This window comes from Nannobrachium achirus (assembly GCF_963921795.1).
Source record: "Nannobrachium achirus genome assembly, chromosome: 3".
Lineage (NCBI taxonomy): Eukaryota > Metazoa > Chordata > Actinopteri > Myctophiformes > Myctophidae > Nannobrachium > Nannobrachium achirus.
Genome location: NC_137812.1, coordinates 46,359,076 through 46,431,164, shown reverse-complemented (window position 1 = coordinate 46,431,164; position 72,089 = coordinate 46,359,076). Strand labels below are relative to the sequence as shown.

Below are 72,089 nucleotides of genomic sequence, written 5' to 3'. Positions count from 1 at the left end.
GCTACATTAGAGTGTCCGGGCCGTATAACTGCATGTGTGACACTGACTAGTGAGTGCAATCACTGACAACGAACATGAGGTGAGTATATACACACAACTGCACATACAGACACACCATGAACAACAAGTATGCTCCCCCACAATGACATAAAACCTATTAACATTAATTCTTTCCTGTAGCCCGTCCCCACTCTTCAAATATCTCTGGTGTGAAAGCGGATCCGTGCAGTTAAAAGGATGCAGATATTCTAATTGCCACTTAAATGGGCTCTAGTATGTAGCCCACAGCTGCTGCCTGCCTCCGGGCTGGGCTGCCCCCCCCCCCCCAGCCCCTAGACCCTTTCAGCCCACCCTGACCTAACTGCTGGTGGTTGGTCTTCCTCCCTGAGGGGACCCCGGACCGTTTGTCTACCATTAGACCTACTAATGGGCCACATCTTCAGCATTAGATCTCCTCAGTCTGAGATATGGATATCGACCACCTCAGTGGAGACGGAGAGAGGGGTGACGGCCAGGCACGTGCATACAATATAGACATCAAAGGGGGCTTGAGCCCCTGCCCTTTTATTCGTCTGTAAAAAGTGCCCTCTCCAGACCATGAATGCAGTTATTACTATGGTGAAAGAAATACAAATGCCCCCTTTCCATGCCATACCTGAAGGCAGCGTTCAAGAGAATTAATTGCCTTGTCCAAACTCTCCTGAACTTGAATGCAGCATCTTATGTTGAAGGAATACCCTCTCTGTGTACAAGATATTTTCACCAAAAGGCCCTTTTAGAAAGTTCAGCCCCTGCCTCATTCTCTGCCGTCCCTGGTGATGGGGGTGTGGTTGGGGGGGGGACATGTTCGTATAAGCCTCATTGTGACTGCACACACACATTTCACTTGTACGCACACATGCTGACAGCCCACCGACAGACACACACCGGTGTGCACACACTCAACGCATGCACTTTGCATCCAACTAAAATCAATTAAACTCATATGCACTCTGCATCCGACTAAAACCACAGGCGTCAGTGCCAGGACTTACAAATGATTCTATCTTCTTCCTCTGTGGGTGCATGAGACTGTCAAGTAGGTAGAGTGCATTGTATGTTGTCCATTGAGTGTGTGTGTGTGTGTGTGTGTGTGTGTGTGTGTGTGTGTGTGTGTGTGTGTGTGTGTGTGTGTGTGTGTGCGCGCGCGCGCCCATGTGTGTGTGTGTGTGTGTAGTAATCAAGCTAAGCACCACACAAGACAACAAGGCACACTCATGGGGTGATCAAGGATAAAGATTCAGCAAAAGCCTCACTTATACCTATGCAAATAATGCAATTATACTTCCCCCCCACCCCCCCAAAAAAAGAAAGGGAAAAAAAAGTTTCTTTATAGTTCTATAACAGCACATACCAATGATAAACATCAATATAGGCTACAAACTATACCATCCCTCTGCACTACTATTACAGCTGTGACACTCTCACACTGATCAGCACTGGTCCTGATGATCAAAATGTCAAAAATAGGCTACAGTAAGATATTGGTAGCAGCAGTCATAGTAGGCTAGTAAAATAGATTTACATTTTATGTCATAGTAATTCGCCCTATTCATTTCTCTGCACTAACAGGCACGCATGTGCCTCGCCCTACGTGCATGGGCTTAGTTCCAACTCGCAATATTGCATATACAGCTAACAATTCTGACTTTGTTTCAAGTCTTGTAGTAGTAGTATATTACTGGTCGTTTCATATATGAATGGTGATTTGAGCACTAGGAGAGGGTGGGTAGCAGCCCTTTGGTTCGCTGACTGTCACAAACTGTGATTTCTATTAGAAACGGCGAAAAGTAGTTTCATCCCTCACTCATAGGCTATTAGTCAATATTCCTTCCACGAAACTTCCACCTCTATAAATGATCCAAGTCTTCTCACCTGTAGCCTCCGCCGTCGAATTATTCCGGAGTCATCCATGGCAGCGGGGTCTGAGGAGGAGGAGGAGGAGGTAAACAACACCTTTGGAGAGTTTGGTGGCCCTGTGGTATCCAGGTGACGGGACATGGGCGTCCCCGCGTGTCTCTGCATGCGCTCAGAAACGTCTCTGACTCTGGCTTTCACTGTGGCGGTGGCAGCCAAAACCCATCCATTCTGCCCGACTGGCTGACAGCAGAGCACAGTATATTGAAGGCTAGTATACTGACTGGGCTACTACCACTGTGGGAAGTGCTGAATAAGCAGCCGCCTGGTGGGAGCAGCGTGCTTTGAATGCATAGTGCTGGAATAGAGATGCAGAGAGAGGAACCCCCAGTGAGTAGAGCTGCTACAATCTCACAGTGCAAAAGTTTGTCACACAAAAAGTTTTGAGACATTTACCAGTTACTGGCACATTATATTATATAACATGTAACTATAATAATAATAATAGCCTAATCCTAACAACAGACATTTCAATCCTAATTTCCGTCCGTTCAGCACCAAGCCAGGGTGGCAATTATACCCTTAATTGGCATCCTTTCATGCCAGAGCAGGTGTAAAGCATTAGCAAACAGGCAGGTTTGATATTATCACTCGGTATCATTCATGCAATAGGCTATACACAATCTATGTTCTAGCTACTAAGCCAAGCAACGATGGTGCATATAAGAACATGCACAATACACTATAGGACAATTACACAGGCTACACGCATCTCCAAAGCCGTAATAACATAATATAACGAACGAAGGTAGGCTATATCAATTGTGTGCGACGCAGGGTTGTATCCTTTTAGTAAAAAGGCTACTGCATGCATCCCTATGGTAAAAGCGACATACATTTGGTGCTGAAAACATGCTATTCTCTTAGCGTTTTCGTCTTCTGCAGCAGAAATGTCTCCGCTTCCCGTGGTTTGAAGGAGCGCTGTTGTTTTCCTTTTGTCATTACGGCGTAATGTTGTCATTTCGCTGTGTGTAATTGTAATATTATACGCGTATTGTCTCCATCTCCAGCTCCAGCCATCATGTATGCTACTTCCTACTGAACAAAATCACACGACGTTTAACCCCTCAACGACCAAAGTCTTCACTATACGCACGTCGAGATGCTCCTATGTTGCATGCCTGGCTGCGCATGCTTTGGGTCTATATTGTTTTTTTCAACGTGGACTTAATTGCAGCACAAGTGTGGTCTTTGTTCCTTCATTTAAATTATACACATTAATTGAATTGCACTAAATTAGTAAACATTTCTGCCTTTCAGGCACCACTGCATTGTACATTCACTGCGTGGAATTCATTCAATGCCATGCCATAACGGCTTTCAACCTGGCGTCCCTATTTTGTGCATGTTATTATAGGCGAACATAAAACATTAAAACATATTCAAAAACTTTTGAAAGTACATAATAGGTAGGTAGGGCATACGGCATACAGGTCCTCAACGTTAGGCCATGTCCCTGCTAAACACTCACCTTTAGCTATAGGTCCCTACTGAAAATGAAGCCAGGTGCAAGAGAAAATACATAGCCTATAATAACTCATATTGCAGATATTCTATACCTTTTAAAAATAGTACAGACAGACAATACAGACACTACAGTATTTAAAATTTCTGAAACAGAATATGCCTTCATTGTCTAACCATCTAGAAATATATAGGTCTACTGGGGGAAAATATCAATACAAAATGGGATAAGACAAAATACAGAATTAAAGATAAAAATAAATATATTCAAAAAAGATTTCCCATGTGAATTTATATTCAAAAAAGATTTCCCTATGTGCTCACTTCATACATTGTTCACCTTGTAATCTGAGTTAACCTTTCCATGTCTCGGATTTCTTTTGTCTCACATGTTTTTACTGAATAAACGTGTCAATAGTCATGAATACAATATTCAACCAAGGTTCATGGTTAGTAGAGACTGAGAGATGACCTCATTCATTCTTGCAGTCATTGGGGGTTGCTTAAAAAAATTCCCCTCACTTTTCGAATCGTCTGTTCTCTTATCATCTAAAATGGCCTGCGGGGAAGAGATCATTGACTTATTGTGGACGTGTGAAATACACACTTTAGACGGTCATGGCAACAAAAGGTAAAGTCCACCACTGTGTTCATTATAAGTTGTGCCATTGACACTCAGGATTGCATTTCCCTGTTAAACATTCTCACAAACTAGACTAGACTGACTATGAGAGAGAGAGAGAGAGAGAGAGAGACAGAGAGAGAGAGAGAGAGAGAGAGAGAGAGAGAGAGAGAGAGAGAGAGAGAGAGAGAGAGAGAGGCGGACCAAAGGTGGGTGGCAGGTTGGATCAATCTGTACTGTGGTGAGATGCTTGTGTTGGCTTGGGCACGCACCAACGCAAACACCACCCACTCAGAAGAAGGGGAGGTGGGGGGGAGCTGGTCCAATTCCAGGTTTATAGGACAGAGGCAGAGACTTAGAGGCTTTTAACATCATTGCCTCTCTCTGAGAAGACTGGTCTGGCAGCAGCAAGGGACCCTCACCCTGGGATTTATAGACAAGGCAGAATTTCTGAAAATGTGCTTGTATAAAGTCCCGAAGGCATTTTGCGAATATTTATTTTATACAACTGTTCTAGGGGTATTAAGGGATGCTGAATCCAAATTTGCCGTATAAAATGCAAAAAAAAGTTCCTAAATGGCTCAAAATTGAGAAATCCAACATGGCCGCCACTGCAAGGCTGAAATCTATTTAAGTGCAAATCTTTTTGACTAAACAAGGTAGAAATTTAACTAAATGTGTTTTTCTAGGTTAGCCTACATGGGGAATTTGAAATTCTATCCTGATTTTAGATCAGACGTGAATAAATGGCTTGAAACTCAAACATGTATAGCAGAAAAGGTTTGTTATTGTTGCATAATTCGTCAAACAGAAACAAAAGCAGGATGAACCATAGTTTTATTCATCAAAACTCTTTGATTTAGATTTTGCTATCATCCATCCATCCATCCATCCATCCATCCATCCATCCATCTTCAACCGCTTATCCGGAATCGGGTTGCAGGGGTAACAGTTCCAACTGAGACTTCCAGATTTCCTTATCCGGAGCAACTTCCCAGGCCAGTTTGGAGATATAATCCTTCCATCTGGGCGCTCGGGGGGCATCTATCAACAATGCAAATTATATATAGTCAATCAATCAATATTTCGAGCAGATGTCATAGGTATCTTGCAGCTGCATGCATCCAATTCCACTTTTCCTGAATAGAATGGATTATAATATAATATAATAGTATTTTACCATATCAATAAAAGTAAATGTACATGGGAATACTTCTTACTGTAATCCTTACTGTGGCAGCTTATTCACAGTCTTCCTCAGTGTTCCGGCAAGTGTTGAATTTGTTGCAGTTGCATGCTTCCATACATGCCATATGACTCTTTCTGGATAGAATAGAAGAGAAGGGGATACAACGTTTATAGCCAGCACAAGTACATCAGGGTAGGGTTCATCAATCTGTCATCATCTAAGAGTCTAGAATATGCAGTCTAGTAGGCTGATATTCTCTAAAATTACCAAATCCCATTAGTACAATCTATTATACATACATACATACCTGCAGCTGCAGCGTTGGCTGAGGCACTCCTTTTTACACCCACACGAAGTGAACTCCCTGCAGGCTTTGGGCATAGGTGGCAGAGAGAGTAGCTGTGGCACTAACTGGCCTTCCTTTATTAACCATCCCATTTCCTTCACTGGAGGAAGATCGGGGTGTGGCAGGTGAGCTTGATTCCATATAGCTGCTTGATGGTGTGCACGCATGATATGGAACCTCACAGCATCTGTGGTTGGTGGCAGAGTCTCTTGGGGACGACCTTTGCAGAATAACTTCACTCGTGCTTTGTTGCATGAGTCAACATCAGGCACACCATAGAGCTTACAAATGAATCTTTCTGATGCTGTCATGATAGTTTCTGTGAAAGGGCCCTTCCCAAGGCCAGCAAGATCACTGTGATGTTGTTCGAACACCTGCCAGGCTGTCTTCTTTCCGTGGCCGCTGAACTGAGACACACTGTCACATCCAGTAAGGGCATGGAAGGCAAGGAGTGTGTCCAGTTGATCCTTAGACAGTATCCTGTGAATTTCATGCACTGGGAAAAACTTTGGGTCCTTTGATGTCCCAGCTTTCATGTAGACATAGGTACATCTGATTTTGTCAAAGTGAGCAAGCAGTAGTAGAAGCACGTCTGTGTCACGTGCTGACACGACTACTGTTTCCATCGGTGCATGGATACAGTGAAGGATCAGTCGTGTATCAGCTTCCTCGTGGTCAGCACTCAGGGAGGAGACTTCAAGATCCGGATCTGTTGACTTGACAGTCGTCGCTTCGGCAAACCCACCTGATACTACCACCACAGGTTCACTTTCCAGACTGTGTTCTATCAGATGGTTTGAGAGTAATCGAGCAAGATCTGCCTTGTTCTCCTCCAGTGCCATGAAGCTTGACCAGTCTGCTGGAATTGGAACGGACTCATTGGCTATTTCACGGCGTACTGGTCTGTGTCGCTGTTTGCGCTTTGTCCTTGTACCTGTTTTGATGGATTCTTTATGGTACCTGTCGAAGACCACGTCAACCCTCTGGTACTTCTCTCCCATCTTCAACACTGTGTCAGTGAACTTGTTGGCATAGTCACCGAATGTTGCACTGTCAGGTGGCTTTCCAAGGGCCATTACCAGAGCTTGGCCATCAATGACTAGGCAACTGGGTCCCTGAAGGGTAATATCTGCAGGGGTTTGCACTTGTTTGGTTAGAATATTTGCTAACACAGACTTATTGGTGGAATGTAGAGTTCCGTTAGTTGCAGCCAGAGATGGTGGGATGGGCATGAGTTCATGCTGGAGGATATGGTCCAGGTCTACCTTACGACCTGCTCTGTAAGCTGTGATGAGCCTTTGCAGAATCTGCCTGTCCACTTTGATGGTGTTTTGCTTGTTCTTGGCAAGTTGCACAACTTCATACAAAGAAGAAAATGTCTTGGCTTTGTTCTTTCGAATGGGTGATTTTAGGTTCAGGTGCTGGTCACTCTCTGGAGGTTCACACAGACGTTTGTCCACAAACGTTTTCAGTTGTGCCTGTCCAAGGTGTTCTGCACCAAGCAGAGATTCTTGAATCTCAGGTGTGACTACATCCTTGTTGATTATGTTTCTTAGCGTGTCACCACCATCTTGAAACACTCCATGCTCTTTCATAGACACACATAGTCTACTTTCATCAACGTTGTCTCTCTCCATTCTACTCGTTGTGCACTCAGTGTGTGTGTACACATCGTCTTCTTCGTCAGTTGTCAGTCTCAGCATTGCTTTTGTCCGAGTAGCTATCTCTGTTCTCATATTATATGACAGTGTCCACCTACTGAGGGATGTTTCTATCCTGGTGATTCCTACTAGGCCTCCACTCTTTTTTCCTGTAGCATTGAGCCACTCTGTACTTTGATCCGCTGAAACCTGATTGAAGAGGCGATCACTGCGTTTTACAACAAAGTTGCCTTTCTGAAATTCAAGGAGGACTTCTGGTGGGAGAGCAGACATCTCAGCCAGGTACACAGTACCCCATCTGGCGTAGTTGATATGGTCATACCTAAAGAAGAAGGGCACCATACGTTTGAAAGCAAACAGGTGGAGATCCCACAGACCATCCCGTTGAGCTCTTGTGAAGTCGAGTAGGATGCTGACCATAGTCATGTAGTCCCACCAGAATGCAGCATTCGGGTCATCAACTGCAAGTGATGAAGCAAACTCTTTCATTGGCTGCTGGAATCTCTCTGTAGACAGTTTGTTGATCATCTGTGCGATGTTGTCAGCATCTAAGGACTGGCAGAGATCTGTGAGTTCTGCTCTCAGGGTAACATCAACTCCATCCAGATAGGTGTAAAGCCGTGGGAGTAGTAATTGCCAAAGAGCCTGCAGGGTAAGTTTGTGGGTCCTTATGGCACGTGCATACCCCTTTCCTGCCATGACATGCTGAGCAGCATTTGCTCCGAGAAGATCGCACTTGACCCATAGTTCGCTCAGGCCAGAATCAGCCATGTGTTGTCCGATCACACCCAGGAAGTTCATGGCAATGTGAAGGCCTCCAAGGCAAGGGATAAGAACATCCTTGTACTCTTCCACTGACCACTTCAGTTCGAGCAACTTTGGATAAAGTGCCTCGTCCACTGTCAGAATGACATGTTGTTGTTCCATTGATTTGGCAACATGGAGAACTCGCTTGACAACTGTGTTCAGTGTATCAAGTTCAGATGCAGGAGCCTGGATGATTGGTAGATACCCTACTGTAGTTTTCTCTGGGCTGACTGTACTTGCCTTTTGATTGTACATTGTCCAGGAAGGCATTGGTTTTTGAGATGTCCTGGACACAAAGAATGCCATGTCAGTAGCGTGTGCTTTCTTTGCTGCGGGACATTGCTCAGATGACTGTATGAAACAGTCTGCTCCTATTACACCACTGAATGGGCGCTCTGTGATTCCTCTCTTTGGTGCAGGTATGATATCAGTCATAGCCTTTGGGATGTTTAGGGTTTCTGACTTGGAATAAAGATTGATCCCTTCAAGGAGATCACCTTCAGGAGGACCACGTTGCCAGGCAGCCAGCTGAGTGGCATGGAAAGTCCCTTTTCCATCCAGAGTGTATTCGTTGATGTCGACATTGTCAGTTGAGAAATGAACAAAGCGATCCTTTACTAGATTTGGTGGAACAACAGCACCACATTCATCCATGGTCTCCAAGGTCTTCTTAGCCAATGCAGTATCAAGTTTGAGTACCTCACGGTAACTCATAACATGACCTGCCTGGTGAAACATGTTTACCAACTCCTTCGATCGTGTTGCTTGATGAAGGGTACTGGCCAGTCCTATGTGCTTCGGAGTGAGGAACTTGTCTCCACTAGCTGTGTACATGAGATCCTGTGCAATACTGAGGATTCTAAGCTGTTGTCTGTCTGTGGTCTTATCATCATCATTATTGTCATCCTCCAGCAAGCGCTGACCGCCTAGTAACAAGTTGAGGAACATGTACAGGCTGTTGGGTATGCTGTCTATTGCTCTGTCTTCACTGATGTCTATCCCTTCTTGTCTTGGATGTGAGAGCATGGCACTTCGGATCTGCAATGCCACGTGGACCATGTTCAGGAACATATCTTGATTCTGATGTTTGAATGTAGGAATGACTCTATGAATATCTGAGGTGTCGTCTTCCACCATTGCTGATACTGGAACATGCCGGTATTTGGATGGAACCAAGACAGTACGAGGTTCATTTTGAGGCTGATCATGCAGAACAACAAAGTCATATATTCCCTCCAGACGATCAGCTATTTGTTCCTTGAAGGTGTTCCTTCTGCTTAGAAATCTAGATGGTATATCTAGTTGAGCGTCATTAGCTAGAGTACAGTACCGGTCCCACACATGTACAAGATCTAGAATATCCGCTTGCTTTGCTGATTGTTCAAGTTCTTGACAGATCCACTCAAACGGCATATCCGTGCTTGGAAGTGACATATTTTCCATGCGTTCGGTCCTACGTTCAAACCTGTTCTTGCAAGTTGTGTGATATTGTCCTTCTGCAGCTACAAGATCATTAACACAAGCTAATCGCACTCTTAAGAACGAGTCATACATTGCTGTTTGTAGTATTCTTTTGCTGACTCTCAATTCTTGTATGGAATGTAATCTTTCTTTCGTCGCATGCTGGCAAAAGATACACTGTTTCCAATCTATTGGAGGTATGTTGCTCCGCAGACTAACATTTCGCGTAGTTGTTGTGGATGCAGATGAACCTTGTTTCGTATTTTTTTTCGATTCTGCCATCAATTTCCTTTCAATTTCACTTTTAGACATGTATTTTGCTCGGCAGTCCCTATGCCATGAGAATAGCTGAGGTGAGTCTCCTTGAAGTACCTTAGTAAGTCGATTGGTTGCAATCCGAAGATTGTCAGCATGTAATTTCAACCGGAGTTGTCTTATAGTGTCAACTGACTGGAGGCCACCTTCACTAACTCTCATGAGCTGTTGCCAATTGTCTTCCTGGCATATGATGCATAACTCTGGTTCAGATGACATTACGCTTTCTTGGGTATAGTCTATTGCTTCAGCCATGATTTCGGTCACCAATTGACTAATCCAGACCTAGAGGAAAGTGTGAATTTTCATACAAAATACAAAACCGTTACAATGCGGCACAACGTACTGTATACAGTCATCAAAAAGCATTCAAGTATTTGTAACCAAAGAATCTAAATACATTCACAATATTGCTGTTTACATCGAAATAATGTCATACAGTATTCTCATAAAGTTGAAATAAACATAACACTTACGATCAATGCCTCCTCTCTCTGTCACAGCAAACATTACACTGCCAGTCTGCCACTCTACCTCTCACAGGTTCAGACTAATTGGAACTCAATTACAACTTCAAAGTAAAGATGTCAGAGTGACATCACACAGGTGATTGTAATGAAGCAGGGTAGAGACACACAAATTACAAATAAAATACAATATAGCCTGGAAGGCAACATACACACCATATACCATATACCATATGCCATACCATACCATACCATACCATACCATACCATACCATACCATACCACACCACATCACATATTATAAGTATTTAAACAACATAAAACATATCACATTATCACATACTGGCGAAAGCCGAAATGCGCGTGCACGGGGGATTGGGAGGGGTTCGTAATTCGTATAGGTGAGGGGTGGGGGGCTCACAGTGGGGATGACAGGGGTTCCATCACAGCATGTGACAAATTTGACTTGATTATTTGACTTGAAATTTGACTGATTATAATAACACTAGCTATTCATATTTAGAATGAAAAGGTATGCAATATATGTGAGATCTAAGCAGTTTCTTCACAATACATATCAAATCTGAATGTGGCATCAGATTGCCCATGTAAAAAAACATACAAAAGCATATTTGATCCAAGTTTGTACCTGTTTACACATAGTTATACTTATAAATTGAGTTTAGCCTGGCGTCCTGGCCGCCATGTTGGATTTCTCCATTTTGAGGCATTTAGGAACATTTTTTTGCATTTTATACGGCAGATTTGGATTCAGCACCCCTTAATACTCCTAAAAATGTTGTGTATAATAAATATTCGCAAAATGCCTTCGGGGTTCTGATTATCTGAAGATTGATCCTGTCTATTACTGCTGATAGATTGGTCTTGGTTCGACCAGAGCTGCTACGACTTCTCTGGCTCTCTCACAACCGCACGCACGCACGCACGCACGCACGCACGCACGCACGCACACACGCACACACACACACACACACACACACACACACACACACACACTGAACAATTTGTCTTCCTTCTCCCACTTATACATTATCACACAAGATCTCACACAATCAGCACAAGTGCAACATTATTATACATCTTTATAAGAAGCAGTGATGGAATATGTTACAAATGGTATATCTGTAATAGGCAATGATTAGTAAACATAGTGATGCATACAGTATGTACTTGTATGTTATATGGCCATTGAAGTTAGTGGTGGTTAGAAAATAAAGGCATTTTGGGGATGAGCGGTTGATCATACACTGTACCTGAAACATCCAGAACACCGAACTACTTTATTATAGGAATACCAGGAACTGGTTTTGTCAAGATGCAAGAACATGAAACATACAGTAGGACAATAATAACAATTTAAAAGAAAAACAACGATGGGCAAATCACAATATCGGTATCAATTTGCAAACCCTGTGTGTGCGTGCCAGGAAGTAAAAACACACTGTACAATTCTCAGTATTCATTTATCAATTTGTAACTCAAATAGTTTGGAAATGTTCACATGTTGACCCTTACGCTTATGGGTCCATTTGGATTCATTTATACACACTCTGAGTTAAATGATGATCACTGATGATTTTACTGTACTGTGAAAAAGAAAAACACAATTTGATAGATTGATTGAAGACTTTATTAGAAGGTTGCATATAAAGGTAGAGTTTCATGACAGTACAGTTCACTGGTACAAGGTAAACTAAAAGGAGATCCTAGTAAGCTTAACGGCTTATTTACACAGGAACCCTTTATGTATCTCATATAACATTGAAAGACAGATGGATAGAATAGACGGATAGAACAGTGCAAAATATAGTTCATTCTGTGGGGAACAGTTTAGCAATATTGTTGCGGGAGGGGTTAGTGGTAGGGAGTGTTATTATTGAGGAGCTGGATAGCTCTAGGAAAGAAGCTGTGGAGGTGAGGTGTTTACCAGGGACCTGTATCGTCTTCCAGATGGCAGTTTGGTGGATGCTGGGGTGGGTGGGACCATGGGGTCCAACCTGTCCCATTTCACACAGAGAAACTCAGAGACCAGTGTTTCTGTGCGTCACCCTTGCCTCTAGTATATACTCATGTTGTTTTTTTTTGTTTTTAGATGTATTTTTGCCATTTGTTATGCTTTATTTCAGACAAGAGAATGTAGAAACTCAGTGATAAGATAAAAAATTATGATACATAATTATGTTATTGGTGTATGAGTCTCATATGACCATATAAAGGCATAATATGAACTGAACGTACAGTATATAAGAGACCACATTTTGGTCGCATACTGTAGGTTCAGGCAAACTGATTAAAGGTCATAATAACTTTGAATGCCCTGAATAGAATCATGTTTTGGTTTATACTGTATGTCACCAGACTCACTGTCTTCCTCTGTCTGATATAAGTCACGAGTGGTGGAAAATTACCAACACTACGTGTCACTTTCTTCCTGTTACTTCCTTGTTATGATATGGGAACGAATGAATAAGTTCCACGCTTCTTACTGTCATAAACTGTATGTCTTTATATACATGTTTTCCTCCATCTTGGAGGGGAGAGAGAATTCTCGACCTGACCGCTATGGTTGGGGAGAGAGATTAGAACGCTACCACCAGGATGGCAGCCCACTGCTCTGTCTACCTTGTCTGTCTCTCTTCAATACAGCAATATAAGAAATATAGTCCTTTGGCTCTTTGTCTTATTTTCTCTATGGATTTAGAGATCCATAATTTATCATTAATTGGTCCTTCTCGAGTGTCAAGCTGCGGTGCGTTTGACCAGCCAGGGGGGGACTTGAGGAACCGGTACTGTACGGTCCCTCTCTCACCAGGGCTGGTCAAAGCGCTCCGACACGCTTTAAAAGTCCCAGCCAGGAAAATTCTCTACATTGCTGTATTTTCAGACAAAGGAATTTTATTTGACAACAGTGTTATGAGTTTTCGATTAATGTGGAACCGCGTGGACCCCCAGGAGCAGCGGACCGTGTTGGACCGTCTTCCTTGAGGTTGGATACTCCCCCGGTCCTGGGCTGCATCTGGGATTTCCACGCTCGGCAAATTCCTAAGTGATTAAGATAAGTACATATTTACTTAGTCCCCGTAACGTGTCGTGTCTTTGAATTTTGAATTAACGATGTTAATGTAATGATAATTAAGATAATTGTGAATTATGTGTTCTCCCTCCGTCGGAGGAGTCGGAAAGCTCCTAAATAATGTTTTGGTTTGACACGCGTCGTAAATTAAAGATAGATACAGATTGGTCGTAAAACTCTTTGTTTCTTCTTTGAAAGTTTAAGGGAGGTGTGCACAATCCCTAATCTATTTTTAACTATTTCTGGTTTGCTCTCGCTCTCTCGTTGTGATGAGGAAGCAGAGACAAATATTTCCATACTTTAACTTTTTTCGGTACAGTCGTTTTTGTCCACAAGTTGTTGTTCAACTTGTTCTTTTGTCAGTTTGTTTGGACCCTATGAATGGTCATTATTTGTTTGGCTTATAACCTAGGGCAAGTACTTCTAGTCGGCCTGAATTTAACGAGTACTTCTAGTCAGTTGCGGTTATAGCTTTTTACTGTTATGTCTGGACCATATGAATGGTCAGTATTTGTCAGTTTGTTACTGTTATGTTCACTGTATCGATTAATCTGTGTTTATTTGGGTCTCTCAGTTTCATGGCTTTGCGCCAAGCCATTTGGAAATTGAGAAACAACATTTTATCTTTAAGACTATGTTACTGACCAGTTCTGTTTTCTGTAATATTAAATATTTTTAAGACATTTTAAAATGTCTCTGAGAAATTAAAGTTAAGATTTAAGACTAAGAATAACTAACTAAAATTATTGATGCCTAAATTCATTTAAACTGTTGTAACGTTAAGATTTAAAACCTCCAGAGGCTTCTGGGTGTGTATTATAGTATAATTTCATTTATATGATGAATGAGTTCTCTGTGAGAATGAGTTTGCCGTAGGCTACTGTATGTGTGAGGGTGTGCACAGGTTTTGGGGAAGTGCGTGTGAGTGGTGTTCTGAGAGAGTGTGCGGGCGTGCATGCCGCCCCCCCCTCCCTCATCTTGTCAACCCCCCCCCCCCCCCAAACTCTGTGTCTCTGACCCAGTATGTGAGTGTGTGTGCACTTCTGAGTGCAGCGTATGTGTGCCTGTCTGAGAAACCACCTGGAGCCTTCAAGGTCAGATGGTCTGTGTGTGAGAGAATTGTTTTGGGAACATGTCTTGTTTAGACTTTCCTTTCTCCTATTTTTCGTAAACGTTCTGATTGTTTACTGTCTATGGTATTTTGTTTTGGTTCTATCCTGTCTTGTTATGAATACATTTTAGAATAACTCCATTACCCATAAGTCTCTTGGTTGGGAACGTCATGTCCCAGGTTACCATAACAACCAAATTAGTTGGGAAGGACACAAGGTCGCTTCTCGCCCTTCAGGCGTATTACTTATCACTAGCAACTCTCCCCATTCCCGACTGGTACTGTATAGTGCCCTTTTCATTGATTTAAATAATTTAAATTATTTTATTTAACTTTTACAACTTGTTGTAAAAAAAGGGGGGAGTTTAAGGTTTAATATATTTTAATTTTGATTTTGTTTTTATTAATTTAATTTTGATTTGATTTTAATTTATTTAATTTGGTTTTTCATTGATTTAAGATTTATTTGAAACTTAATTTGAAATATTTCTGTTTACATGGGCTTGAGACTGGACGGAGAGAGGAATGCAGAGTGTGGGGAAGGAGAATCGGGTCATCATCGAAAACCACCTGACTGATGGGGTGCAGACGAACCACGACCTGAGGCCCGGCCAGACCAGTGCACGAGCCAATCCACCGCAGCGGCACCAGTAAAATGGTGCCTGGTCGGTGAGTTTCTGTTGCACTGTTGAAATACAGCCATGTAGTACAAACGCTACCTGAAGTTCTGAACTAAATTGTTTTGGAAACAGTAAACTGGCCAGGTTTCGTCCCCCGTAGGAAACACCTGAAAGAAGACGCAATCTAAGACCCAGAAGAACCCACAGCTTCTGCATGTCCTCACCGCCGTCTCTCCACTGCCCCACCACCGTCATCATCGTCCCCGTCATCATCACCATCATCGTCGTCATCGTCATCCGATCACTGGACTTATGGACTTTTTTTAATTAATCTTTTATTACAGGTTTTCATTTTTCATTCTTTATTTTTATCTGTTTATTCAATTTTAATTCTGTCTTCATTTCATCTGTAAAAAACGATGAAATATTTTTATTTGGTGTGAAGTTTCTTTAACTTTAAGGATTTATTACAGTTCCTTTTTGAAAATTTGAATTTATAAATATTATTAAAGTCTTCATATTCATATTATTATTATTACCCTGATAAAATGTTTAATATGGAGGTCATATGAACCTCATACAAAAATTAAAAGGATAGATTGATAAGATAAAAATTATGATACATAATTATGTTATTGGTGTATGAGTCTCATATGACCATATAAAGGCATAATATGAACTGAACGTACAGTATATAAGAGACCACATTTTGGTCGCATACTGTAGGTTCAGGCAAACTGATTAAAGGTCATAATAACTTTGAATGCCCTGAATAGAATCATGTTTTGGTTTATACTGTATGTCACCAGACTCACTGTCTTCCTCTGTCTGATATAAGTCACGAGTGGTGGAAAATTACCAACACTACGTGTCACTTTCTTCCTGTTACTTCCTTGTTATGATATGGGAACGAATGAATAAGTTCCACGCTTCTTACTGTCATAAACTGTATGTCTTTATATACATGTTTTCCTCCATCTTGGAGGAGAGAGAGAATCCTCTGTCCTGCCGTTAGGGTGGGGAGAGATTTATCAAGCATACCACTAGGATGATATGCGCACTGTTTTGTCTTCTTTGTCTGCTCTCTCAAGAATACAGCAATCTAAAGAAATATAGTCCTTTGGCTCTTTGTCTTATTTTAACTATGGATTTAGAGATCCATAATTTATTATTACTCAGGGAACCAAGGGCAGAAAGAGAAGAGAGGTTCGAGACAAGACTGGGGTCGGATTCAAGACTGGGTCCTCGCATTAACTAGGTGCATATGGTTTGTGCACTAACTGTATGAGCCACCATGGCATCCCAGCCCTCAATTTCTTGCCTCAGTCGGTGTTTTGGAAAATGACCTAGTTATCAGGTTGTTTGACGTTGACTCAGTAAATGCAGCGCTGTTCTCCTTATTAATATTAAATAATTTATGGAGGCACATTAATATTACATTTTTCTTTTGTTCATTACATGGAGGGGGTTGGGTATTAAAATGTGAATGTACTGTTTGCCAAAGGAGTCTTCCCAAATGGCCTGTTTCTGAGCCCCTAAAAATGATGTCATACCTTTCCATGGATGTACCAGGGGAGTAAACGTCAGGCAAAACCTTTGCAGTCTTTGGAATATGCATGACATTTTGTGACATCTATTCTAAGTGCCCTGATAGACCACGAACATATGTCATACAAGGGCTATGTCATCTCTAATGTTCTCTTAGGCAGCTGGCGTCTTCCACTTAGCTCTCTTCCACGAAATGGCCAAATCTGTTAGCTGAAATAAATCTAGCTTAGATCTGCCATTTTCGCATAAAATAAATAATGGTATGGGTTTTTTATGCTATGTTGGTTTACCTGTGTCCATTCTTCAGGTTACATCAGAGAGTGTCATCCACTTTCTCCTAAAACCTTATCCACCAACTGCCTGGCCTCCATTTGTTTCTCCATGCCCTCACACACCTCTGACTTATTTATGCACAGACCCTTTCCTCCTCTCTCGCAACTCTACTTCCTGGAGCGTACTCTGAGTTGACACAACCCCTTCACCTCCCTTTCTCCTCCTCTCCACCCACCGCCAGGCTGTTTCTTATCCTGAGTAGAAGTGGGTCACAGACTACAGCTGTGCTAAAAGCCTGTTCCAGGAGGAGAAGCACCTCTGAATAAAACACCAGACCAGACCATGGCTAGTCTCTGTGGCCCATCATATACAGTATGTATACTCTAGTCTAGTCTATGCGCGCGCGCGCACACACACACACACGTATATACTAGTAAGACGCCTCAGGGCGACAAGCAACCTAGCCCTAAAGGTCGAGGTCGCGCCACAGTGATGTGGACATCAGGGACGTGGACATCAGGGATCTCCATATATGGGCATAAAATGGATTTGTTCCCCCTGGCATCAAAGGGATCTCTATAACACGGCATCATTAATATTGATGACATCAGGGAACTCCATATATGGGCATAAAAGGGATTCTGTTAGTGTGACATCACAGTGAAGCCAGAGCATGATGTCAGAGCGGCAAACCCATAGACCTAAAAATGTGTACATGTCTACACATCCAGACAGATGGACGCTGACAAGCTGTGACGTTTCTCATAGTAAACTGCGACCTTCGGTTGCAATAAACTGTCTATATAACACTAACAGAGGAGAAGAGCAGAGGGGGAAGGAGTTCTAGAGAGAGTGCTAATACATACTGTAGGCCCTATGCATCTTCATGGGAAGTATTGGCTTTTCCAGCCCTCGCTGTCTGTTTTATGCAAACACATTTCCACCGACATTTATCATACCAAGACCTCAGTATGTGTGCATTCATAAAACATCTTGGAATATGAGCTCTCATCTGAGCCCAGCATGCCGCTTTTAAAGGCAGTGATTCTCAACCTTTGGGTCAGATCCACAAAATGGCTTGCATGTAATATGATCGTTCAGGGTCACAACACAGGACAAGTCTAAGGGAAGATTATTGAGTTATGAATCCTATTTGATCCTGGCTTCATAGTCAACATAAAATGTGGTTCTCGGAGCATTAGAGTTATAATGAAGTTTAGGTTATCATTGTAGCCTGGACAGTGATTTACCACTTCTATCTTTCTAAAAGCACCATATGTTTTCACTAATGACTGAATGCATATTAAATGCATTATTGGTGCACATTAATAATATGAAAAAGGCATCTACGGCTTGATTAATGTGACTGTCCTGGTTGTCACCTTCATAACCCAAATAAATAGAGATGAAGAAAATGTGAAGAAGATTTCTCAGCTTTGGTTGGGACTGCAGCATGGTACTGTAGCACATGTTTAAACTTTAATCATGTTCTTCATATGCTCTCTCATTACAATTTTACACATTCTGCAGGACACTGACGAATTTATGTCCTCATTTGATCCCTGTGCTGGGTACAAGCAGCAGAGTAAAATCTAGGCCACATTCCAAACTGTGATATTATTTATTTTGTAAGGATTAAAAAGAACATCACACGCTCTGGGGCTGTAGCCTAGGGACACCTGGTGGTGAAGATTTGTTATTACAATGAAACAATGCCACCAACTGCAGAGGACATGTCATCATCATGATGACAGTCATCATGATTCATGACAGTCATGATGACTTGATGTCAGTCAAGACACGTCGACACTTCTGAGAAAGCTTCACACAGAGACCAGTTCATCTTCACGCCAGAGACAACACAGAGGAGACTGGCTAAAATGGCTTAGTTGGTTCATTGTCCAGATTCATTAGAGTGGAGAGACACATTGGCATCACTCATCTGATACATACTGTAAACTTGCCAAGTAACAAGTAGTTACATTAGTTACATACAGTACATGACGAGACATATAATATCCAGGCGAAAAAATATATACAATTATTTAAATAGATAAATAATGGGAAAAGGTCAAATTCTACAGTTAAATCATAACATAATATTCAACTCAGAAAAGAGCTGTTCGTAAACCATTGCCAGTGCAAAATTTGAAATGCCAAGTTAAGGCTTATGCATGGAAATTAATAAGAAGTCTCGAAAGGTCTATTAGAAAGATGATGACATTTAGATGGGAAGCACTGCAGATTATCTTTTTTCTGACACTCAACAGAATGGAATCCGTTTACTTATGTCATTGTTTTATTATAAATAGAAGGCATACCACAATTTTTGAAAACTTTTTAAGCAATTTCAGCACATTAGGCCTGCCGTTTCAGCCTATCACAATTAAATTAAAATGTACATGTTGCATGGCATTTAGCAGATGCTTTTTATCCAGTTCCGCTGGAGTGCCCAGAACAAAATAACTAGGCCCACAAAGTAACTAGGTAACCAAGTAGGTTACACAACAAACCTAGTATCTATGATATAATACTGTATAGTATACTGTAGAACAGAGTATTTAGCATCTGCATGCTACAAGTATTCTATGTAGATCACATATGTAATGGATGGATGGAAAATAGAGGGACTTGTATGTATACTACAATGGTCAACATCTTTAGTAGCCTCGGAAACCCAGGCTTGTTTTTTTTTACTGTCAGTGATCCACACATTGCTTCTCCCATCTCCCATTTTTTTTTTTTCACTCAAATTTTTATTTTCCAAATTCACAATAAACAAACATCAACAAATTCGAAATTAAATACAATATGTAAAATATAAATGATAAATAATAAATGGGTGTGGCAACCCTTCTCTCATACCATTTTTATACATAGATTTCACATACATTTCACAGACAGTGTTTACATTCACATTTTCTTTTCAAAAGTCCGTTTCTCTGTTAGAGTCCTTATATCTGGTCCACTTCCACCATTTATTGTCCATTTGTTCCTCTTGTAGCCTGAGCCTATATGTTAGTTGTTCCATCACAAATATTTGTTCTATTAGCTCAGTCCATGTCCCAACCTTGGGTGTGTCCGGTTGACACCACGATTTTGTTATAGCTTTTTTTGCTGCAGTCAATAATATTTTCACCAAGTACCTGTCTTCTTCTTGTATGTTTCCTCCTTCTAAATCCCCCAAATACATCACTTTACATTCCCTTGGAATCTCGTATCCCAGTATATCCTGTAAGTGTCCATGTATCAGTTCCCAAAAGTTCTGTATTTTAGCACATTTCCAAAAGACATGTGAATGATTTGCATTGACCTCCCCACACTCTCTCCAGCATGACATCTGTTTATTTACCTGCTTGCTCTTAATCCTAGGTGTTGTGAAAAATCTGCTCAAATTTTTCCAGGAAAATTCCCTCCACATCCTTGAGTTCGTAGATGAATGGTGTACTCCCCACATGTTTATCCAATCCCCCTCTGTAATTTCAATGTCCAATTCCTTCTCCCATTTTTCTTTTATATAAATCGTTGAATGATTTTAATTTCCCATCAGCTTCTGGTATATGGCTGATATGGTCCGAATTTCTATCCCTGTATATTTCTTTATCATGATTTGGATTACACCGTTCACCTCCTTAGGGGACTCCCATCTCCCATTTAACCACTTAAGCCCTATTTTATATTTCACCGTACAATGGTGTTGTGCGGCGCAAATAGCCGATTGGCTAATGTCACTATAGAGATGCCTGGTTGAAAGTGGTTAAAAGTTACCAGCATTAGCCTTGTGTTAACTATACTTCACTGAGGTTGTCATGCACAGGTCTATGTTTAGGCTGAAGGCCAACATAACAGGACTCATCTCTTTCACTGGGTCAAATTAAGGAACAAGGTCATGGATGGTTTGAACAATATTTGAGAGCAAAGGCCGGACTCAAGAAAGCAGAGGTCAAATTGCATAAGAACAAATCATTCATCCATCTCCTTTCAAGGACATTTTTACAAATTACTCTGACTTGTTCTTTGAATGTCTAGTTCTAACTGTGATGTGACACTTCCATTCATTAATAGCTTTCCATGCTCTGATGACAGCAGTGGAAAATAAGCAGCACAATCCCATTAGTGCAATTATGAGAGACAGCGTGAAAATTAACTGGGCCTATCTACAGCTTCCACCATGAGGATTAGAGACTTGGTACTCTATGGTCACCAGGTCACGACTTTACCATGTCACCACTTTATTCCTGGTGCAGGTACACTGTCCCCAATCAGGAAAAAAAAACATAATAAGAATTCCCATGTCCCCCCCCCCCCCCCTTGATCTTACAAATCAAGATCTACTGTATATGCATGAACATGAACAAGTCTCCTCCAAAGTCAGAATATAGATATGTCTCTAGACCTTGATATCACGAAGAGTTTAAGCCCAGAACTAATGCATAGTTTATAGTAGACAGTTAATATCGAATATGCTGTGGAGTCACAGAATGTTTGAGCTTTGAGCACCAGTCGTTTGCTTTGTTCTATGGCAGAGCAATTGACTTTGAATCAGAAAATGCATGCAATGTGCAATTATCCTGCTTGTTATCCTGGGTTATCAGGGCTGGGCAGGGTGAAGTTTGCAATTTGGATTTTTAAAAATAGAGCTTCCTTTTCTTTTCTCTGCCCATGGGAGAATCTGTCTCCCATGGGCAGATGAACAGTATGGAAAATAAGTTCCCACATTAAAATAAGAATCACATAAGTAAATACTGAAACTCAGCACGTATTGTTGTCCTACGAGTATAGTGCAGGAGTCTTCAACGTTTTCAGGCCAAGGACGTCTTAGTTGAGAGAGAGATGAAGCACAACCTTTTCATAGATTCCATAGTTTCATTGTTTGACAGCACGATCATCAGTGTATTTTGGATTCATGACAGTGACAGTTTTCGGATATTTAACCACGTGAAACGTCAATACTTAATACCTTTCACTCTGTACTTAGTCTGCTCTTTTTCCCCTCTACACCAAACCTCTTTGACAAAAATAGCTTATCAACAAGCTTAAACTTATCAGTTTAACCAGCTGAACCCAAGCATCGCTATTCTGTGGGGAACATTCTGTGTAAATAGAAGATCTACAAGCTAGTGGCACATTGTGAGCATGGAGATCGGCTATTTTCTGCTAAGATTTTTAGTGTGGAGAGGAAAACAAGACTCCAGTCAAGTAAGTATACATGGTGTAAGTGGTTAACGCAATTATAGTATTCTTTAATTCCAAGATTCTGCTCCACAGCAATCATCAATGTGTTTGCACTGTTAATGCCACTCATGACTGACTGCATGCGGTTTCCTTAACCACTTACATCCTATATACTTAATTGACGGAATACCTCAGGGATGTATACTAGTAGGCCCCCTAATTTCTTCCCCTCTACACCAAACGATTCACAGAAAATAGACAATCTACAAGCTCACACATCTTGTACACACATCGCGTTGCGACAAGTTCCGCTTGTAGATCAACTATCTTCACATTATGTTCGCCCCAGAATAGGGAGGCACTCTATGGTGCTTGTGATTGAGTATAATCTATTGATTATGCGGTTATTGATTATGCTGATTATGCTGTGGACCACCCATAGGTGATCCCCTGATCATCCTCTTTCAGCCTCTGTGGGACAATGAGAGGGTGACCTAATAGTATTAAAAGCAGCAGTCTTTAACTGGAGAAGATTAGCCCTCTCCCGCCGTGGCTGTTTACAACGTCATTGACCTAGCAGGACACTGGTCTACTTTGCGGGATTTGATGCAGGGTCCTGGGGAGGTTATGTAAGGAACTAGAGTGAGACATGGCTCAAGGCTAGGATTAGAAAGAACAGAACAGATCAAACACACCACATGGACTACATGTCCGGTCAGAGAGATCCAGACATCACCAGCAGCAGACGCCGCAGGTCTACTTTCTGGAGTATCATTTTAGGTAAAACTCTGATTTGCTGAACGGTGATTCAGCTGTCAAGGACTCTTCTGTGTCTTGGCTTGTGGATTTTGTCTTCAGATTCTTGTCACCCAAGTGTTGTCACACAGAGCCATAAACATGGAACCTGTGACTCAGACAGTGACTGCCTCTGAAAAAGACTCCTTCCCGAGGAGGGCTTTGAGAGTCCCTAGAGGAGCCTCATCGCACTTTGTCGGGAGCTCCATCGTCATCCTGTCCTCTTTTGCGGTATCCAGCCTGGCTATGAACTTTGGAAAGAAGATGCAGGAGTCCAGGAAGAAATCCAATGTGAGCTAGCATCCACAGATGGAGAGTTACACCTTGATTCTATCGCATTTTGGATCGTCAATATATTAATATACATTGATGGATAATGCTGCATAACGAAAAAACATTGCATGGATGCACCTGGGACGTATCCTCAGTGATGTAGCCAAAGCTCATCTGGGTTTCGGGTCTCGCAACATCATACCCCTCACTTGGGTGACCCAGCCGGGGTTGATCAAGTCCCGACTTACATCCCAGTAGCTACCCACGATCAGTCCCATTAGGGAAAGAGAGGACCACCATTCACTCCACCGCTCCGGAACTACTCTGCCGAGACTGGGAGAGGAAATCTGGCACATGGAAGGACTAGGCTCTGTAGATTGACTCCTGTCCGGCCCCTCCTACGTCTCACCAGATTCACTCCTGCTCTCACCAGGTCCAGGACCTGTGCGTTGCACCAGACTCTAGCCCCAGACATTTCACTCAGGAGTGGTGGATTCTTGAGCCACAATGGTACTGCAGGCTCCACCTAAGCAACGGTGGTGCTACAGGCTCCGCTTGCGGCTTGAATGGCCCTCCTAAAGGCCTAACCGTGGGTTTGTTGGGCTTCCTCCTCACAGAAGACAGAGGCTGGGGGCGCTAACCCAACCTGCTCCCGGGTGCCGTCTACATTCCGGCTGTCACCCGTCTCTCCGGTGGTCATAGAAATAGTTTTCATTGTACATAATTAGTGGGTTATGTGTTGACCTAAACAATGGCTGATGGAATATTGGTAAAGTAAGATGGATCTATTGTTTACATCTGATGTTAGAAGTGTTGCCATGTCAACGAAGGACAATGGAAGTTCTGAAAAACAACAATTTGGTAACCAAATGACGCTTGCAGTTAAGTGCTTTATTGGATAATGTACATTATCCCTGGAGCCAATGAGAGGCATGTTGTTGTTGTAAATGTTATTGTTTCACTCACATTAAATTATATTTGTTGAAAAGGGGCAATGTATTCCATAGTTGATGTGAAAAGGGACAACAATGTATTCCATAGTTTATGTTTAAACTAAACTATAAAGCCAATAGAGAACGGAAAGCAATGGAACATGTTTTAGATAGATATGTGGAATGCAACATAAAATAACATTTCAAGATATGTTCAATGATTATCAATGATCCTGTAAGGAAGAGATTGTTCATGTTAGCCAATATATTATTAGTATCCAGGGAAGGACAAAGTAATTATTTGAGTGGAACAAATTGTCATCTAACAGAATTACCTCTGCATTGACATGATAATTTTTAAATCCAATAAATGTCCATGAAATATTTTCAAGTGGAACATTTCATACAGTCAGTGTAATCTTCCTTATGGCCACTGGAGGACAGTGTTGGTATTCTTATAAACACCACCATTGCAACATGATCAGTTCACACATGAACACATAACTATATACAGTAGGTGGTCTGTTTCTATCTGAAAATGTGTATAAAGAGAGACAGAAAGTGTGTAATGTATTTAAAAAGTTGCTTTTATATATAAAACACATATACTGTATGGGGGAAAAATACATGAAGATAATAAGATGTATGACAATTCAGATTTGGACTGGATACAAATAATACACGTTTCAAGAAGAACATTCATTAACGTCTGTGAGAACGGCCATTAATATGGTATCTAAATAGTGATGTCAGAGTTAATGTGGTTAATCGTTTCCGTGAGTGAGTGCGTTTTCTTCACAGTGCGTCCAGGCTCACTAGCTTCTTCTCTGTGAAAAAGCGGTGAGTCTTGCGGGTGTTGGTGTTCTGAGCGTTACCTCCTGCTGACCGGCCGAAATAGGACAACATGGACGTGTTGTTCTGAAGCGCCGCTGCCTTTTCCCCATCCTCGTCATCATCATCCCTGAGGACAAACATTTCAAAACAAGACCCACTTTACACTTCTCGGAATGTTTTAATTGCACAGACCGCATTCATTCTGTAACAGTTAACCACATGAGCCTTAGCATCCCTATTGCATATCATAATAGCTAAGCATTCTGCAAAAATGAAGAGATTTGGTGCAGAGACAAAATGGAGGGGACCAAGTATAGACCATATGTATCTATGACATAAACAACCTAAATTAATATTTTATCATTTTGTTTTTTGGCTTCTACAAACTTTGCACAAACATTGTGGGTGGCTTTTCATTAGTTATTGCTAAATAGATGTCATTTGATGAGGGAGATAGTAGCCAATGCTCATTAAAAACTGTCAAAAGGCTAATATATCCTGGGGCATAGAAAACAAATTGTTGCTGAATTTCACTGGTATTCCCATATTAAATGATTCACTCCATCATCAGGCTCTTTCTCTCTAAAGGCCCTTTTACATCTAACGACTTTGAAAAGATTTCTCAATCGTAATAAAATCGAGGCTAGTCGCGGCGCGCTCCCGTGACTCAGTCGTTACTCAATCGTTAAATGTGAGGTAGTGGTCCGACTCGATTTTTACCCCAACTTGAGAGCCAGATTCTGTTACGAGAATATCAAACTGGTTTAATATTTTCACAAATCGGGGCTGAGTCTGAATGAATACAATGACGTAGCCTAGCCTACAACCTAAACAGAACAAGCCAAAAGCCAAGCCATTCATTCCCCAAAAGACGCTGCCTGAGCTGCCAGCCTGGTCGTTGTTGGTGCGGCTACTACGACAGTCCTTTATTAGTTATTTCTCCGCGTTTCCATTATTCCAAACATTCAACGTTGATAATAGTTGATAGGATCGATCTGCGCCGGCTAGACTGAGAGGAGAGAACTAGAGAGGAGAGGCACAGAGGGCTGAGGGAGGAAGGCGGAGCTCGGTGTGTGTGTGTGCACTGCATGTGCAGTGATGGAAAAAGTAATCAAGTAAAAGTATCAATACTGCAATACTGTGATGCGACGCGCTGTGACTGAGCTTGTAGATCGGCTATTTTCATTTATGGTTAGCCTAATGCTTTATAATAATATTATAATTTATTTAGGAACACAAGGCTATATAATGGGCATATTTCAGCAAATAAAAGGGAAACTTGAACCAGTCTTTACAAAATCTTTAGAGGCATACACATCTAACAACTGAAATCTTTGAAAAATCATCCTACAGTCTTTGGGGAGTCTTTTTCAAATCTTATAGTGTGAGGGGTAGTCTTTAAGAAATCTTTCCCAAATCTGTCCACAATCTTACCAAAGTTGTTAGGTGTAAGGCTAGCTTAAGGCAATAATTCAAGGACAATGTTTCCTTTACCAGTGGACGGTGACAGACTTGCTGTCCATCAGGGTCTGCGCTGTGCTCCAGCTGAAGCGAACAAACTGTGGGTACCCAAACACTGGGTCGCAGTACTTCAACAGCCATGCTTTAGTCTTAGGGTCTGAAGTGAAGAAACAAGAGAAGAAACAAGTCAGGTCAGTGTATGGGTATTAGGGCATTCACGAATAGTGATTTTTAGTATTCGAATTATTCGACCTCAAAGTATTCGAATAGTCGATCTACATGCGATCTACATGCGATCTACATGCATAGTATTCGAATAGCCGATCTACATGCTCACAACGCCTCGCGTTGCGAGGCGTTGTGAGCATGTAGATCTGCTATTTTCACAGGAATCGAGTCACATTAAATGTAATACCTACAATTCCAAATGCTTGTCAGGGTGGGGGTCCCCAGTTCAAATAGCCTATGTTTATTTCATCCACCAGGGGCATTGACAACTCATTCTTATGACTTCCTATCTAGCCAAGCTTTTTAAACTATGTATATTTTAAAGAGAAAACAATTTAAAAAATGAAAAATAAATAAAATAAGCAAATATTCGATTTCGGTAAACAACGTCGAATAGTGGCTTTGATATTCGAATATTTGGTCTATCTATGCCCTAATGTGTATCACTATACTCATGATATTCTGTCAAATATAATGTATCATATTATCTTTTTAATCGTCCAAATGTCTTTTCGTTCTTTGAGTCACAAGGATACCGTACACAACAGAAAAAAAACTCTTTTAATCCCGTTTTATTTTTGTATTTCAACAAGACAAGGTCTTCAGAGGATAGATACGCTTGGATTTACTGTACATGAGAGAAATTGGGAGCATTATTCAATTATTTTGCATCATCCTACATTACCATTGGGATACCCGGAGCCATAGTTTGTATCGATCTCTCCAAGATCTTCTGGAAAATCCCAGCCTTTTACGACATGATCCCTGGCCACCTGAGGAATAGGGCACAACATCAGAGCACGTATTAATTTAATTTGAACTGACCTCAAATTTCAGTTTTCAGTGGCAACCATGGTGGCTCCACAATCATCTTCTGTGACATTTGGCAAGTAGTGACTTGGAATTCTATGTCAGCTGGATTTTTATTGCTTGGCATCTGACCACGTACTGCAAAATTAACCACTTAAACCCTTTTTTATACGTTGATGCGTTTTATACGTTGATGCTGGACAGCCAGTTTGAAAATTGTTAAGGGAAGAAAATCTTAAATGTCAATTTGCCATAATTCACAAGATGATGGGGGAGGGGTGACATGATGCTCACAACGCAACCTCTTTTTACTAGACAAAATGTGTATCTATATGTATAGTGTACTGTAGAAGGCCTATAGCACTGGAAATGCAACAGGAACATGTGCCTATAGAGGGAAAATAATATATTATGCAAATTTCCAGATTTCATAATTAAAATTGCCTGATAATAATAGGATTACTCAAAGGTTCACATTAACAGGTCCATACAAAGCATCACATTTGAAAACAGCTAAAAGTTAATCTAAGAAAGGAACAATTGTGTATGTCTGAATTATCTTGGTAAACCATCCCGGTCACCTAAAATCTTCTATAGACCGGTCTGACCCCAAGTGCTGGTTGGGCGTTTTGCAGAAACCAAAAAGTGGAAGAACCAAGTATCTACGCTCAGGGCTGTGATTGACAGACGCTTTCTTCCACATGTTGGTTTCTTCAAAAGGCCTACCCAGCGCATGGGGCCAGACCAATCTACAGAAGACACATGATAATGTGAATTCACGTGACTAGTGCCACTATCACTACAGGGTAGTGGTAAATAAAGGTAAACCCTGAGGTCTCATACTCTCATTCATACTACATCGATCAACAACAGATTTTTAGCTAACAGATGCTAGCTAAAAATAAAGGATTTACAAAAAACAAGAGGCATGGGACACCGTCATGTGACGAATCATAAATTGGACTTAACATTAAGGGGTCTAAGCAAACAGAACGTGCAATTGAAAAGAATGAGATACACAATGAAAGAGCGATGTCAAATACAAGTATTTTGACCTCTAACCTTGGCACAGATACTGGCAGCGCTGACAATAGGGAAAAGCGAGTCAGCTTTTGGCCTGACTGTCACCTCAATACCAGGAAACCGCTGGGAAAGCTTATCCTGGTACTTCTCTGCTGGGCCCACTGTATCCACAAACACCTACATAGAACAAGGGAAGAAGAAAGGAGGGTAACATGGAAGTAATTAAGTAACTTATATAAGTAAGTAGTATGAAGTTCAGGATGAGAGCAGTAAATCTTGAGTGTTCATTTAAAGTAAGAGAGTGCTGTTTGTTCAGTAACAGATCTCATCTTTCTAGCTCTTTAGTCAACAGTAATTATACATTTTCAGATCAGGAGATAGATCTCATATAGGATAAAGGGTTAGGGTTAGGATAAATATAAAAGAAATTGAACTACATTTTTATCACACGATTTTGTAATCCATTTTTCACCCTAAATAGAGATGAAACAACAATAAATGAACAAACAAAATTGGAAATTGAACAACTGAGCAGCGCTCATCGCCAAAAGTGTGCAGTCGTGGTTGTGCTTGTGCTCCAAATTTCTACATATAGTTTGGGTGCACACATCCCAAGGTATCGCAAAATGGGTTCTCTCTCCTGATTGGATGAAGTTGGTGACTCACTTGAACAATTATTTTTTGAATATTAGAGCTGGAGAGACAGGTGGACACTGGTTATTGAATAAACTCTCACTAGCAATGTCTGAAAGCAATTTTCATCAGACTAGAGCTTTTAACTTCTTAAAAAAAAAAAAAAAAAAAACGGTTTGTTTTAACCAAAAACATTCCCAGAACCTTTAACTTTTACTTTGGATTTTACAAATGTGCTGGTGTATTTGCACATTTATACAGCATTAGAGTATGAAATAAATTCTTCTTTGTCTTCTTACCTCTGTGAGCTGTACTCCACAGTCCAAGGCATACTGAACCAATCCAATAGCTGCATCATGTGATAAGGCATTCAGGTTGTATTTTGTCCTGTGGAAAGCAGACATTCTTTATCTGTGCATGTACAGTCTGTATATTGACCCGCCATGAGGAAAAGAACAGTTCTAACAGTCGCCTCTTTATAACAAAACTCAAATTCGGAATTGTGTGTGTGTACTATGTTTTATATATGGAACGATGAGCATGTACATCCCCACTGGTAATCAGGTGCAGGGCAAACGGAAAATCTGCATAAAAATACAAATAGTCTGCACACTGTTACAGAAGGGGCATTCTTTATGGAAAATCCATGTGTATACCTCTGTAACATGCTGGTAGAGATGGTATTGGGTGAAATAATCTGAATGGCCCAGCCCACATAGCTTTTGGCTCCATTTAGATTATCAAAAAGATTCTCTCGTTCTGCTTCTGTCAGAGTCTTGGAATCTGGAAGAAAAGCAAGGAAATTGATTGATTGAATATTGTATTTGACAAAAATGAAGAACAGTACAAGTACAGTCAAACACCCTGAAAAAGGAACACCCCAAAAAAGCCCTTTTGGTCTTGTTTCCATGGAGGTCCTTGGTATTCAATTAATCGACATATAAAATAGCAACAAAAAACATTAAATATCATTGCAAGTATAAAACACTATATGTACAGAGTAGGGGGAAAAAGGTGGAGGTTTGTTTAGGAAATTGGTATTATACTGTATTGCATTTTCAATAATTCAATAATATTCAATGATTCTTAATAGAATGCTCTATTCAAAATTATTTTAGTACATATACTATACTGTATATGCAGTGAGTTTACCCTAAGACTGTTCTAACTGAAACATCCATATTCTGGGGTGAACATTTGCCTAAAATAGCCGATCTGCAAGCTCACAACGTGTTGCAAAATAATGCGTTGTGAGCTTGCAGAATGCTTATTTTCGGTGAAGATATTTTGGTATAGAGTATAGAGAAAGAAGGCCTAGTATTGACCCCTGGGGGACTCAGGTCAATGAAGTTTATAGGGTTTCAATGGTTATTTGTATCATGAGCACATCCACAACGAACACACAAATTACTCGCAGATAAAGCAACGTAACGTTTTTATAAAACGAGTTTGATTTTTCACTGTGAATAAAGACATCAACCTGTATGAACGAGGTATCAAAATTATAAATATTTCAGTTAAAACTATTTTCCAATAGTTTATACTGCAGAACTTTTATTCTACCATATCCATTAAACACATAAAGTCTCATTTAAACTTTGTTGCATGGTTGTTTTTCAGTTGAAAGATTTTCATTAAGAGAAAACGGTTGTGTGGTAAAAATGTGAGGCCTAGAGAATTACAGTACCTGCCACCTTAAGACCTTTCATCTCCTCCTTTTTGGACACCGGACAGAAACATATTCCATATACCATGGGTCCTGCAAATCAATCAACATGACTATTAGAATGCTGATGTGTCCAAAATATCATGCCAGAACGTTGAGGCTGGTTTAAACACTTGAACGCCGGTCCCCAACACTGCCTATTCTGGGGGGAACATTCGCCAGAAATAGATGATCTACAAGCTCACGCAAGTCGCATTGATATGCTATTTCTGACAAAGAGGTTTGGTGTAGATGGAAACAACAGCAACTCGTTTCTGTTTCACTAGAAGTATCGAGGGTTTAAGTGGTTAAGATCATTTTTAGTGACTGACAATTCGTTTTTAAATAAACTAGAAAGATGCAATTCTGGGAAATTGAAAGTTTGGTTGCCCTGACGCAAGGAATCTTCTGGGAAATGTATTATGTCAACATTTGTCCCTTTTATGCCCATATATGGAGATTCCTGATGTCATCAATATTAAGCCCTTATCTTGGAATTCCCATGGACATACGTCAGATAATCTATGATGTCAATCATCTCCATATTTGGGAAAAGTACAATTTTTGCATTTTCCCATTTAAGTCAATGGAGAAAATTAATTCACGAATAAATGTATATAAATTAAAACAATATAACGTATTTCTTAGCAAAATGCAAACAGACGAGTCCCGAAAAAGCCAGTCAATTTGACATATGGCCCACGTGCATGCCACCAAAGCTGTGGGAGGAGTAGCGCAGCAAAATAAAGTTTATATGGAAAGAAGGAAAGTCGTACATGTACTATAGTCTGGTTGCAGACTATTACTACAGACTATTTTGAGGATACCTGATGAGCTCAGTGTAGACGGTGTGCCGGTCATTTTCTTGTATTATATTACAGAATTTGTATTTGTAAAAATGAGCGTGGGAAATGCATTTAAATGGTCATACCCAGCACAGGCCCTCTGCCCGCCTCATCAATGCCCAAACAACAATCTTCTGTTTTACAGATGTCTGGGATTTCTGAAGCCAGGCGACAGCTAACAGAGTTATCTGCCTCAAAGTCGCTGAGATCCATGACTGCTGCTCTGGTTCAACACTGAAAGAAAACATACAGACAAGACATAGAAGTTATTCTACAACAGGAAAGTAGTGGTCAAATAATTTACGGTTTCATTTGTATCTTCATGTTCCTTGTTAGCCTGACACTTCAGTCCGCACATCACCCCCCCCTGTTGGTGGGTGGTTTGTAGTGTGGACTGAAGCTGCACATATTTTATTCTATTTCGAGCGCGCCTGAAGAGCGGGCGAATTGAATGGGCCAATCAGGGTTGTATGCTTGGGGCACGTGAACTCTATGCTCCGGTCCCAGCCCCCTCCAAACAGAGCTCTTGAGCTCACGTGAGACTCGCTCGTGGACTCTGATTGGTGTCCTCTGCCCACGTGAGAGTCTAGTGGACTCTGATTGGTCCGTGAAAACTGTCATGGCGGAGTCAGACTCGACTCGTATTATTTTAATAAACTATGAAATAGTGCCGTTTCCTCACGTTTTAATACCATTTTGCACTAACGTAAACATGCAGACATATAATATGTTATGAGAAATAACGTATTTTTGCAATGTCACGCCACGTCGCCGTCGCGTGTGTGTGTGTGTGTATGTGTGTGTGTGTGTGTGTGTGTGACGTCAATAGGCTTTAGCCCGCCCACGCCGAAGTAGAATCTGCCCTAGTAATCTCAGACTCTCCCGGAGTGAAACGTAGTGAACGTAGTGTGAGATGTCTGGCGCTCGCAGTCAGGCAAGTTCCTTGTGTCAGTCTTAGCTACTTCTCTGACTATGTGATGGAAAGGACTGATTGATTGATTGATTGATTGAAGAATTTATTAGAAGGTTGCATTGGAAAAAGTACAGTTTCATGACAGTACAAATCACTGGTAAAAGGTCAACTAAAAGGAGATCCTAGCAGGCTTTTCGTCTTATTTACACAGGAACTACTTATAAAGTGTAAACGAAAAGTCAGTGCGATTAGTGCGATATAAACATTTTACTTACTAAATTGTGCATTTAACACAAGCCTTGGTCAACATACTGTATGATATGACATGAAAAAAATTACAATGTAAATATCACATGTTAACCTGCTCCTGCTGTTAAGGTTGCAGGATAAATGCATATCCTGCAATGTGTTAAATGCAGCATTTAACTAGCCATAAATTATTAGTTGCCACTTGCCCACCCCTGAAACATGACGGTCGTTGATAACATGACGTACGACCGTCATGGGTCAGGATTTACCTGCGTTGATGGAGGCGAATTAAAAAGCCTATACAAACTACACTATCATTCAAATTTCACAAACAAAGTGCTTTATAAAGTCACAACCCGTTCTAAATCTTGGCCGGTATTGTATAATTACCTGCAACCACCGTGTTCTTTAATAAGAAGCCTTTTTATCCGATAGTTTTCTGTTTCCCATGCATTTCTTGGTGTTCCGCAATCCGCATGCGCATCAACCCCATGTATTGAACACTGAGATGTGGGCGTGACCCAAAAAATGGGTCCGGAAATACATGGGAAAACAGAAAATGATAGGATAAAAAGGCTTCTTATTAAAGAACACGGAGGTTCAAGGTAATTATACAATGCTGGCCAAGATTTAGAACGGGGTGTGACTTTATAAAGCACTTTGTTTGTGAAATTTGAATGTTTGTGTAGTTTGTATAGGCTTTTGAATTTGCCTCCACCAACGAAGGGAAATCCTGACCCATGACGGTCGTACGTCATGTCATGTTTCAGGGCTACCACTTGCCATTAACTACCATAAAGCGTCGTTTATTAAATGAATGAAAACATAATGGTAACTCCGCTTATAGATAAAACAGAAAGCCAGTCATTCTCACCTTTAAATGATACAAGATTTCTCAACTTGTGTATTGTTTGATGTGGTGGTGGTGTGAGATGTTGTTGGTGTTGTTCCTGTGTTCCTGGGCTCGCAGCAGCACATTTGGCGCCCTTGGAATGACGTAGTATACAGTGTCTGCTGGGAAATGTAGTTGAATTCAGTTTTCTGTAGCGTACTGACTGGACTTTTTTCAGCCGTCCATAAAAAATCACGCTTATTTCTGTTGTACCATTGTTCCCCATGATCACATGTATTTATTTGTTTGTTTATTATTGTTAATATTATTGTTGTTAATATTTTCTCTTCTAAAATAGGTTTGTGTCTGTTATGGAAATACAATTTATATTCCCTTTCAGGCTATTGATCTATTGATTATTGAGTTATCGATTATTGATATAGATTATATAATATTCATCTTACTTCGGTTATATTAATATATGACTGTATGCTGATGTTATGAATGTAATATGTAAGCAAGGGAAGTAAATGAGTATGATAATATGTCTTATGAGTTTAGGCCTCAGTGTACTGTGTACACGTAGTTATGCAGCAGCAGGCTCATACAGCAAGGTCAAGTACACTAACTATTTCCCTGTAGGCAAGCGGCAGACCCAGACAGCAAGACGACAGGTTAAGGTGTTATGAACGCAAGGAGAATGTTTCTTATATCAGGCGTCAGTATTCTGGCTAGGGTAGTGACTACACACTACGGCCTCGGCATAGAGCAGAGGGCCTTCCATGCTCAGTCGATAAGAATGGAACACATGCAATAGTTGGTCAGGGATAGTGTCGCCGCTCTCAGTCAAAGAGCGTCGAGCAGCACATTTCATAGTCAGGCAGAAGTGACCTTACATACTCAAGTGTTGAGAGAGTACATCTTTTGGTCAGACAGAAGGAATGTCAGTCCTCAGAATTATCTTAACAATGTGTATGTATCCTTGCAGTATCTGTATTTAAGCTGCCTCAACATCCAGATCGGTGTCAGACTCCCGTTGCCTTTCGAGACAACTGGACCCTGTCCACCTTTCCTTCTTTCATCTCTCTTTTTCCTTTCTCCTCTCTTCTTTCTATCCTTTACTCTTCTCATTATTATATTACATAGGAATCATTGTCATATTATTATTATTGTCATCTGTTGTATTGAATAAATCTGTTATAGACATATCAGTGTCTAACTCTTCATTCTCTCACCGAGGAAATGTTCGAATTTCCACAACAATTGGCGACGAGGATGGGATTGGACACGCAGCCTGGTGCTTCTGCCGGATGTTACCTCCCTGCGGGTGAGAAGCTGTCCGGTTAGGAGCAAGGGCTGCTGATCCAATCCAGGGTTGAGGATGATGAACCACGCGGTGAGAGACTGATTTGTACAACAGATGAAGTAGTCTTTTAAAGAGTAATAGTGCCGTATACTGTAATATACACCTGTATGTGTATATGTATATGTATATGTATGTATACCGTATATTCATAGGTTGTTGATCATGATCAGAGGTTATGCATGCAAACTCGTGACTAGTCGGATCACTGTCTCAATGTCTATGTTTATAGTTACAGACAGGGGAGTCTTATGCTAGGTCACTGACGGACGCGTCTTGGTTGTTCAGGTGAGCTATAATTCCAAATAACTTGAGTAATCAGTTGTTCAGGTGAGCTATAATTCCAAATAACTAGAGTTATACTTTTTTTTGGTGAACTGTAATTCCAAATAACTAGAGCTGTAATTGTTCAGTGAGATATAATTCCAAATAACTAGAGCAATCTGTTGTTTGGGGAGCTATAATTCTGAACAAATAGAGTAATCGGTTGTTCGGTGAGGTGTAATTCCAAATAGCTAGAAATGGGTAATTACCAGAGTTATAGAAGTGAGTGTGCCAGGGATGCAGCAGTGCCCAAACGACTGCCGCCTTTTTGCGAGGACATAGTCAGATTATGTCCTGAAAGTCATGGTCAAATTGAGAGACGGTGGGAATCGCGGGGTTCCCAGCCAGGGCAATTCTTTTTAACTCAAATTCCTAATAACTCAAATTATTGGGGGAAAACTTGTAGAGAAGAAGACCACAGAGGAGAAGCAGCATGCATGACAATCCAGTAAAAGTATAAGATATGAATTCAGTGAATGAATCATCACCTTATTTTTGGTTTGTTTTATTTGTTTCAGTCTACGATTTTTATTTTACATCACCATATTTCAGTGATTTTACTGAGTACTATTTGGCTCCAATTATTGGTTGCCTTTAAGAAAATAACAGTAAGAAAGAGAAAGGGAGATAGAGAACAGCAACTAACACGCGTCTATTATTTTTGTTTAATTTTATGTTTCTCTATCCTTTTGTTTGAGGGTACTGGGTGGACCTCGACCTGGATTCCGCTCCCCCCACTGGCTCTCCCAGCATATGCACCACCGGCACCAACCCACAACAACCGCCAGGATCGCTCTGGTCTACCGTCCGTGGGCCCTACAAGACATTGCCGAAGCAGCAGAGGATATCGGCAGCCGCACGTCTATGTGGCTGCACAAAATACAGTTAAAAGAATGCCGCCCCTCCAGGATGGAAATATGCAAGGTGACAGTCAACTCATTGCAAAGTGTGAGGCCGCTTTCCCGCCCAGAAGAGACATTGGCAAAGTTGCCATGGTGACCCGTGACACTGAAGGGCGAGTCACCGATTACTACAACGTCTGTGGACAGTGTTCGTTTTTAAGAGTGGAGTCAGTGGACTGATGCAGCCGGGTGCAGTGGCATGCGCCTGTAATCCAAGTTACTGGGAGGCTGAGGCTGAGGCTGGTGGATCGTATGAGCACAGGAGTTTTGAACTGCAGTGGACTATGTCGATCGAGAGTACGCACTTAGTTCGGTGTCGTTGAAGCCGAGGTGACGGGTGCACGACCACTATGAGATGCACCCTAAAACATACGAGGACTCAAGTGCTCCATGTTAAAATTGAAACGCTGCCATGCACATGGGACAAGGACAGTTCAGCCACAACACCAGCGAGGATGCAGTGGGTGCGGATGTGGCAGAAGAAGCCAAGGACCTGGGGGGGATGGCAATGGGGTAGATATACCTGAAGAAGTGAGTGAACATTGGCATGTCGTGCCCGACACCATGCAGTCGAGGGAGGTTGGGCTGCCGGACAGCCTGGTGCACAACACAGCTTTCCGATTGAGGCCAGGTGGAGGGGCGGACCCCAGGGAGAGATGCCGGTGGCACCACCCCAGAGCAAGTACCCCACACACACATGCACATGCACATGCACATGCACACGCACACGCAAGGCATGCACAAGCTAGTGCAGCAAGCTACTGTATCTATTATCTACAAGATAAGAAGAAAATGCAACAAGCACAATCACACACAAATTAGGGGACTACTACAGTGGGGCATTCCGGAGCAACATATTCACTGTTCAGAGCAAGTAGTAGAATATGAGTACCCCTAGCATAGTCATAAAGGTCAGGAAACTCTCAAGCACTCATTTATACTGATTACAATATGTCCAGCTACAGCCCGAGTCAGTTATTAGTTCCAATGGTGTTTAAAAAAAAAAAAAAAAAAAAAAGCACAGGAATTAATGACAGAAATCCTAATTCATGACATGGTACAGACACACAAACTGCAAATTAACTATACAGTAAATAAATATTTACTAGTCTGTGGATTGTGCTGCTGCCTCTCTCTCTCTCTCTCCATCTGATTCTCAAGGCGAGTTATTCAAGGGGAAGTATGCTGCTTATCTCTCTTGGAGAGGAAACACACCAAAGGCTGGCAGGATTTGGGCACAATGCTGGGTCGCCAATGACAGGGCACAGGTTTGGTACCGGTACAGTTTTATTTTAAAAAGGCCTATAAAGAAGTGAGATCACACAGTCTAGACACCAATCCACAACTTTAAGAGGTGCACCTACGGAATTGCGGTTGTGCGGAGTTTGCAGGCTGTCTGTCACAAACCGTGTGCCCCACAGGTTGCAAACCCCCACACTATTTTGACTCAAATTCCGCCCGCCGCGACAATTTTCTGTCTTTTTTATTCTGTGGTCAAGTTGACCAATGCGAGGGTTTTTCGTTTCCGATTGAGGCATCCGATAAATCTGATCAGATCAGAGAATCATGCGAATCTCCAGGGTTTTCACAGTGAGCTAGTCAAGAACCCAGGAGTCTGGACCCATCCGCGGGGTCTACACTTTGACGGTCTGACAACTTATGGTTTGTGTGGCTCCTCAGAGGAGGCCTGCAGAACCTGACACTGTGATGCTCCTGAAGCACCTCGCTGATAAGGGTCACGGTTAGTTTGTCAAAACTGCAGTATGTACAAGAGTGAATCTATTGGGGACATGTGATCACAGCAGGGGGCAAAATCCCTCTCTCCCTGACATGTATTAATAGTAGAAGAAGCTGACAGGACCAAGTATTATAGGGACTGGACTTGACTGGACTAATAAGGCATTTTATGATAAAATAGGCCTTGGATGAATGCCATACTCGCTACCTATGACAGGCAGAACAGGTGGGGCTATTCAAGTATTCATAGACGAATACTTTATATCATTCTCTTGTAATTCCAAGTTCAAGTGTGTTAACAGAGTTTTGTTTCAGTTACATTATGTTCAAATCACATTACTGTAGTATTTGCATAATATTTAATTGCATGAAATGATCTTTAAAATAAAAGTCACATAACCATGTACAGTAGGAGGAGCCCTGTTCTGTATTGGTATCATATTTATTTGAGCATTACACATACATTTTAATAAATGGTTGATGGGACTCACAGCCCTATGGCCCGGTCCATAATCAGCCCAACAGTTCACCTAATCAGTTGATCAAAGGGGGAACTGCATGATGTCATGTTTGCAAATAGCATGGTAAAGTTATGTAGCTTACGGTTGTCACTGCAAAAACAATGCTTTCGGGCAGGCACACTGTATAAAGTATGAAGTATATTTCTGATGTGCTGCATTGTTGCCCATTAACCCTTTTCTCTGTAACAGGAATTGTTTGTATTTTTGTTGATTGCAGACGAGACCAATATCTGAATCTTACAATACCTACTTACTTATGCCTACAGCCCTACTGGGGGCATAGGCTGTCAACAAGGGATCTTGTGCTGTTCTCTTCAGCTTGCTCCATGTCATTTTCATGGCCGTGATGTCTGCCTCCAGGTCTCTGTACCTGGTGTTTCTTGGATGACCTCTTTCCTTCTTGCCCTGTGGAGTCCATCCTAGGCCTTGTCAGGAGATGTTGCTTCACTTGCATGCAGGCTTTCACAGAGTCATATCCAACTACGTTTCATTTCTTCTTATGCGGGCAGCTGTCCTGTCCTCTGCCGGAGTTCACTGATGGTGTCTGGCCATCGGATGCAAGGATCTTGCACAGGCGACTGTGGATGAAACCCTGCACTTGCGTGCAGGGCAACTGTAGTTCTCTGTGTCTCTGCTCTATGTCATTAACTTGTGCAAGGGGTGCAGAGAAAATGTTCTTGTTGTGTTTCCAAGTGTTTGTGTACTGTATGTGAAACCGAGCGAATGAAACTTAACTAACTAACCCACTAACTACAGGCTAACTTTGAGTGCAAGATAAATGCTTAAGGTAACTCTCTGCAAGGGTGGGGAATGTTTTGTATGTTGTATGCTGTTACGTCCTTTCCGATAGGAAGCAGCAGTCATGTACAGTAGACTCTGAACACACACAAACAGTGTGCAACTTGAAAGTAAGTGATACACACAACACAACATCCCACCAAACCAAGCTGTGGATATATTATTATGGAAGTGTGAGCATATTGTTTATTTAGGACGCACAGTTACTGTAGCTGTAGCATTGATTGATTGATTGATTGATTGGTTGATTGATTGATTGGTTGGTTGATTGACTGACTGATGGAATACTTTAGTAACAATTCATACTTTATAGATAAGATTGTTAACAGTACAGAGTGCAGTCAAAGGTTATGCTAAAAGGATAACACAAATGCCCCAGGGATTTATTTCCATTGTGGGCCAGTTTACTCAATGCATCAGTAATCAGTAAGACATCCAATATGTGCAGCAGTAACTATTTTTCTTGGGGACCACAACTTTCAGTGTTACATAACAACCAGTGTTGGGGGTAAATTGTTAAAGGTGATTAATTACTGTAATATTACTTTAAGCCTTAACTGCAAAGTCGTTACTAAGGATATTTCAGTACATAGGTAAGTTATTACATTTAGAAAGTAACTTGCCCAACACGGTTAATAATAACTCATATCATAATGCAGAGTTCAGTATGGACTGTTTGTTTAAATAAAGTGGATCTTACTTACAGCTAATTATGTGAAATGTACTTCTATTGCATGTCTGTTACAATAATGTCGATATAAATGGAAAGATTATTTCTCATACAGAATAAACAGAGTCTTTGTAACTTATGTTTCCTTCTAATAAATGCAAGTAACAAATCGATTAATGTTATATTGGATATATAGCAAATCAGTTGCTGAGAGTAACTTAAGTACAGGGAATCGAATATGTACTCAAACTGAGTGACCTTATCCTCCTTACTTTTGATACATCTATTGCACCTATGTGTTGAGATTTTATGCTTCCGCCCCAATACATTTCGTAGGTAAATGATGTGCCACTACCATTATTCTCAGCTTTAACTACAGTAACTTTGCACATATAGCCAGTGTTGCTTAAACCTTTTGGGCTCAGGACAGATATTTAAAGTTGTTTAACCCTAAATTACATTGCTATTTGTTCTACTTAAGTGTAATAATTTATCATGTTACATTTGTTGTGAATGTATTCGGAACATTCATATTGATTATAAGATAATATGCACTGTAGTGAAAGCATGTTCTCACTTTCGTTAATTTGTGATTTGAATCACTTGAAATTCAGTGTCTTTAGACGTGTAACCTGGATAGTGAGAGACTTAAGAGAATATCAGTTTCAGTTATAACTGATTGAAAGCAACGTTTATACGATTTTATAACTTATTTTAGAAGTTTGCAAATCCAAATAATACAATAAAAGATACTTTATTTTATTCCAATGGTTTGTTTTATTCTTCCAAAATGAGTTACCATGCAGGCTAAGTGTCATGAAATTAGAAATACAATGTTCTCCAAGTGATAACAAGTGGTGTGGAGATGCTTGATGTTAGATCAATAGAACTTATTGTCACATAAAGGACCTAAGTGATTGATACCAGTTCAGCTACCAAGCTGCAACAGAATGAATACTTTACCTTTAGGACTATTAGTCATGTATGATGCCAATACTCTTTACTCAAGTAAAATCTAATGCAGGACTTCCAATTAAGTACTTCTGTATTTTGGCATTGAATACTTATCCCACCACTACAGTGAATAGGAAAGGTTATAGGTACCCATAAGGAGGAAGATTTCGGGGTTGGGGGGGACTAACCTCTGAAGCATATTTTAACTGCAGGTCAGCAAGTGTCAAACACGGAACAACGCCCAACCAAGGGCCAACATGGAGACACATGGCAAACCACATCGTCTTTCAACAGTGGCTTGCCCCTAATCGGCGGGGGGTAGCTGGAGCTGCACCATTATTCTGATCACAATTAGAATGTGATTAATTGTGCAGCTCTAGGTATAGCTTTATCCTATAGAACAGCACCTGCTTTTGTCTGATGTGTTTACTTGAACCATTCACTGGCCTTAGCTAAATTGCATTACATTTTATGTCCATTATATGGCCAAAGGGGGAATTGTTATGGAAATACAATTTATATTCCCTTTCAGGCTATTGATCTATTGATTATTGAGTTATCGATTATTGATATAGATTATATAATATTCATCTTACTTCGGTTATATTAATATATGACTGTATGCTGATGTTATGAATGTAATATGTAAGCAAGGGAAGTAAATGAGTATGATAATATGTCTTATGAGTTTAGGCCTCAGTGTACTGTGTACACGTAGTTATGCAGCAGCAGGCTCATACAGCAAGGTCAAGTACACTAACTATTTCCCTGTAGGCAAGCGGCAGACCCAGACAGCAAGACGACAGGTTAAGGTGTTATGAACGCAAGGAGAATGTTTCTTATATCAGGCGTCAGTATTCTGGCTAGGGTAGTGACTACACACTACGGCCTCGGCATAGAGCAGAGGGCCTTCCATGCTCAGTCGATAAGAATGGAACACATGCAATAGTTGGTCAGGGATAGTGTCGCCGCTCTCAGTCAAAGAGCGTCGAGCAGCACATTTCATAGTCAGGCAGAAGTGACCTTACATACTCAAGTGTTGAGAGAGTACATCTTTTGGTCAGACAGAAGGAATGTCAGTCCTCAGAATTATCTTAACAATGTGTATGTATCCTTGCAGTATCTGTATTTAAGCTGCCTCAACATCCAGATCGGTGTCAGACTCCCGTTGCCTTTCGAGACAACTGGACCCTGTCCACCTTTCCTTCTTTCATCTCTCTTTTTCCTTTCTCCTCTCTTCTTTCTATCCTTTACTCTTCTCATTATTATATTACATAGGAATCATTGTCATATTATTATTATTGTCATCTGTTGTATTGAATAAATCTGTTATAGACATATCAGTGTCTAACTCTTCATTCTCTCACCGAGGAAATGTTCGAATTTCCACAACAGTGTCTTTCGTGGAAGACCCAAACTGACTTTTTCTCAGGGTTTTTCTTTTTATCCCAGAGTTTCATTAAAGGTGGCAGTTGCTGTTAAGATAGTTAGCCATAGTCATTGTGAGTAAATAGTAAACAGAAAATACATTTTTCAAGTGGGTCATCCATTTCATCCAATCAGGAGAGAGAGAACCTATTCACTAGCTTAACATTTATAGTGTTCCAATTTCATTTTTGTGTACCCAGGGCAGGCCACTAGTTTTAGTTTTTTCATCCGCCGTTGCTCAATCATTACCCACATAATAAATATCTATCAAACAGGGTCCCCCAGAACTTCAAACTAGCAAAAATAACCCCCCTGCACAAAAAAAGGCAGTAAACTAGACCCTGGAAACTACAGCCCGATTTCAATTCTAAGTTCCATCTAAAGTACGAACAGGTTGCAAGGTATCTTGAAGAGAACAAATTGATTTATGAGTTCCAATCTGGCTTCAGAGAATCCCATTCCACTGACACATGCCTTATCCATTTGAACGACTGCATCAAACATGAGGTAATCACTCAAGAACAGTCTCAAATGAAAAGGAACAAAACAGAGAGGGCGCTGTTTTTGTCTCCACCAGCACCAGCCGAAGGCATGGGGGAGAGTATGTTTTCCTCTCCGTCCGTCCGTCCGTCCGTCCGTGCGTCCGTCCGTCCGTCCGTGCGTCCGTGCGTCCTCGCAGTTTGTGAGCACCTAATCTCAGTCGCCGTTGGACCGGTCGATGCCAAAGTGAGCACACACATTCCCTGGATGCCAATCTAGAACCTCTGCCCTAAATTTTTCAAATGGGCCTTTTCTAGCGCCACCTAGTGGCCGATGTTCGCAAAACACATTTCTGTGCACTACTCTTACAGATTTTGTCCAAAAATCCTACAAATCGGTAGGCAGTATCTCGACAGTCATGTGATCGACACGGATCTGTCTGATTTTGCATATTCCATCCTGATTGGCTAAGATTGGCTTCCAAAGTTTGTAGGATCGAGCCGTTTTGAACAAAATGCCTCAAATCACAAACGCAAAGTGCAATCATCATGAAATCGCGCACACACGTTCCCACTAGGCCGAGGAAGAAATGCCACTTCATTATTTTAAAATCAGCCTCATGGTGGCGCTATAACAGGCCGATTTGTGGTTTTACCTATAACTCCACCGATCAGTTTCAAACTTTGTAAGCGCACTCCCTAGAGGCTAAGGATAAACCTTTGCCCTGCATTTTTCACATCAGCCTTTTATAGCGCCACCTTTGGGCCGACTTATGTAAAACACATTTTTGGATATTACTTATTGAGATTTTATCCAAAAATCACGCAAATCGGTACACAGTATCTCTATAGTCATGTGATCAAGTCCGATCCGTCTGATATTTCATATTCCATCCTGATTGGCTAATATTAGCTTCCAAAGTTTGCAGGATTGCTCTGTTTTTGAACAAAATGCCTCAAATCATCAACGCAGCTTGCGATTACAGTGAAATTTGCCACACATATTCCCACTAGGTCAAGGAACAACATTGGCCTGTTATAGCGCCACCCGCAGGTAGACTTTAGCAAAACACATTTTTGGAACACAATGCTTCAAATCATGCATGCAGCGTCCGATTGCCATGAAAGATCTAAGTTGAAGAACATATGCCACCCTTTTTAGATTGGCCTATTATACAGTAGCACCACCAGGACGCACGGCCTGGTGGAGACCTGTGCTCGGAAGAGCACTGCTTCTAGTTCCCTTTTCTTTGACGATGTTTAGCCAGATTGAACGTGAGGTGGACGCAAATATTGCAGCATGGTCATGCTGGACCTCCAGAAAGCATTTGACACCGTAAGTCACTCTATTCTGTTTGGCACATTAAAAGCTCGGTCTTGATAGTGCAGCAGTGAGACGGATGCAATCTTACTTGGTGGGAAGAGAACTGATCGTGGTGTGGAGGTGAACGGATTAAGCTGTGGAGTTCCACAAGGAAGCATACCAGGGCCTCTATTGTTCCTAATATACAATATGTAAACGACATGTCATCTACTTGTGACTGCAACCTGTTCCTGTTCGCGGATGACTTGGCTCTCCTTGTCTCGGGCAGGGACAAATTAGAAGAGGCACTCAGCGAACTAAGTAAGATCTGCACCTGGCTCAATGACAACAAACTATCAATACACCTTGGAAAAACCAAATCCATCAGCAAAATTGATAACTTCACAATCGAAGTGGGTGATACTGTAATAACAAGAAAAGACAAAATCACATATCTGGGTTGCATCTTAGAGGCAAATCTTTCCAGTGATCAAAAAAATCTACCAACGAATTAGCTTCTATCCACGGGTTTCCAACGCCCCATAGTGCATTGCGCAGAAATTGGACGAAGCTTCCGGCGCCGCAGCCGAGTGTGATCTACAAGCTCACAACGGCTGCATCTGCGACGAGACGTGAGCTTGTATGTCTGCTGTTAACTGGAAGTGTGGTGCAGTGTGGCGCAAAACATTCTCCAGTAAATTCCCGCGGAAAGAGGTGGATACAGAGGATCGCCTTGCTGGTCTGTACAATACACTGAAGACTCTAGGAGGTGGACTCATTCAGCCCCTCTACGACAATGGAGTCCTGGTATCGCGACGCCCCAAATGCCTTAGAAACAAGGCTCCAAACAGCCCAAAACAAAATTATTAGGGTCCTGCTTAACCTTCCTTTTCGGGTCACCTTACCGCTAATCACTTTTTAAGCGTGGGGTGGCTCACGGTAGCTGACAGAGTACAACATCTTGCAATGGGCCTGGTGTACAAGATACACTCACCACTAAGATACCCATGTACCTGTCAAAATACTTCCAAAACGTCAAAGATGTTGACATCTGAGGCAGCTCCACAGACCACGTTCAACCCTCCTGCTATACCACTAATATGTATTCCACATATTAGTGCTTAAAGCCTTAAAGGAATGTAAATCCCTAACTTACTTTTAAAATCAAACCCAGTTTTGATGTGAGCGGTGGATCCTCCCCGTGGGGACTAAAAGTGTGTGTCCGTGTCCGTGTGTGTGTGTGTGCGTGTGCGTGTGCGTGTGCGTGTGCGCGTGTGTGTGTGTGTGTGTGTGTGTGTGTGTGTGCGTGCATGCGTGTGTGAGTGTGAATGTGAGTGTGCGTGTGCCTGCATGGGCTGCTCAACAGCGCCACTGGTCACCCAGCGGTATTGCAGCTCATGCTACAGACAAAGTTACAAAGTTACCTAGTACCTACACACGCAGTCACCCTTAGGAGACGGTGTGCCACCGCTCAAAAACGGTCTGTAAAGTCACTTACAGGTGGCTGCTACTCGAATCTTTTGTTTTCCTATTGATGATATCCTCTGCAAAGTACTGTGTTCTCTCTGTCATTCAATGTTATATGATTTAAAAAAAATGTTTTCTATATGTAAATAATCCGTAAGGCTTTCTTGGATCTAACCTCTGAATGACGTCATATTGTTTGGACAGAGCCAAGCCGATTTAAACTCTGCTCTAAAAGTAGAGTATGCATCGGCCTTATACTGAACACTCTATAGCCTATGGAAATGTTTACTTTAGAGCTATTTGACACAGTTTTAACAAAAATAAAATAGCGTTTACACATACAGATTTAAAATATAAAGTCAACATAATCCAGTACCTACAAGGAGAATTAGAAATTTACAGTTGAAAATGAGTAATGTTGTCAACACAAGTCAATGTTGGTTTTTCATTGCATGTTAAATAACATCTATCCTACAAGAAAATATTAGGCGTTTATAGGTTAGGCTAGCAGGGCCAAATATAGGACTGTATGCATGACTCCCATGGGAGCAAATGTGTACACATAGTGTGGACACACACACGCACACACACACACGCACGCACGTCGCACGCACGCACACGCACGCACACGCACGCACGCACGCGCACGCACGCACGCACGCACGCACGCACGCACGCACACACACACACACACGTCTTCTCTATTTCAGAATGCACATTTAATGTATTCTGAAACACTGGTTCTCAATGTGGGTTCTGGGGACCCCCATGTGGTCATTGAGGGGTTCCGGGTCTATAACTCTGAGAGTGTACAAAATAGAACCAAACACTGAGGATTTTATAGATTGGGGTCCGAGAGATGAAAAAAATCATATCAAAAGAGGGTCCATGGTAGCCTGACACTCAGCCTGAATTGACATTTCGTTTCACTCCATTCGAAACAAAATTTTAAAGGGGTGTGGCTAGCGATACAGGGTCTGGAACCAGGCTAGGTCCCTGGCCTAATACATGTCAAACTGGTCCCTGAAGAAGACCTTTTCAGGTCAAAACATTGGTACTCAATAAATTATCCTGAATCATGGCTATGAGTGTGCAGCCTTTTCTTCACTTTTAAACTGGGGGTCCTTGAAATGAAGAAAGTTCTCTCTTGTGCCTCTAATTTGCCCTCGGGTCAATGTAAAACTCAACGTGACACTGTGCTGAACTGAACATCTTTTGAAATATTAAAAACAGAATGTAGGAAATGAAAAAATAAATGGATATTTACTCGTGAGTGAGCCAAGAATGGGTCCCGACCCACTGTTTGGGAAACGCTGGGATATAGTGCACAAGGTGGTCAGAGAGAAGGGAGGCATGTATACTGAGCTGCCTCTGGCCCTTTGCCCCCCCTCTCTCTCTCTCTTCCCCCTGCCTCCCTCCCTTCCTCCCTCGCCCTCAGCCTTCATACTGAATGGCTCTCTTGTCTTGCTGACTAACACACAGCCCCAGCCGATTAAATGTGGGAATTAGTAGTCGATTTTAGCCTACCAAAGACACAAACACAACCTAAACAGCTTAGGATTGTGCTGCACGATGGCGTTGTTTTTACAGTTTGACTCGTCAGCGACGTTTTGTTTTTAAATTGATTCATCCGCCACCAATTTAAATTCATTGCGTCTTCTCCTCGTACGTCAGCGTGGCAAAAAATTAAATAATTCTTGCACAGGTCTTTATAAATAAAATGATTTAATAGATGACAATATCAATAATATTTCAATATTGCTTTTTCTTGTAAGGAAGCAAAATACTCAGCAAATGTATAGCAAACACTGTACAAAACTATCCAGAATTATACAAAACTGAAAAAGCAAAGGTAGGACACAATGCATTATTACTTGCATAAAATAACTACATGGTAAGAGGGTCAGTATAAAATGATACAGTATGCATCATACAATACAGGTAAAGCATGTGGTAATGACCATTATTCACATTGCAGAAGAGGAAGAGTGATATTTTGACACAATATGTAAAAAGAAAAGATAAGGTTTGAAGAAAACAACATGCTTTTGGCCTGCATGTAGCTCAGAACAGAACTACATGTGATTCTAATCCTTAAGTAAGACCCAAAGTGGGTCAGTTATCTCAAAAGATCAGTTGAGACTTGTACAAATTCAAATCCAGAGCCTTAATCTATAAAGTGTAAAAATGGACCTGGGGTCCATTTTCACCCTTACACAGATACATTCAGGATGTGAATGTGTACAAATGGATTTTACCTCAATTGGAGAAATCAAGTGTGATGCAACAAAGAGGTATACTGTATACTCGAAAGCATGAAAAAGGTTGTGACTAAACTGAAGGTTTAGTGCTATGAGATGTATAATACCATCAACAATGTTTGATTAGGCACTGAAGATATTCTTTTCTATTGCTATTGGCACAATATGAATAAAGTCGAGGTAATATGATCGTTCCAAAACAGAGCAGTATGCATATAAGCTGAAATGTTTCTTAAAATTCCTCTTTCCCTCCCTTATTCCTTTTTTTCTCCTTAAATGGTTCTTCAGTTTAACAGAGTCAACGAAAAGATGGACAGAAATAACGTTACAGACTATCGAAATATGTCAAATGAAACAGTCATGACTATCTTTCAATGAACAAACTCATTGAACGTAATTTTGAATCAGAATAGTCTTTTCCCAAAGCAGTGGTGCAGATGCATAAATCAAAATGTAATATCGACATCAGTCACAATAAAGTTACACCCTAAAACATCAACAAAAAGAGTACAAATTTTGCTACTCATATAAAATAACACTATGACGTCAAAAACATCTTTAGTTTGGTTAATATGATCTGATTATTTCAGTCTAATAACCCACCATTTCTGGGTCACATCATAGTCACTCATCAATCCAAAATCTATTCAGCTTCAACGTGCACAATATTACATACCTATCCCTCACTTAAACGCTTGCCTTATATCACTTAAAATGGCACACATTTGTTAGGGTTTATTTTGATTGGCTATTGACCACGGCGTCTCAACTTGTTCTGTGTATTTGTATGTGGATGTTTTCAGACCAACAAGACAACAAAAAACGTGCAAGGTCCCGTGGATGCACCTCACATGACATTGGCTAACAAAGTATAAACTTCTAATATAACATCAATATGGCACCTGCGTGCACACACGCATACATACACACACTCAACACACGCACAGACACTCACAGAAACATACTTTCACACGCTTCCCATATTTCTCTCTGCCCTATACTTGTCTCCCTCAGGGTCTTGTGAGTGTGGTGTAGACAGGCTGCTCCCAGTGTGTGGGGCTGTGAGAGGGGGCCACGCTGGAGGGGTCTCCTATGGTAGTGTACAGGGGCCTCTGTGAGGGGCCCATGTAGGAGAAGGCTGAGTACAGCCCCGGGCCCTGGCTGGAGTGGGCGTAGTAAGCCCCCGGCGCCTGGTGCTCCCCATACTCGAATTGAGCCCTGGAGGCCAGAGAGGGGAAAGCAGAGCCATAGTGGGGGAGGCTGAGTGGGGTGTAGGTGACATGGGTGCCTGATGAAGGGGCGGAGGTGGTCTCGGCATAGTGGCTCCCAGAAGCTGACTCACTCTTGATTTGGCCCTTGGAAGGATCTGAGGATGGGGAAGCCTGCTGCTGCTGCTGCTGTTTGGAAAGCCAGGCAGAGTGCCCGCTGGCGGCCGCTAGAGCATAGGCATATGACGTCGCAGAGGACCCAGGTCCAGAGGCCCCGGCTCCACTCTGGGGATGACCATTTGGTGGAAGATATTGGTCGAACTCATTCACGTCAAAGGGCTCAATATTGGACATCACTTCATGGCTAATCTCACCAATGTCCATTGTGCCAAAGTCAATGTGAGGCTTAGCGCTTGATGACGAGGGGCCACCAGACCCCCCTTCCGCTCCGACCCCCAGGGCTCCTCTGGCCCCTCCCGACCCCCCACCGCCGCCTCCCCCCTCCCTCTTGGTCTCCGCCAACTTCCCAGATTGAAGCTCTGTCTTTGGGGTTGTGGGGGGAGTAGGTGGGCTGTGACCTTGACCTGTAAAAAAATTGTAAATGATTCAAGTGAGTCATCACATCAAATAAAGACATACCAGAGGTATACATTGTGTAATTTCTTCAACTATACAAAGAGATCAGAGTATATGACAACAAGAAAAAAAAGCCTGATTCAACTTTTGTAACTACAGTACATTCAGTGTTGGGTGCTGCTTATTTGCTTTTGTCTAGCTAGTCATGCCTCTGTTGGAGACTATTGGAATGAAGCAGTTGTGAGTAATGAAATAAAACAGAGACAGACCGGAGACAAACAGGGCAGCTCTGTGCTCAGGGGCGTCACAAGGGGGGGGGGGGGGGAGTGGGACTGAGTTACTAGGGCCCAGGGTGGAGGGACCTTAATTATTTTATACTTTAGCTTTTGAAAAATAGCAGATATACAAGCTGAAGGGGCGTAGGCCGCGGAGCGAGTGCTGCGCTGCAAGCTTATAGATCTGCTATTTTTTAAAAGTCGTGAAAATGTGTTCAAATCTTTGAATATTATGTATTTTTAAGGGAACATTTTGCTTCTGGGGGGGGGGGGGGTCCTTGGAACTAAATATTTTGAGATGGGGGTCCGTGGCCAAATACATATCATTTTGGGAGTCCTTCACATGAAAATGTTTGAGCACCACTGACATAGAACCAGGTTTTTCAAAAAAAACCTTAGAAGGACTTTGGTCAGTGCGATGCCCCTGTCTGTGCTACATACCAGCAGGGTGGTGGTGGTGGTGGTGGTGGTGCAGATCACCCAGGGGAGAAGCAGCCCCTCCGTTGTGTTCCAGGTGGAGGGTCTTGTAGTGGGACTGGGAGTGGCTGGCCTCTCCCTCACCCTGGCTGGCTTCACCCTCGGCATTAGTCCCAAGTTTGCCGTTCTTGCGTCTGCGGGGCTGGTATTTGTACTCAGGATAGTCCTTCTTATGCTGTTTCCTCAGCCTCTCCGCCTCCTCGATGAATGGCCTCTTGTCGCCCTCGTTCAGCAGCCTGGGGAAGGGAAAACAGAGTGGTTTGAGGGTAGCTATTAAAAAGCAATGTAGGCCTAATGATGGATTGCATACAGCAAATATAGCTACTCCATTTACGGATTCACATAGATTGCACTAATTAAGCACAAAATATTACAGCAAAGGCAGGTATAATTGGACATAAGTGATATAAGTTTGCACCCTTTTTATTTGACACACACTCCATACCTCCACAGTTTCCCCAGGGTCTTGCTGAGCTCTGCGTTGTGCAGGTGGGGGTACTGGTCGGCCAGTTTCCGGCGCGCCGCCTGTGCCCACACCATGAAGGCATTCATGGGCCTCTTCACGTGCGGCTTGCTCTTGTTGCCGTTGTTTACGCGCACGGGCATGGGCACGAGCGTCCAGTCATATCCGTCCAGAACCTGGCTGACCGCCTCGCGGATGCCGATGGGGAAACGGTCGTCGTTCTCTAACACTTCTGATTTGGCGGTTCGAGTCCCGTCCTCTGCGCCGCCCTCGGCGCCGCACAGCGGCTGTGGGCCGCCGAGCAGGGGGGAGTCCCGGCCACCTGTCGCCCCGGAGTGGGTCGGTGACAGCGAGTGTCCATCATCAGAGCCTCCTGGGCTCAGCTCCGCCTCGGATAGGCTGTGCTCCTCGCCGGACATTTTTTTTTTTTCTTTTCAACGTTTTGTTATTTTTCTCCCCCTAATCAATATAGGCCCACAAAACCCGGGTTATAGGTGTGAGGAAAAAAAGACTAGAGTTGAAAAAGTCGCGTCTGGCTCAGCGCGCTTTCTCCGTCACTTCTTTCCAGACAAACCCATGCTTGTGTGTAGAAAAAAAAAAAAAAAAAAAAAAAGTAGGCTACAAAAAATAAATAAAAAATAAAAATACTTTCCACCGTTGGTCCGTGAAATGTGACAGTCCGTCTCACACACGTAGCCTATCCTTATAGGGTTTCAGCACACCTAAAGGATCGAATTTTGAAATTATTAAAAAATAAATAAATAAATTGTGAAAGAATTGTTATTTATCGTGTCAATAAACTGCCCTGGTTTAATGCTTAGGCCTACCTCAAAACCAAAAATAGACAAAAGGCAAAATTAACTTATTTGGTTGTAGTTTAATTGTGTTAATGGCAACTGCGCTCGGGCAGGTGGTCATCTGCGTTTCAAATAACTACACAAAGTGCGACACATGTGTGGCAAACAACGAATAGGCCTAAGTCAAGTCCAAAAAATATAGGCTATAGACCTATAGGCCTATTCTCCAATATAGGCCAACACATTTTTATTAAAATAATAATAATAAACCTGCCAGTGAGCTAGGTAATATTAATTGTATAAACTTGACCTAATAATAATCACTAATCAGTGATATGGAACGTTTGTTCCACAGTAAAAAATAAATAAAAAACGACATAACTTACCGATTTGCAGTGTTTTAAGGAGATTTGGTTTTCCTCACTGTAGATCGGTGTGACGCTGGCGCTGTGTCCCCTGCCCCCTCGTTCGGTTTGCCCCGGCGATGAATGGCTGCTCTGTGTCGCACACCGGAGCTTAAAGAGCGCCCTTGTGAGAAGGAACGGAGGAAAAAAAAGTGATTGAAAGTGGAAAACATTCCCAAAGAGGCAGCATTCCAACACAGCGCCACCCCTCTTGCGCACACGCTGGACTCGTATTGGTCATGTAATATTCTCCTCCTCTCTGACTGGTGGAGAGCAAGGCTGTCAATGGCCGTCTGTCCGTCACCGTGAATATTTCTAATGAAAAGAGGTGAGATTTTAAGTGACTTAAGTGACTTTACAGTGCGCCCATTTAGAGCCCAAATAAGGCCAACTCTGTTGGACGCGCTGACATGTTGTATCAAATAAATAAACAATCACAAGAAGCGTTTTTTTGTGGTCAAATTATGTGACATTTCTCAAATATCAGCATGGGATTGTAGGGCCGGGCTATAGTTTGTGTGTAGCCTATATATAACCAACCATACCTGCAGGGACGTAGTGGAGGAGCGCATAGCCTAAGCAAACTCTAGCCTATTTACCACCATTTTATGTTTGTGAAACACTTTACACGTTTTGTCAATCTTTTTAGAGTTAATTGTTCAATAAAAATAATCAGAATGCCCATAATGGCCGATTAATGTTCGTATTTCGTCTTCAATGAATGTTGCGCTGCTTGTGACAAGTCAGTGTTTGTTTTATGTAGGCCAGAGTGAGTGGAATTATTTGTTGAGTTATCATTTATCTGGCATATACAATAACATTTATGTCTAAATATTTCTGGTGAATCTTATGTGAGGGAGAACCTGAGAAGGCATGACAGATGAGACAGATAATGGAAATGGGAACGTTTCAAATTTGTAAAGTAGGCCTAATGTTAAATGAAATCAATTTAGTTGTCAAACTTGCCATATTGCCAATTTGAATCAGAATCAACCCAAATTTGAATCTGGATTACAGGAATGCTTTCTTGTATGAAGTTGTATCCTAATCCTCAATTCTGACTGGTAGAATATAGTTTTTAATTGAGTATGATGAAATGTAACCAAATCAGTTTGAAATCGAAAAGAGCCAATAGCACATTGTGATATATCCACATTCCTTGAGGCTGTTAACAAAAGACTGTCAAGGAGTGATTAGTCCCTTTATAATAAGTAAGTAAGTTAGTAAGTAAGTAAATAAATAAATAAATAAATACATGAATAAATAAATAAACAAATACATAAATAAATAACACTGGCTCGTTTGAACTTCGTCAAGGCTGGATAATAAATACATAAAAACATCATTTTTTACATGATGATTGCTTAACAGTCCATTTGTACATTTATATTAAACATGGCCTGCATGGGAATTTTTATAGCATCTCTCTTTTCTTCTGCCTCTCTCTCGCACACTCCCTCTCTCTCTCTCTTTCTCTCTCTCTCTCTCTCTCTCTCTCTCTCTCTCTCACACACACACACACACACACACACACACACACACACACACACACACACACACACACACGCACACACACACACACGCACACGACATGCACGCACACAATGCAACAATAACCCCTGTGTATCCCTTCTGCCTCTCATGTAGAATCCGTGTCTCGGTTTTCTCCCTCTCTCTCTCTTCTCTTTCTTTGCACTCTTTGTTTCCATCTCAGGTGAATGGTAACCATGTGATCAAACGCCCAAGCCTCTCTCCATTAACCCTCGTAAATGAAAAAAAAAATGGGGAACAAAAAGCAGTTTTGTGCTGTAAACTTGGAAAAAATTGATAACAGAGAGATGTGTGTGTGTCTTTCTCCCCTTATGTCTGAGCATAGACACTGGTCACACACACATAGAAATACCCTTGGACCAGACAGGACACATGCACGGATCTCTTCCAACCATCTCTTGTTTTATTTCCAAATAGCCTACTTACTACACCCCAACACCTGCGGAGCTGGGCCCTTGGTTGGTGATATACGGCGGGCGTGAAGGCCTTGGTTTGGAGATAGATCTTTGCTTCGCCCCACACGACCAATCCAACGGCGACACTTGGATCTAAAAGGGCCTCGTAGGCTTGATGTGAGTCTTCTGTTTGTTCGCAGAGGATGCTAACATGATCATAAGAATATATAGATAGGGGTTGATTTGGATTTTTTGGGGAAATCCTTTGGAGACGCGTGGTGGTGTCGTTCTGTGCTGGTTTTGAATTGTTCGTTTATAGAGAATGGAGGACCTGTGGAGGTTTTGCGGACAGCGGTTTGTCCCTTCAGGGAGATGTGTTGTGTGTCAGTAGCCTCTATAGCCTCGGGGGAATCTCCATTGCGCTATGCAAATAAACGAATACATCAATTAGACATATAAACAACCTATACATATTTAATTATTATACGCTTTAGTCAATTCCAAAGGGAGTTGACCTGTATTATTGTGGTGCACAACGATTGTTCCAGTTTTAAATGTTTGAAGTAGGCCTACGGAAGTGTTTTCGTTAAAAAATATACATTGCAGTTGCAATTACTTTTTACATATCTTATAGACAGACCTATTCTATGTCAACATATTGATCTCATTCAGGATGCTTTTGTTATCTATTATAAAATGCTTAAATTGGTCACGGTGTTTCTGCTGATAGAGACTGCTGCTATTTAAAAATATTTCTTACAAGCTCTCCGTTAATTAACGTTAGCCATTGACAAAATATTAAAACATTTAAAATATAAAACATATTTTGTCAATGTTGACTTTTTAAAGTTTTAGAAACTTTGCAAAACCACAATGTCCTCAAACTAAAATATTTTAAGAAGGCCTATTAAAAGGTTTAATTTTTAAATGGCCTACATTTCAATATTTAGGTCTATATATACTGTATTTACAAACAATATTCTGAATATCAAATACAATGTTTAATGATCAAGTGCTCTATGACAAACGGGATCAATCATTAAACTTTTCAAAACATGCATATGGTTTTTTAATTCTATAAAAAGTTATTTCTTTAACAAATAAAATAAGGACCAAGCAAAAGTATCTTTTTCCCCATTCAGTGATCAAAAGTATTGTCCCGCATTTGTCTTTTTAGGCTATCTTATTCTTATTCTCAGCACACGATAGAATTTATGTGAAACAGATCACAGCTTTGTGTTCGACTCATGTTAAACTTTACACAAAAGAGATACTTCAGCTAGTTCTCATTTTGGTGAATTTATTACTCTAATGAATTAAATGTCATTCCTGTATTCATATCCATCTCACTTTTTTGGCATGTTTTGTGAAATGTCATTGCTTCAATTCATGACTTCACCTTTTATTAAAATTGTCCACAGACAGATTTTAAAGAAAGGAGGGAAGTTATAGTTAGAAACACTTGAGCACTGCCTAAGGGCATAATAGTAACAATCTAGACCAAAATACAGTACAATATGAATGCACTTCAGCTTTTAAATAAGTAATTTTATTCTATTTAAGATAAAAACAGATACACAGGAAAATTATCAGCAGTGTTAACCCTTGTTAACCCTTGTTGACCCTTACGGGTCCATTTGGCTGTAGCTATATACTGAGTTCATACATACAGTAAATTAACACAGGATTTGTATAATAGTAATAGGCTAATAATAGGATAATAATAAGTGTAATAATAATAATAATAATAATCAGACTCTGCCCTGCGACTCTCCTACAATATAAAACGTCCACTATCTCGTCAAGGCCCTGGGGGCAGCTGTGACTTGTTGGAAAATAGCGCTCACATGGTTCCACTAACCACAGACATACATACATCCCTGTACTAACCTGCCATGTGACTCCCTAATGGGCTCCTCTATAGCTGTCTGAAGCACTGTGTCACAAGGCCCTGCTCTTTCCGGGAGCTGTGGTGGGTAGAGGGGAGAGGATGGGAGGACATGAGAACTCATGACTAGTTGGGAGGTCAAAGAGTCACACCTCAGGTGCACGTGTGTGCGTGCACGCGCAGCACACACATACACATATACACATACACATACACACATACACATACACGCACACAAGCACGCACACAAGCACACACACACACACACACACACACACACACACACACACACACACACACACACACACACACACACACACACACTCATACTCATACTCATACTCATACTCATACTCATACTCATACACATACACATATTACACATACACATACACGCGCACGCACGCACACACACACACACACACACACACACACACACACACACACACACACACACACACACACACACATTTAATGTGGACTAACACTAACAAGTATACTTTCAATCACTTCAGCTTGGTATCTCTATGTCATCAGTCAGTTTTTATATAAGCCTATTGTAGACAATGATTGAGAACAAGAAAAGCAGTTTCTGTTTATGTCAAATTATAGGTGCAGTTGTCAGGTGACAACAAACAAACAAACAAGCAAAGATGAGGGATGAGAAAGTTAGGCAGTGTGCATGGTGGAAGTACTCCATCTTTTGAAAGTAAAATTCCTGTATTAAAAAATAAAATGGCATCATACTTACAATCTCAAAATAGAAGTACACATGATGCAGAATGGCTAATTTCACAATCGCAACAATGGATTGTAATTATGCGTTAATGTATAGTAATCACTTTAACTTTGTAGCAGGTAAAAGTCAAAACGTAATTGCTTAATGTGCTGGTATAGCTGAACCTATAATAAAACATAATTTATCAAACGTATGTTTTGTATAGGCCTAATAATATAAATCTGCAAAGTAACTATAACTAAAGCTGTCAGATAATTGCAGTGAAGTAAAAAGTACAGTATCTGCCTCTGCGATGTATAGTGTAGTAGAAGTATAAAGTAATATCGTAAAACTTTGTTATTTTCCATGATGGCATAGAGTGTGTTGCCCTTTTGCATAGGTCATAATCCATCCCCAGGGAAATTCCTGAAATCTGACAATGGAAAGAAAAAGAGAGAAAACGTGCGCAAGAGGGAAGCAGATAAGAGAAACATGCAACGGTCAAATATTCACAGTCTGGGTCAAATTCTGCATTAAACTGTTGTATAATTGGGTGAAAGCCATTCATTCCTGTCTCAATGGGTACATTGGATAGAAATGAATGGTGCTGTTTGTCCCAAATGATGAACTCAGTAATAGCTCCTAAATTATACGGCCTGAATGGCACATAATGGCAGCATTAGCATATTTACCTCTCGTTTCACATAAAACCTTTCTGCCAGTGTGTCTCAGAAGAAAAGCGTGCTAAATGTTGATGGTTGCCTGTGATACTTTATTCCATGTTTATTGCCCTCAAAATTCATTTTTTTCTGCTATGGGTTTCTTCTCCATGTTACATCTTACAGTTAACACTTGGCAACACTGTGTTGAATGCATTAGTGTTGGGTTCCAGAGTGTATCAATCAGAAATCCATTATGCCAGTGCCTTGCAGGGTTTGATCCTGATGGGTTCAGCTCTAGGGGGAATTCCAAGTAAAGGGACGTTCACACTGATGAGCACTATAACTATAACTAAATATAGTTTAAAAAATCGTTCAAGTCAAGTGTATGGCAGAGTTCACACCAACTATTAAAAAAATACAATGGTGAACGATAATAGTTGCGGTATAGTGATCAGTGTGTTAACAATACTGAACCTCCGTGGTACTAAGATATCTCTACTATCTCTACTATTCAATCTGCGATTCATCTCATCAACACTTCCACAAATCACTTGCTCTCCCTGTACACCTGTAGACCCATACATAGCAGAACCCTGCAGTGTTAAACTTAACTCGAGACCCTCAAGGGCTATTATTACTTATAGTCAGGATTCTAATGTGCAGCTAGAGGTTTAAAAAGCTCCACTGACCAAATGCCGTTGCTGTCCTCTATGCTTTGAAAATGGATCTGCTATCCTGGGCCCAGGGTCGCCATGGGTCAGGGATGGTCATAATAAGCATAGATCACAGAATTACGTGTCTGGACTGGAGGCTATATAGGTATTCTCACGCGGGGATAGAAAAATGTAGAGTGGAAAATGGATGAAACAGATCATGATAGTTTAGCACAGAGCCTAATACGGACCTACCAGTACAGCTTGAGCTTGGTCTGTCACACCCAGGGCCTTTCTGGAACACAGTGAAAACACACACAGAGAGTGTGAAATGGACTTAAACTAGACTGAAGATTTTATTGTGCAGAAGGTGCACCTGGAGACAAATTCTTTAATCAGATTCTGTGTTGACATTTCTGGCACAAAAGTGCCGTTCTGAGTGAGGGACATGTTTGAGTCAGACATGTTTCAAAGTTCAAAGATGCAACAGTTAATCAAACTAATACATTGAATTGATTATTTAAAAAACTAATTTAGTCAATACCCAAAACTATAGACTGCACTCTGTCGAGGTGCCAACTATAGTGCCTTGTGCACTCATAGCCTAATATGGGGTGAATATATATGGCCACATACATACCGTACCACATGCCGGTATACCCACAGACATGCAGCCCTTATCACCCTACTTGCGCACTTTGCTGGCACAAGTAATTAGAATCTTATATATGTTTTATTTATGTGTCAGTTATAGATACATATGTCACAGTGTTTTTGAGATTCAGTGAGATTGAGACCAGGAGCGCTCGTTTTTGGGCACAAGGTGGAGCAAGCGGTGCCTCCTTCGGGGAACTACCCATAATTAGTCCTACAGGGTTATAGATTTAGGAATAGTTTTACTGAGGTTAGGGTGATCATTCACCAGGTTAACATTCACCTGGTTAGCATTCAACAGTTTAGGTTTAGGCATTGTTTTACTGAGGTTAGGGTTAGGATTAGTGTTAGGTTTAGGCATAGTTTTACTGAGGTTAGGGTTAGGATTAGGGTTATGTTTAGGCATAGTTTACTGAGGTTAGGGTTAGGATTAGGGTTAGGTTTAGGCATAGTTTTACTGAGGTTAGGGTTAGGATTAGGGTTAGGCTTAGTATTCACCAGCGTGGGACTAATGGGAACAATGGAGGAACAATGAGACATAACATTGCAGTCAAATGCTCTACCACTGAGCAGCTCCCCAATGACATCGGCTTCTTCCGGGGACTGCCCATAAGGTGAACTAAAACAAGCGCTCTGGTCCCAATCTTACTGGTACCTCAAACAAACTGTAGATCGAGAATCAGTTAGATCGAGAACTGGAGCGCTCGTCGTGCGGCGCAGGGCGGAACAAGCGGTCGCTTTGATCCAAAACAACGACAACGTAGCTTCGGCAGGAATGATAGCGCCTCACCCCACGGAGGGTTAGGATTAGGGTTAGAGTTAGGGTTAGGCATAGTTTTACTGAGGTTAGGGTTAGGGTTAGAGTTAGGCATAGTAAGCTAATGGCTAAACACAGCTGAGCTAGGCTAGTAGATAAACAAAGAAAGAGGGATCGCAAACGAGTGACGTCAGCGACTACATAAGTGAATGGCTGTTGTCGCCATCTCATGGTGATTATGCAGAATTACACAGGTGCGCTGATAAGAGACTATCAAAGTGAATTGATCCAGGTGGTGGTAGGGGTGTGAGGTGAACGACAAAACGAGTGCTCTTACCACGATCTAACTGAGTTACCCAATCTAACTGTAACATATACAAGGCCCCAAACATGCTTACTCAGTTATTCGTTATGTGAAAGTTCTATGACGTCTGTGACATCTGACATCATACAATCTCTTTTATGCCCATACTGTATATGGAGAATCCTGTCTGTAGAACCAGCCACACAGATATGGGCTGTCTTGGCCATCTGTCTTGGCCATATGGATTCTGGAGTGTGGTATGCGGCCGACGTGGCCTCCATGGGTATTCCCATATGAAGTCCTGTTAGACGGGCTTACTATTGATGACATCAGGGATCTCCATATATGGGCATATATGGGCAAGGATTCTGTTTGTGTGGTTCCCCAGACATCACAGTGATGTCAGAGCGTGTTGTCAGAGTTGCAAACCCATAGACCGCAAAAAAGCGTACACGGACAGACAGAGACATGATGTGCTGTTTCTCATACTAAACTGCGACCTTCGGTCGCAATAAAACATTCTTCTCAATTAACCGAAAAAAGATAATCCATAGAATAGTTGATAACAAGATAATCGATAGTTGCAGCTCTTTTCAAAATTAGCACTAATCCGTCATATGTATTTCATGAGTGGATGTGTCTTACAACCTGTGATTTAGTGAGATGTCCCCCACATCAGGGATGAAATGAGTGATTCTGCTATCTGACCTTTGTCTTCTCCTGTCGACTATTTTCGCCCAGTGAATTAGTGCAGCTGCGCAACACTTAAATGGGTCCCCCTTCTTTTTTTCTTGTACGAGTGTCTGTGACCAGCAATGAATCCTCTCTTTGTGTTCCGTCTGCAGAATTCCCCCCCCCCCCCCCCCCCCCCTCCGCTTCGTTTCTTGCCTTCTTCGTCTTTTTTTCCCCTATATTTTGGACAGGGGAGGGGGCTGAGCTGGGGTTGGGTTGGCTGAGGTTGTGATGGTGGTGGTGGTACTGGTATGGTGGTGGTGGAGGAGGAGGAGGAGGAGGGGTAACTAGTTGGACCACATTCCTGTGCAGCTGTGGAGGCTGGTGGAGGGTGGGAGGCAGGAGCAGAGGGTGATGGAGGGTATAGCAGGATCATCATTGCATTGCAGGGCATCATGAATGGCCTATTGTCTGGGCTCTGCTTGTGTCCACGTCTCTCCCTGCGCTGGCCACAGCCACTACCTCAGTCATAGCTGCATGGGAGACAGGGTTAAGGAGGACGAGAGTGAAGGAAAGAAAGATGAGGAGACATAGGGAGAAATATACGCGTGACCTATAGCATTTCAGGAAGAATAGTGGAGAAGGCTCATTTAGAGGGGAATAAGGAAACAGGAGAGAGAGGGATAAGGAGAGAGACTCGGAGAGAGGGAGAAAGAGAAAGAGGGAGGGAGAGCACAAATGGAGTTATGCATCTGAATCATACCGATCGATGTTGAATCTCAGGGTATGACGATGACGAAGATGATGATGGTATGACGAAGAAGATGATGATGGGAAAGAAGGACAATAGTGGCATTTGAATTATGACTCTGTAACTGACTGTTTTACCCCTTTGTCATATGTGCCAGCTCACAGGGTCAGTCATGGCAATGGCATGTTGTCACAAGTCTTGGACGTTAATGGCTGATTCTAACCAGCCAGACTCACAAGACCTGTTTCGTGCAGTGCAACGCACTAATGATGGCATGCAGCAAAAGAACAATACAAATCAACTGTTGGAATTGCTATCTGTTTTTGTAAAGGCCCTAGCATTTTTGTATCGCTTCAGACTATAACTATCTATTGGTCACAGATTGCAGTAGCTACTACTGAGACACCAGTTCCACAACATTACTCGCCAGCAGAGTTGCTGTTTCAGTTAGAAGAATGGCTTTGTTTTGGATGTGCCAATTAGGCCTATAAAAGATAAAGGTTTTACTCCATTTATGAGTACCTCCCTTTCTATATTTTGGATTTACACTGCATCGCTTTAGTTGTTTTGAGCCATTATGTTTTGATAACACTCAGTCATAGGGTAATACAAATTTTATGTGTCACTGTTTATTGTGGATAAGAGAAACAGTTTGAATATGTTTATTGCAATTTGTCTAATGTTTTCAACTGTATTATGCTCTATTTCATTTTGTCTTTTTCCAAATGGATAAACCATGTTGGCTAGAATACTTTGCTAAAACACATCAGACATGAGAGAACAATATTACAAAACAAAAGCAGACCTAGTTTCCACAGTCCCACAACTGAATCGTTCAGAATCAACGTTATTGTCACATCACAGGTTTACAGGTGTAAAGAAGTGGGCGAAACTAGTTTTTAGCTCCATCGTTCTTGTTGTTTTCAGGAAGAGAAAAACAAGTAGGGAAAGGGAAAGCAAGGAAACCAAACCACAATATACTGTATCAGTAAGCATATCCGGCTAGTACAGTATGTTCATGAGGTTAGCTATGTATTATATTAGACATTAAGGTGCAAAAGAGTATCAGTCCATTTTCAGGTTCAACCAGAACACAAAGGGCGTATAACTTTCACAATCCACAATCCACAATAAAGATTTGATTCTTATTCTCCATCACAATGTGGAGTCATGAAAAGAACAGATTTTCAAGCTAACAAAAAACAGTTAGTTTGGCTAGATACACTATTGAATATAAATTTGGCTTAATGGCTTTGCTATGTAGATGGGTGCATTTACTCAAACACACACATACCGGTACACATGCGTACACACACACACACACGCACGCACGTAAGCACGCACTCGCACGCACTCGCACGCACGCACGCACGCACGCACGCACGCACGCACGCACGCACGCACGCACGCACACACACACACACACACACACACACACACACACACACACACACACACACACACACACACACAGGTGCCTTCATTAAGATGTGTGATGAGTGGTTTAGAAATGGGGGATAATAATGCTGTCAGATCTGCTCTCCACCTGCATGACCTTTGACTCCAATACCACTGAAATCTGATGAACAGTAGTTACAAATAATTTGTGGCATATGTATTGTGAATTGAGGATAGGATACATTTTTGAGGCGAAACATGTTAAGACAATACCTATGTAAATACATTTTTACATACACATAGGCCTACATACATACATACCTACTGTACATACATATACATACCGGTACACACATACATACATAGAACAATTTGAAGAAATTTGTGTGTGTGTGTGTGTGTGTGTGTGTGTGTGTGTGTGTGTGTGTGTGTGTGATCTGCTGCAGATCAGCTGCAGGGGAATGACAACATCTGTTACAGGAGCAGTGTTGCCAGATGGGAAATGTTGAATTATCATACCGGAGGCTCAGAATTATCGTATTTGACATGAAACTATCGTACACAGCCAAAAAAGAGAAATCACTCGCGTAAAAACGTAATTTCACCCAAAGAATCGTCTTCAGTGTAAGAAACGACCTTGTTTGAGACTCCTACGTAACAAAAACGCATCAGATATGCTGCGTGGAGGCAGGCAACTTCCTGGAGCTTACACAAATAAAAGCCTGAAACTGGTCTGGAAAGATGCAACCGGTGTTTTTAATGCCTCCAAGTACAGATCTAGGGTCAGATTGACTGATTTCCTGGCATATTTTGAGAAGCCAAACCGGATCCCAGATCAGCAGTCAGGGAATTAAGTGAATACACGCTCTTTTTGGTGATATGCCGAAATTATCGTACATTTGGGCATTTTGGGAATTATTGATCGTACATCGTACAGAGGGTCAAATTATCGTACAAATACGATAATTATCGTACATCTGGCAACACTGTACAGGAGTCTGTTGTATCAGAGAACACATTTCCTGTTGTTAACAGACATTCTGACCTGAAACATCTATACAAATACAAAAAAAGAAAAAATTTAATTGACAAATTATCCACTTTATCAATAATTTCTTGTAGGGACCAAATGTAGGCCTACATTAGGTCCAGTTTTTTATATAGTGGTAGATTCATTGTAGAGAGATAACTCTTTGACAAAGTAGATCCTCTTTCTGGTATAGGACTCTTCAATAACAGTTCACCTGCTCACGTTGCCCGTTGTTAACTTTTCCCAGGAGGGAAGATTTTCACTTTGAATGTGGATGTGTTACTGTAAATGTCTCATGTTACTCAATTACCTGAATCTTACGTGATCCCTGATCTTACAAATAAAGCAATACTGGTGTAAAAGAAAACGTCTTGATTTCAAATTATTTGTATCTGTCCGGAGCGATACTTTCATGTTGGGTAAATATCATCATCAGTAAAGTAAGACATGAGAAAATGGCTTAAGCAGTTGAGGGAGGGAGAGAGAGAGAGAGAGAGAGAGAGAGAGAGAGAGAGAGAGAGAGAGAGAGAGAGGAGAGAGAGAGAGAGAGAGAGAGAGAGAGAGCAGCAACTGACTTGCAATCATGAGTTTTCCTCAGAACATTCAATTAGTCTGTGTGAGCGGGAGAGAAGGCCTGAGGGCTCCGTGGGCAAGATGCCCGCATGAAAGAGTCTGTTGTTGGCTGAGCAGAGATAAAAGGGAATGAAACAGAAAGATAGAAAGATGGGGGATTTTCAGCCAGAGAGATGGAGAGAGAGCGAGAGAGTAACAGAAAGGCAGACAGACAGACAGACAGACAGACAGACAGACAGACAGACAGACAGTCAGAGATAAAATATGTAGATTTATTGCATTCTTCATTTCCATCATTTTTCTTCCTCTTCTCTCGAACACAAGCATGTATGCATACCGGTATATGAGCAGCATTATTACTCCTCTGTGTGGAAAGAATTAGGCATTAAGTAGGTTTTTGACGAATGAATAACAATGAGACTTATGCAAGGCAATGCAGATGGAAAAACATCCACACGGACGGACGTCAGACACACTTGGAAGAGAGGTGGACAGGTGACCAACAGGCCAACAGGCATCCTAACAGGTTGACAAACAAACACTGTAGGCCGGTAGAAAGGAGACCTACAAAGTCAAATCCTGTACGTTCATTTCTAACTCCATTTCTAACTCTGTGAGTTATAGCCAGGGGTGTCACAAGGGGTGGGGGAAGTGGGACTGAATTACGAGGGCCCATAAGCTCACAGCGCGGCACCGAGTGCCACGCTGCAAGCTTGTAGATCTGCTATTTTTGAAAAGTCGTGAAAATGTGTGCAAATCATTGAATATATGTATTTTTTTAAGCGAACATTTGTAACTCAAATCTTGCTTCTGGGGGGTCCCTGGAACTAAATATTTTGAGATGGGGGTCCGTGGCCAAATACATATCATTTTGGGGGGCCTTCACATGAAAAGGTTTGAGCACCACTGACATAGAAACATAGTTTTTTTCTAAAAACCTCAGAAGGATTTGAAATATTCAGACTTCAAAAACTTCAAAAATAGCAGATCTGCAAGCTCGCAGCGCAGCACTCGGTGCAGCGCTGTGAGCTTGTATATCTGCTATTTTTCAACAGTTAAAGCATTCATGGGGGGCCCACAGTGAATCCTTGTACCCAGGGCCCAGCATTTGGTGCGACACCCCTGGGACCAACGGTCAGACTGTTGACCAGAAGATGCTTCTTGTGCTGTGGTGGTTCCCATCCCAGTTAGAGCCAGTCCTACTCTGCAGCGCTGTGAACAATGGTCCTCTGTCCTGACAGCGAGATGCTTCTTCACAGCTTCGCAGGACGCAGCAACAGCTCATTCTGGTGTCAAAAGATTCCCCCAAACCACAGCACTTAGTGCTTAAATACTGTCCCCTGCCGTGAGGGCACAGTTTCCACCACTGGCTTCTGTATACGTACGTAGCCCCGGGGAACGAAGGCCGGAGAGGGCAAAAGAGCTACAAAGGGAACTACACACATGCACGCACGCACGCACTCGCATGCACGCACGCACGCACGCTCGCACACGCACACACACACACACACACACACACACACACACACACACACACGCACGCACGCACGCACACACACACACACACACACACACACACACACACACACTGAGAAATAGGTGCATACATATACACACTCACACTCTGCCTACAAGGCGAGATCATAGTAGCCATTAGGCAGTCCTTACAAGGGCCACAAAGGTCACACAGCTGCCCATTTTTATGGACACTGATGACAGAGAGTGTGACGATCTGCCTAATTAACCGACATAAAGGGTAATTAACTGGCATAAAGGGGACAGGAGGAGAAGGAGAAAGGGGTGATGGAAGAAACATGGGGAGATTGGATGAAAGGGGAAATGGCTCGTTTGACAGAAGATGAGAGGACATTTAACAATATTAAACGGTGATTAGATTATATGAGAAGGAGATGATAGGGAAATCTGAGATGGGGAGTTTCCCTTTATTTATTCATCTACTTGGTAAGTGCAACATTACTAAGCAGAGCCGTTGCTACCTGGTTTGGCTGCAAATCAGAAAATGAAAATAAGACAAATATCAGTAGAGGGAAGTTCTGGGGAAGGTAAATAAGAATGCATGGTGGCACTTTTTGACATAATTGATTGACATAATTGATTACATTCACCACTATGGACTTCAATTGTGCATGAAATTTTAAATTATCTTAGGGTTAAAGTGAAACAATGACCCAATACATATGAGCCAAGTAAACTTTACTCTATTATATACCTTGTAGAGTTGTAAAAGAGAGTCCTACATTTACATAATATATGCACACATAGATATCGGCTGTGTAACATATAAGTGGGGAAGAGTAGAGCATGCACTAAATAATGGTGTAAATAAATATAGGTAGTTTCCTTTCCCACTCACTCATGTGGCTTCATAAGACTTGAACAGACTTGGATGAGTTGTATGGAGTGTTTTTAAGGTCAAAACATTCATTTTTACCTTTAACTGGAACATAATAACTATATAGGCCTACATACTGATTATAAGATTGTATTCAACTTTGGTATAACTTTGTGTTCAATGTCTTGTAAGATGAAAGTGTCCAAATATTGTCCATCGTCGATATCGGTTGCTACTGTGATCTATGAACTAAACTAAACCCAAGTAGCCATTCTTCTCCCTCCGTTTTGAATAGCAAGAGATCACACACAGAATGGTTTCCCTCTGAATTGACAGAGAGTGCTCTGTCAATTCAATTCAATTCAATTCAATTCAATTCAATTCAATTCAATTCAATTCAATTCAATTCACAGAGGCTTTATTGGCATGGGAAAACATATATGTTTACTTTGCCAAACCAAAAGTGGAACAAAACTATATATCAAAACAAAACAAGTCTATGTACAATTAAATGGGAATAAATATATGTGTAGGCTAATTTCAGAGCGAGCTATGTTACATTGCAACTTAGAATATCTTTCGAAACCTTAAAGAATTGTGCATTTGCTGTCAGAAATAGTTATACATCCAGGGTAAAGGTAGCTTGGTATAAACCTTTGAAACAAATGACAGCAGTATTTTATACTTTGTAAAAAACACTTTTGGACAAATAGCACTTAAAGGTAGTCTCTGAGATCACTTGGTCTAGACAGTGCAGGAATACCAGTCCAGGCATAACAAATACAAACAAATAAAGATGTAATTTTTTTGCATTCAACATTGTTGTGGTGCTATGACCCGCCACTTGAGGGAGCCCATACAACAACAACAACAACTGTCTGTCCTCTTGCCTTGCAATGGACTCCAGCGCCCCCTGATGCTTTTGCTGGTTTAGTAGGCTATCTTAGCTCTGCCTCTGTCTCTCTACACCACTGTTTCCCAAACAATGGGTCGAGACCCATTTGTGGCTCGTGGACACATTTTTATAGGCCCCTTAATTCTTGGTTTCCTACATTTAAAAATATATATATTATTATTTCAAAACATAAAAAAAAAAAAAAACATTCTCAAAAAAGCTAAAATGTTCATGATTGAAAAACAAAATTCAATGACTGTTTTTAATAATTTCATGAAGAAATCAAAGAAAAATCGAGGAAATTCCATAAATTAGAAAACAAATGTTGTGAGCTTGTAGATCTGTTGTTTTCACTAGTTTTGGGGTCCCGGGGCAAACATGTAATTTCTCTTTTGGGTCACAAGCTAAAAAGTTTGGGAACCACTGCTCTACACCATTGGTTCTCAACTTGTGGGTTGGGACCCCAATGGGGGTCCCCACAAGACATTTGGGTTTGGGTTAGTAAATCGTAATAAATACTTTCACTGTCACCTGGGGACCCCCCCCAGGTGACAGTGAAGACCTATTTATTACCTAAACAAATACATAAAAGGCCATTACTGCATCAAAAGTAGGGGGGCCACAGCCTGAAAAGGTTGAGAACCACTGCTCTACACTAGTAGGCTGCAGTTTGTCAGTCTGTCTGCATCTCTCTTTCCACCCCTCCCTGTTTAATACCTCATGGTCCTGTCTGTCCTTCCACCGCGTCAGCTGTCCTTGTCCAACATGCTATACATGTCCAACAGCCTACATCTTGTCTATTTCTATCTGTCCTTCAGTCTCTGTGCTCTCACACACACACACACACACACACACACACACACACGCACACGCACACGCACACGCACACACACACACGCGCACACACACACACACACACGCAGCCAAAACAGAAATAATCTTGGCTGTGACATTTAGTGTTGTGCTGTGACACTGTTTTTTAATTCTGGATAATACTACCCCAGTTCGCGTTGTCTCTGTGCTGATGGAATGACTCATGAGCAAGGCACCAGGTGGGTTGGGATTATAGATGTGTCCTTGTTGCAAGGGTATTAGAAGGAACTTCCCTGCTGCTCTGAACGGAGATCCAGCCCATGCCAATAAGACAGCCTTTCACCGGAGTGATCAAAACAGGTGGCCCTCAACACAGGTACTGGGTTGACCTCACAGCGCTCTATAAGGGAAGTGAACGTGAGTCAAGCAGAACAGCAGACACTGCTTTGTTTCATTATAGTGCTTTTTATTCATACAAAACAGGAACTATTACAAATTATCCATTAGATATACAGTATCTCTCATCATTGCCTTCGGGAAGAAACCTTGTTTCTCCATATTACATCCCCCCCCCCCCCCCCTCCCCGTATATTAATGCCCTATATTTCGTCACACTACAGTGTCACAGAAATATGCAAGAATAGCCGATCTACAAAAATCACTATGCATTGTGAGCTTGTAGATCTACTATTGTGCTATTTTTGATTTTAGTTTTGAGTGACAGTGAAAGTGGTTAAGTGTGTCTGTGGGTTTTATGAATATTGGACCAATGGAAAGTATACATAATGTTACATACAAGCAGGGGCGCCACAAGGGGGGGGGAAAGTGGGACTGAGTTACTAGGGCCCAAGGTGGAGGGGCCTTCATTATTTTATACTTTAGCTGTTGAAAAATAGCAGATATACAAGCTCACAGCCGTGCCGCGAGCTTGTAGATTTACTATTTTTGAAAAGTCGTGAAGATGTGTGCAAATCTTTGAATATATGTACTTTTTAACTCAAATGTTGCTTCTGGGGGGTCCCTGGAACTAAATATTTTGAGATGGGGGTCCTTGGCCAAATACACATCATTTTGGGGGTCCTTCACGTGAAAATATTTGAGCACCACTGACATAGAAACATTTTTTAAATATTCAAAATAGCAGCTCTACAAGCTCGCAGTGCGCTGAGCTTGTATATCTGCTATTTTTCAATAGTTAAAGCACAAAATGTGAGTGAATCCTTGTACACAGGGCCCAGAATTTGGTGTGACACCCCTGCATACAAGGTTTCCATCCGACAGTGACGTTGTGATAACATTCTGAATAAAGTGCTTGTTCTTCGTTTTACATGGTAGTTAGATTCACTGTTGCCTATAAGTGCTGGAATTCAAATTGTTGCTGTTTTCATCCTTCCTCCAGTATTTATCATAAATAGTTTTGGAAAGATCTCATTTATCAAACAAAAGAGTAACCACACTCAAACAGTAAGACATAGCGGCCACAGGTTTTTAAATACAGAATAAATCATATATTTGTTTTTACACTGAGAAAATAAATTATGTACATATTGGCAGAGCACACATTCACATTCACTTTATGGACATTTTCATTCATCATATGTGCCTTTATATGATGCTTACATTTTGGTCTAATAATTATTAAAGAAAAGAACTGTGCCCGCTGGCCTACTTGTCCATGCGCATACCACTTAGGCATTGCCACATACCTGTAGGCATGGATGCCTGGCTGATTCAATTCCCTATCCGGACGACCTTTGCCGCGTGTCACTCCCTGTCAGTCTACTGTCTTATCAATAAAAGCCCAAAATCTAAAAAAAAAAGAAGAAAAGAACAAAAGCTTATCATATTTACAAAATGAGAATGGAAATCAGAAACCAGAAAATCAGACCCCTTCTCCAACAACCTTAATTAAATTTAGGCCTAGAATTATTGAATGCTTTAAACAGTGAAAAATAGCAGATATACAAGCTCACAGCACGGCACCGAGTGCCGCGCTGCGAGCTTGTAGATCTGCTATTTTTGAAAAAGTCGTGAAAATGTGTGCAAATCTTTGAATATATGTATTTTCAAAGCGAACGTTTGTAACTCAAATTTTGCTTCTGGGGGGTCCCTGGAACTAAATATTTTGAGATGGGGGTCCGTGGCCAAATAAATATCATTTTGGGGGTCCTTTCCGTCCTTCACATGAAAAGGTTTGAAAACCACTGACATAGTAGTCTCTCAAGAACAGACTAACTGAGCTAAGTTAAAAGGACCTTTTCTTTGACGATGGCTGGCCAGATTGCTGACATAGAAACATAGGTTTTTCAAAAAACCTTAGAAGGATTCAAAAGACACTTATAGAATCAGGTCAAAATCATAATTTTCATGATTTTTCAAAAATAGCAGATCTACAAGCTTGCAGCCGCGCTGTGAGCTTGTATATCTGCTATTTTTCAATAGTTAAAGCATGAAATAATGATACACAATAATGTGTACCCGTTCTAAATAGGTTAATTCCATGTAGCCCACACATAAAGTCATGCTGAATAAAGGTATAATCAGGGTGACTTCAAAGAAGGCCTAATGCAGTTACACCTGGAGAGTTGTATGAACTACTGATGTTGTAATTAAACATAGACAGTACTTAGTAACACATTATTATTATTATTTAAAAAATAAAGCATTTTTGTTTCTCTTTCTGTGAACGTGCAATCTACATTCCCCGTTTTTCCTTCGTAGACTACATCAAAAATTTGGTGGATACCCACAGACAGGCTGAAAACACAATCAAAGGGCACATACTTTATTTCAGTCTTTAACTATCATAGACAAGCTTCAAACTCCTGATTCTCTGCTAACATACAAAGGATGCAGTCTGTCATAGTTAATTTGGCTCTCTATGTCCAGCACGCACAGCATCTCCACTGTCTGCTCCTCCACAAACGTCGCCTTGAATCCTACGTGCGCCTCAACTCTCTCTTCTGTCTCTTCTCTCTCTCTATCACCCCTTCCGCTCAGGTTCCCAATGTCGTCCTTTGCCATCTTGGTCTCCTCCGCCTCCTCATCATCCCCACAGCACAAGGCCACCTCGTTCTCGTAGCAGAAGGCACTGGGAGAGTGGGGGGCCAGAAGGTTGCGCGTCCTCCGTGGGCCAAACGGCGACGGTGACCGCGAGAACGTAGCGGTGGAAGACGAGGACCGGCTCCCTCGGCCAGACATGTGACTCAGCTCTCTGGCGCTGCAGTGAGGTGTGGACTGCACCTCGTACGTCTTGTGGAAGCGGGAATAGTCTACGACGTAGCGGTCGCCCTTCTCAAAGACCAAGGGTTCAAAGCGATGGCCCCATAAGACCTCTCTGGCCAGGTAGGAGGTGCGTGCCTGCGTGGTCATGGCCGTGGCCTCCACCATGCCCTCCAGGATCACTACGATCTCAAACTCCTCTTTCAGGATGTCGTCGCGGCTCAGTCCGTACAAAGGGCTGTTCTCATTGATCTCATGGACGACCACCAGAGGCATCACCAGAAACAGCCGATCCAGCCCGTCATCATAGCCCACGTCGATGTCCTGCTGCTCCAACGGGATGAACTCGCCCTCTCTCGTCACGTGCGGCCTAATGAACTGTGCACGCACGTGGGCCTCCACGATGTGGCTCTTGCGCATGTTCCCCAGACGCCACATGAGGCACAGCTTGCCGTCGCGCAGCGCAATCACTGCGTTGTTAGAGAACAGCAGCGTCTGCGCCCGCTTCTTGGGCCGCACCATCTTGGCCATGATGGTGCCAATCATAAAGGAGTCAATGATGCAACCCACAATGGACTGAACCACCACAGTTATCACAGCGACCGGGCATTCCTCCGTCACGCAGCGGAAGCCATATCCAATGGTGGTCTGGGTCTCTATGGAGAAGAGGAATGCTCCCAGCAAGCCCTGGACGTGAAGGATGCACGGCCGCCAGTCTTCTCCTCTTCCCTCCTGGACGTCCACGGGCTCC

The 72,089-nt window shown here is 41.7% G+C and overlaps 4 protein-coding genes across 4 annotated transcripts in view; all 4 read right to left on the bottom strand.

The window, feature by feature from the left end:
- mast1a (microtubule associated serine/threonine kinase 1a) overlaps positions 1-1,953 on the bottom strand; it is a gene marked incomplete at both ends in the record, with an annotated part of 79,480 nt that extends 77,527 nt beyond the window's left edge. The window contains one exon of the mRNA XM_080722638.1: positions 1,915-1,953. Within this exon, the coding sequence (XP_080578764.1) occupies positions 1,915-1,953 (39 nt within the window). The remainder of the gene's footprint in view (positions 1-1,914) is intronic.
- A 22,946-nt stretch (positions 1,954-24,899) lies between these two features.
- Positions 24,900-33,771, bottom strand: rnaseh2a (ribonuclease H2, subunit A). Its single transcript, XM_080721020.1, has 9 exons — positions 33,685-33,771; positions 31,735-31,882; positions 30,786-30,857; positions 29,755-29,881; positions 29,398-29,485; positions 28,505-28,642; positions 27,318-27,405; positions 26,438-26,561; positions 24,900-25,070 (listed from the first exon to the last, which is right to left on the bottom strand). Exons 2-9 carry the CDS (start codon positions 31,859-31,861, stop codon positions 24,905-24,907), a joined length of 930 nt encoding a protein of 309 aa, XP_080577146.1. The 5' UTR covers positions 31,862-31,882; positions 33,685-33,771; the 3' UTR covers positions 24,900-24,904.
- Positions 33,772-48,859: 15,088 nt separating this feature from the next.
- Positions 48,860-51,267, bottom strand: LOC308281610 (transcription factor Sox-10-like; the record flags this gene model as incomplete). Its single annotated transcript, XM_080721839.1, has 3 exons — positions 48,860-49,641; positions 50,350-50,621; positions 50,831-51,267. 3 exons carry the CDS (start codon positions 51,265-51,267, stop codon positions 48,860-48,862), a joined length of 1,491 nt encoding a protein of 496 aa, XP_080577965.1.
- A 19,666-nt stretch (positions 51,268-70,933) lies between these two features.
- The window catches only part of LOC308281269 (ATP-sensitive inward rectifier potassium channel 12-like), a gene marked incomplete at both ends in the record, with an annotated part of 2,187 nt that continues 1,031 nt past the window's right edge, over positions 70,934-72,089 (bottom strand). Inside the window, one exon of the mRNA XM_080721407.1 lies at positions 70,934-72,089. This exon is cut by the window's right edge and continues 507 nt beyond it. Within this exon, the coding sequence (XP_080577533.1) occupies positions 70,934-72,089 (1,156 nt within the window).

What these genes read in the sequence shown, in the direction of transcription:
- rnaseh2a (XM_080721020.1), bottom strand. Translation starts at nt 31,861, where the DNA reads ATGGATCTCAGCGACTTTGAGGCAGATAACTCTGTTAGCTGTCGCCTG. An exon ending in TCTACCAGCATGTTACAGAG is followed by an intron (nt 29,486 to 29,754) that starts GTATACACATGG and finishes TGCTTTCCACAG; the next exon opens with GACAAAATACAACCTGAATG. An exon ending in GTGGAGTACAGCTCACAGAG is followed by an intron (nt 28,643 to 29,397) that starts GTAAGAAGACAA and finishes TGTTCTATGTAG; the next exon opens with GTGTTTGTGGATACAGTGGG.